Below are 72,089 nucleotides of genomic sequence, written 5' to 3' on the forward strand. Positions count from 1 at the left end.
TGATAGTGCAGGATTTTAGCCGTTATACCACTTAAAAGTAAATAAACTTGGATAAGGTTGCAGCTCACCGCAGACCTGAACCGTTACCCTGTGTGTCAGATAGATAGGGGAAGTGCACAGTACAGCACTGCCACCCTCTGGCCAAACATGGCATGAGAGACTGTACCCTGCTGCATGCCCGGATAGCACCAGATGGTTACTCAAGTACTACAGCGGTCACATGGCATAAGGTTGTAGTGATAGGTTTGAGTTACTTATGATTATATGACAGCTGTAACTGTGGTAACGACAACTCACAAAACCTTTCCAAATTATTTTTGTTAGCAAACTGGTCTCCCTTGATAAAAACTACATGCTGAGGTAGTCTCAGGAGCATGCACGTGTATTAAAACCTATGGGCGAGATTACATATACGGTGTAGGCTTCAGCGCAACTGCTGAAACCCATGCAGCCTGTAAGCTCACCTCGCACATCGGGTGAATCATATATACGTGCCGGCAGATCAGATACTTACGGCAGTTTATGAACTCCTGGCGGCTACGTAAAAAAAAAATATATATCTGCTATCACCCCACTTCGCAAATAATAATAAAATGTATTAACCCTTAATCCGCCAACCCCCCACAATGCAAAGTACCTAAATTACCCTATTAACCCCTAATCCACCAACCACCCACAACACAATCTACCTAATCAAAATATTAACCCCTAAATCGCCATCCCCCCACAACACAAAGTATTAATCTAATCACTAAGCCCCCTAACCTAACACCCCCTAAGTTAACGCAATTACATAAAATAAAAGACGATCTTCTAAAAAAAAAAAAAAAAAAAAAAAAAAAAATTACAAAAATAAAAAATCCTAACATTACATAAAAAACCAACAACCTAAGATTAAATTAAAATACAAAATCTAATATTACAAAAAAAATGTACAAAAATCTAAAAATTACAGAAAAAAATAAATAAAACTAAATTCTCCAATATATATATATATATTTTTAAACCTAAATCTAATACTCCGATAAAAACGCCACCCCACAATAAAAACACCCCCTAATCTAAGACTAAACTACCAATGGCCTTTTGTAGGGCATTTCCTTGAAGAAATCAGCTCTTTTACATAAAATAAATAAATTACTAATTACCCCCTAACATTACAAACCCCCATACAAAAAGACCCAACTCTAAAAAAAAACTAAGCTACCCATTGCCCCTAAAGCAGCATTTGTATGGGCATTACCTTTAAAAAGGCAATCAACTCTTTTGCTGCCCATTAAAAAAACAAAACAAAAAAAAAAAACAATTTATGCTTACCTGATAAATGTCTTTTCTTTCATGTAATTGGCAAGAGTCCATGAGTTAGTGACGTATGGGATATACAATCCTACCAGGAGGGGCAAAGTTTCCCAAACCTCAAAATGCCTATAAATACACCCCTCACCACACCCACAATTCAGTTTTACAAACTTTGCCTCCTATGGAGGTGGTGAAGTAAGTTTGTGCTAAGATTTCTACGTTGATATGCGCTTCTCAGCATTGTTGAAGCCCGATTCCTCTCAGAGTGCAGGGACACTGAACCCAAATTTTTTCTTTCGGGATTCCGATAGAGCGTGCAATTTTAAGCAACTTTCTAATTTACTCCTATTATCAATTTTTCTTTGTTCACTTGCTATCATTATTTGAAAAAGAAGGCATCTAAGCTTCTTTTTTGGGTTCAGTACTCTGGACAGAACTTTTTTTTATTGGTGGATGAATTTATCCACCAATCAGCAATAACCCAGGTTATTCACCAAAAATGGGCCGGGATCTAAACTTACATTTCAAATAAAGATACCAAGAGAATGAAGAAAATTTGATAATAGGAGTAAATTAGAAAGTTGCTTAAAATTGCATGCTCTATCTGAATCACAAAAAAACAAATTTGGGTTCAGTGTCCTTTTAAGACACTCAGCTATGGTTTGGCACTTTATGTATTAATATAAAGTTCTTAATATATGTATTGTACTTATATTTGCCATGAGTCAGGTTTAAGTATATTTCCTTTTGCAGACTGTCAGTTTCATATCTGGGAAATGCATTTTTTTTTAGGAAAAAAAATAAATAAAAACACCCCCAATCTAAGGCTAAACTACCAAAAGCCCTTAAAATGGCCTTTTGTAGGGCATTTCCTTGAAGAAATCAGCTCTTACATAAAAATGTTTTACTAATTACCCCCTAACATTACAACCCCCCACCCACCCAAAATAAAAAAAGACCCAACTCTAAAAAAAAAAACTAAGCTACCCATTGCCCCTAGATCAGCATTTGTATGGGCATTACCTTCAAAAAGGCAATCAACTCTTTTGCTGCCCATTAAAAAAATAAAAAAAATAATGTATGCTTACCTGATAAATGTCTTTCTTTCCGGGCATGGAGAGTCCACTATTTAATTCCCATTACTAGTGGGATATTCACCTCCTGGCCAGCAGGAGGAAGCAAAGAGCACCCCAGCTGAGCTGTTAAGTGTCACTTCCCTTATCCATAATCCCCAGTCAATCGGCCGAAGGAAAAATGGAAAAAGATAACACAAGGTATAGAGGTGCCTGAGGTTTATACCAAAAAAATGTCGTCTTAAAATGTAAATAAGGGCAGGTCATGGACTCTCCATGCCCGGAATGAAAGAAATGTATTAGGTAAGCATACATTTTTTTTTTTTCCCTATGGCATGGAGAGTCCACAATTTCATTCCAATTACTAATGGGAACCAATACCCAAGCTAGAGGACACAGAATGAAAGGGAGGGAGAACAAGATAGGCGGACCTAAACAAAAGGCACCCCTGCTTGAAGAGCTTTTCTCCCAAAGGAAGCCTCAGACGAGGCAAAAGTATCAAATTTGTAGAATTTGGAAAAAGTATGCAAAGAGGACCAAGTGGCCGGCTTGCAGATTTGCTCCACAGATGCATCATTTTTGAAAGCCCAGGAATAAGAGAAAGCCCTAGTGGAATGGGCCGTATTCTCTCAGGAGGCTGATGTCCAGCTGTCTCATAAGCTAATCGGATAACACTTCTCAACCAGAGAGAGAGAGAGAGAGAGAAAGAAAGATCAGCAGAAGTGGCCTTCTGACCCTTACGCTTACCAGCGAAAACAGCGAAAAGGGCAGTAGACTGTTGAAAATCCTTAGTTGCTTGTAGAAAATTTTTAGAGCACGCACAACATCCGAGTTGTTTAACAGATGTTCCTTCTGAGAAGGAGGATTCGGACAAAAAGGAGGAACAACAATTTCTTTTTTTTTTTAATAATGTTTTTATTGAGGTCATAAACATAAATCATAATACAGAAGTAAGACATATTTAGGTATTCCTTTTTCATGTAACAAAGTATGCAGAGACCAAGGTAACTAATATCTTACTACTAGCTTCTCCATGGCTCCTCAAAGGAAGTCCACAGGAACAACAATTTCTTGATTGATGTTGCGAGCCGATAGCACTTTGGGAAGAAATCCAAATTTAGTACGAAGGACCGCCTTATCCGCATGAAAAATAAGGTAAGAGGAATCACACTGCAGAGCCAAAAGCTCGGAAACTGCGAGCAGACGAAATGGCAAGTAGAAACAAAACTTTCCACAATAACAACTCAATATCAACCAAATGCATAAGCTCAAACTGAGCCTGCTGCAAAACTTTAAGAACAAGGTTGAAGCTCCAAGGAGGAGCAACAGGTTTAAACACAGGCCTGATTCTGACCAAGACCTGAACAAAAGATTGAACATTTGGCAGATCTGCCAGACGTTTGTGCAAAAGAATAGACAGTGCAGAAATCTGACCCTTCAGAGTATTGACTGACAAACCTTTCTCCAGTCCCTCCTGAAGAAAAGATAGAAAGCGAGGAACCCTCACCCGACTCCAAGAGAAACTCTTCGATTCGCACTAATACAGGTATTTATGCCATACCTTATGGTAAATCTTACGAGTACAGGCTTACGAGCCTGAAGCATAGTATCAATTAATTTCTCAGAAAAACCTCCAAGCAGTCAGATTCAGAGAATCTAGATTTGGGTGGAGGAAGGGACCCTGAAGTAGAAGTTCCTTCCTCAGAGGCAACCTCCAAGGGGGAATAGATAGGGGATCCAGAGCTATCCTCTGTGATAGGTCCAAGTGGTCTCCGTTCCACTGTCTGAGCCTGAATAACTGCAGTGGTCTCAGATGAAACTGAGCAAATGGAATGATGTCCATGGAAGCAACCATCAGACCAATTACTTCCATACTCTGAGCCACAGATGGACGGGTAGAGGACAGAAGTGAAAGGCAAGAATCCTGAAGTTCTCCGTCAGAAAAATCTTCATGGACAGAGAATCTAAAATTGTTCCTAAGAAACATACCCTGGTGTCTGGCACTCGGGAACTACTTTCCAGATTCACTTTCCACCTGTGGGAACAAAGAATAGAAAAGATCTCTGTATAAGATTTTGCTAACTGAAAAGCTGTCACTGGAGCCAAGATGTCGTCCAGATAAGGTGCCACCTCTATCCCTTGAGATCCTACCACTGTCAAAAGGGCCCCTAGTAACCTTTATAAAGATTTGAGGAGCTGTGGCAAAAAAATGGAAATGTTTGTACATTAAGGCAAACCAAAGGAATAGGAGATGTTCTCTGTGAATGGAAACATGCAGATACATATCCTTCAGATTTATGGTAGTCAAAAACTGACCTTCCTGTACCAAGGGAAGAATGTAACGAATAGTTTCCATTTTGAAGGACAGAACCTTGAGGAATCCATTGAGACACTTTAGGTCTAGAATGGGAAGAAAAGTTCCCTATTTTTTGGGAACCCCCAAAAACTTTGAATAGAATCCTTGACCCTGTTCCGCTACGGGAACTGGAACAATCACTCCCAGGGAAGAAAGGTCATTACACAGTTTAAGAAGGCCTCTGCAGATAACCTTTACAGGATAAATCTGCCCCTGGGCAGATAAGACTTAAATCCTATTCTGTATCCCTGAGATACTACCTCCACAGCCCAAGGATCTGGGACATTGCGGATCCAAGCCTGCCAAAAAAGTAAGCCATAGAGAGAACTATATGGGCAATTAAGCGTTAGTATATACATACAAGGGGGGAAAAAAATTCCCTCTAAAGACTAGCGCAATCCATAAACCAACAATGGAGTAGGCGAAAATTTAACCCCACCGCAACCGATCTTTGGATGTAATCACTGAGGAGCACACTGGATTAAACTAAAGTGTCGCTCCCAAGGAAGCCCCTATTGCCCTTGTTCCAGAGAAACTATGTAGGAAAATAGACTTGAGGCAAGGGCTCTAACAAGCGGTAATGTATAAAGTCTCCATATGGAGAGAACCGCTACCGGACTAAAAGTCATCCAAAATAATAGCGAGTAACCGGAATTGTGAGGCGTCTTTAGCCCCCACACATGGACCGCCCCTAAACCTACTTCAAAGTAGAAATCATAGGGAAATATGGCGGTTTAGACCTGTAAGTTGTTCCCCAGCCGTCATCTTGAATAATAAAATAAATAAATAAATAAATAAATAAATCGCAGCTGCAAGGCGGTTTATCTTGAAACCTCAAAATAAACCTCAGAGACCCTTCACTTGTTAAAAAAGTGGCCATACTCAAAACCTCGACCTGAGACATACCCGGTCCCTCAGAAGTTGTCTGCATCTAGACGCTATAAAGCAATCCTGCTCAGTAGAGAAATAGAACAAGGAAACAAACTGCCTAGTACTGACGCAGATAAAAAGTCTCCCATGTAACCATCTAGTACAGAGAAAAAGGAAAAACGACTAACCCTCTTTTTTGAGATCATTAAGGATAAAAGGAATTAAAATCCCCGTCTCCCTTTGATTAAAAAAATCTGTGCAATGCATTGTCTCATACACATTCCTTGTACCTGCTGCCCTTAAATAAATCCCAAATATAGAGATTTTTTTTACTGTTCTTCGACTCCATTGTTAAAAGAAGGGAAATAATCCCAAAAGTGCTAGGGCCTTCTCACCTAGAAGGGAATAAGCACTTACATTTGGAGCTTCAGCTGCAGGGCAGGAACAGCTTCATAGGTGTGTCAGATACACCAACATCTGACAGGGACCTGTAGAAAAGACAGAGTAACCAACCCTGGCTTTCTATAAAGGGGTAGCATACATGTTAGAAATAAAGCAAGGACCACCTCTCCGCCTTCTAACTGCTAAAAGCCACCAATACTCTTACTAAAGAGATTGACATGGACACAGCATAGCCCCAGCCCTTGTTTGCAGGGAAAAGTACCCATTAAAGAATTAAATATCTTCAGACACCATCTTCACATATCCTCCCGTGATAGAGGCAAAGAGAATGACTAGGGATAAAGGGTAAGGGAAGTGATACTTAACAGCTCGGCTGGGGTGCTCTTTGCCGCCTCCTGCTTCAGGAGGTGAATATCCCACTAGTAATTGGAATGAAATCGTGGACTCTCCATGCCATAGGAAAGAAATAAAAAAATAAAAAAAACACCCCAAAAAGCAAAAACAAAAAACTAACACTAACCCCATAAAATGTACTCACCTTTCCTGAAGTCCGGATATCCATCTTCCAGGCCGAGAAAAGTCTTCATTCAGGCGGATTCATCTTCATCCAGGCGGATTCATCTTCATCCATCGCGGGACCATCTTCTTTCTTCTTGCCTGAGGTGCGAAGCGATCTTCTGATGCGCGGATTCAGAGCAGTGGTCATCAGCGATGTGAGGGTCCTCTTCATGTGATCTTCCTCCGCACACTGAAGATTGAATGCAATGTACATCTTTTATATTGGGGTACCTTGGCTGAAATTTTCAAATAATCCAATAGGATGAGAGCTACTGACATGGATTTCCATCAAATACGTATCAACATCCACAGTGGCTCCCAATGCTGCAGGTAACAGGTACACACATAATCATACAGGGCCAGTCTGTGTTTGCAAAACATGTACTCACCGTTATTCCCATAACACAAAACACAGGCTGTACAAATTATCAGATAGGACAACTGCTTCTTCAGTGCTGGAATGAATAATGACCCAGATGCAGGAACATGTTTTGAGTCCCCACCATACATGACACTCAGTAGTAACTAATAATAATATTATAAGAAGAAATACTGACATATTAAAATAAAAACCTTATTTATTCCCTATAACATGTCATTATTAATAGTACACAATGGATGTTAAAAACTTTATTCTAAGAGGTTTTGTTTGTCCTTTTCTATAATGCAGCCTTGTGGTTGGCATGATTGGGAAACCCAAACTGAGATACCATAACGTTAGAATATTTCAATGGCATTTTTCCATAGATCTTGGCCAACATGTTTAGACAGTAAGATCTCTGCAAGAGATGCTCTGGGCGATGCCACATGCCAGTGTAACCACTCACTGCCTCTTTCTCCAGGTTTCTCAGGTCTGTGGGCTTCACTAAGATGCCAGAGGCTTTGCCAGTGCAGTTTGCCACCATGAAGTTCATGGCAATGTCATCACAGTTCTGAGTCTTGTCGATGAGTGATTGTACCGCCGCTGGCAGCTCCTCAAACAGCTGCAGATATTTTCGATGAAAAAAACTAGCTCCAATAAGAACCATAGAGTAAACGTCACCATTTCCAGAGTGCGGTGCCTGCAGCTCAAAGCTTCCGTAGCTGTATATTCCAGACTCAGAGGAGATGTGCTTCCTGGGCACAAACCCCACAATGCGGTCAGGGAACTCCTAGGAATAAGAATATTTAGATAAGTAAAAATGTTTTACTCACATTAGTTAATAATCTATAAAATATATCACGTGAGTACAACTCCGTTATTGCACCTGCCCAGTCTTATTTATGCCTAATATACCTGTATTCTGCTGTTAGGTGCAATGTTTTCTGTTGTCTACTGGTCCTGACCTAGATTTCTTGACTTGACAAAGTGCTATTGCTTCATAGTCTGGTATCCTGTGTCTGATCCTGTCTTGTCACTGTTGGGACTATTAATTTCACCAGACATTGAAATGACTGACTGACTATCTTCTCACTTGGTCTGGTATCCTGTGTCCGAGAACACAAAAAGTCACGACTCAAGGTGCAAAAAATAAAAACTTGAAGCTTTATTTTATATTGCTAAAAATGCGTAAGCAATGGGTGGCAGACACGAGAGGTGAGTAGCATAGGTAAGTGTCTGACGCAATTCCAGGACCTCACAGATGCGGTTTAACGTGCAAATGTGGACAGGGTTACTGCATATCCCGATGAGAGATCCAAAATGACGCTAGTTCCACAGCACCATGCATCTTTCTGCAACTTTATTGGATCATGCAGATCCAGGTCAAAGTTGGCGATTTTTTTGTGTTATTTACCCTTAATCATGCCATGCCAATAACCAGAAACGTTGCTAACTTTGACCTGGATCTGCATGTTCCAATAAAGATACAGGACTATCAATTTCACTAGACCTTGGCCTGACTAACCATTCTTCTCCTTTCTAGTCATGCTGAAGGGAACATCACATCCTAGCTACAGTTTTTTGGGTCAGTTCTCTTATATCCGGCCCCACCCTACATGTTCTGCACTCGGACTGACTTTATCCATGCCATTGTGTGCAGCTCAGGAGACATTAACCCCCTTAAGACCTAAATAAACCACAGACTGAACAAATGAGGTTTACATTAGTGGTACTAGATCAGAACATTGAAAAATGGATCATGCTCAGCATGGCACGATGGGCCTGATTAAAGAGACATTATGACCACAATAGAAATGTTCATGAGTGTATTTCAATACTGAATATCATCATTTTTTACAATATATTTCTAAGAGCAAAAGATGCATCTAGTAACAGCTATGACTGTTTAAGCCACATACACACATGCTACACCCCAACTGTTCAGAGAGTCAGGGTGGGGCTTGTAAGACAAACATGAAATCAACACTGGCATAATACAGCTTGCTCTATAAGCTGACAACATATGAGTGATAATGCACAGGGCATGTTCATCTTATATTCACGTGTAGCTTATATGCATGTGTAGCCTATATGTGTGTGGAGCCTATATGCGCTTATATGCATGTGTAGCCTATATGCACTTATATGCACGTGTAGCCTATATGCGTGTGGAGCCTGTATGCGCTTATATGCACGTGTAGCCTATATGCACTTATATGCATGTGTAGCCTATATGTGTGTGGAGCCTATATGCGTTTATATGCATGTGTAGCCTATATGTGTGGAGCCTATATGCGCTTATATGCATGTGTTGCCTATATGTGTGGAGCCTATATGTGCTTATATGCCTGTGGATCCTATATGCATGTGTAGCCTATATGCGCTTATTTGCATGTGTTGCTTATATGCCTGTGGAGCCTATATGTGCTTATATGCCTGTGGATCCTATATGCATGTGTAGCCTATATGTGCTCATATGAATGTGGATCCTGTGTGTGTGTGTGGAGCCTATATGCGCTCATATGCACGTGTGACCTATATGCGCTCATATGCACGTGTGACCTATATGCGCTCATATGCACGTGTGACCTATATGCGCTCATATGCACGTGTGACCTATATGCGCTCATATGCACGTGTGACCTATATGCGCTCATATGCACGTGTAACCTATATGCGCTCATATGCACGTGTAACCTATATGCGCTCATATGCACGTGTAACCTATATGCGCTCATATGCACGTGTAACCTATATGCGCTCATATGCACGTGTAACCTATATGCGCTCATATGCACGTGTAACCTATATGCGCTCATATGCACGTGTAACCTATATGCGCTCATATGCACGTGTAACCTATATGCGCTCATATGCACGTGTAACCTATATGCGCTCATATGCACGTGTAACCTATATGCGCTCATATGCACGTGTAACCTATATGCGCTCATATGCACGTGTAACCTATATGCGCTCATATGCACGTGTAACCTATATGCGCTCATATGCACGTGTAACCTATAAGCGCTCATATGCATGTGTAGCCTATATGCACTTATATGCAAGTGTAGCTGATATGCGCATGTAGCTTATATGCAAGTGTAGCTTATATACGCTTATATGCACATGTAGTTTATATGCAAGTGTAGCTTATATGCAAGTGTAGCTTATATGCAAGTGTAGCTTATATGCAAGTGTAGCTTATATGCAAGTGTAGCTTATATGCAAGTGTAGCTTATATGCAAGTGTAGCTTATATGCAAGTATAGCTTATATGCAAGTGTAGCTTATATACGCTTATATGCACATGTAGTTTATATGCAAGTGTAGCTTATAAGCAAGTGTAGCTTATATGCAAGTGTAGATTATATGCAAGTGTAGCTTATATGTGCTTATATGCAAGTGTAGCTTATATGCGTGTGTAGCTTATATGCGCTTATATGCAAGTGTAGCTTATATGCGTGTGTAGCTTATTTGCGCTTATATGCAAGTGTAGCTTATATACGCTTACATGCACATGTAGTTTATATGCAAGTGTAGCTTATATGCAAGTGTAGCTTATATGCGAGTGTAGCTTATATGCAAGTGTAGCTTATATGCGCTTATATGCAAGTGTATCTTATATGCGTGTGTAGCTTATTTGCGTTTATATGCATGTGTAGCCTATATGCACGTGTAGCCTATATGCGCTTATATGCACGTGTAGCCTATATGCGTGTGGAGCCTGTATGCGCTTATATGCACGTGTAGCCTATATGCACTTATATGCAAGTGTAGCTGATATGCAAGTGTAGCTTATATACGCTTATATGCACATGTAGTTTATATGCAAGTGTAGCTTATATGCAAGTGTAGCTTATATGCATGTGTAGCTTATATGCAAGTGTAGCTTATATGCAAGTGTAGCTTATATACGCTTATATGCACATGTAGTTTATATGCAAGTGTAGCTTATATGCAAGTGTAGCTTATATGCATGTGTAGCTTATATGCAAGTGTAGCTTATATGCAAGTGTAGCTTATATGCAAGTGTAGCTTATATGCAAGTATAGCTTATATGCAAGTGTAGCTTATATACGCTTATATGCACATGTAGTTTATATGCAAGTGTAGCTTATAAGCAAGTGTAGCTTATATGCAAGTGTAGATTATATGCAAGTGTAGCTTATATGTGCTTATATGCAAGTGTAGCTTATATGCGTGTGTAGCTTATATGCGCTTATATGCAAGTGTAGCTTATATGCGTGTGTAGCTTATTTGCGCTTATATGCAAGTGTAGCTTATATACGCTTACATGCACATGTAGTTTATATGCAAGTGTAGCTTATATGCAAGTGTAGCTTATATGCGAGTGTAGCTTATATGCAAGTGTAGCTTATATGCGCTTATATGCAAGTGTATCTTATATGCGTGTGTAGCTTATTTGCGTTTATATGCATGTGTAGCCTATATGCACGTGTAGCCTATATGCGCTTATATGCACGTGTAGCCTATATGCGTGTGGAGCCTGTATGCGCTTATATGCACGTGTAGCCTATATGCACTTATATGCAAGTGTAGCTGATATGCAAGTGTAGCTTATATACGCTTATATGCACATGTAGTTTATATGCAAGTGTAGCTTATATGCATGTGTAGCTTATATGCAAGTGTAGCTTATATGCAAGTGTAGCTTATATACGCTTATATGCACATGTAGTTTATATGCAAGTGTAGCTTATAAGCAAGTGTAGCTTATATGCAAGTGTAGATTATATGCAAGTGTAGCTTATATGTGCTTATATGCAAGTGTAGCTTATATGCGTGTGTAGCTTATATGCGCTTATATGCAAGTGTAGCTTATATGCGTGTGTAGCTTATTTGCGCTTATATGCAAGTGTAGCTTATATACGCTTACATGCACATGTAGTTTATATGCAAGTGTAGCTTATATGCAAGTGTAGCTTATATGCGAGTGTAGCTTATATGCAAGTGTAGCTTATATGCGCTTATATGCAAGTGTATCTTATATGCGTGTGTAGCTTATTTGCGCTTATATGCAAGTGTAGCTTATATGCACATGTAGCTTATATGTGCTTATATGCAAGTGTAGCTTATATGCGCTTATATGCAAGTGTAGCTTATATGCGCGTGTAGCTTATATGCGCTTATATGCGCGTGTAGCTTATATGCGCGTTTAGCTTATATGCACTTATATGCAAGTGTAGCTTATATGCGCGTGTAGCTTATATGCGAGTGTAGCTTATATGCGCGTGTAGCTTATATGCGCGTGTAGCTTATATGCGCGTGTAGCTTATATATGCGCTTATATGCAAGTGTAGCTTACATGCAAGTGTAGCTTATATGCGCTTATATGCAAGTGTAGCTTATATGCGCTTATATGCAAGTGTAGCTTATATGCGCTTATATGCAAGTGTAGCTTATATGCGCTTATATGCAAGTGTAGCTTATATGCAAGTGTCGCTTATATGCGCTTATATGCAAGTGTAGCTTATATGCGAGTGTAGTTTATATGCAAGTGTAGCTTATATGCAAGTGTAGCTTATATGCGCTTATATGCAAGTGTAGCTTATATGCAAGTGTAGCTTATATGCAAGTGTAGCTTATATGCAAGTGTAGCTTATATGCGCTTATATGCAAGTGTAGCTTATATGCAAGTGTAGCTTATATGCGCTTATATGCAAGTGTAGCTTATATGCGCTTATATGCAAGTGTAGCTTATATGCGCTTATATGCAAGTGTAGCTTATATGCACTTATATGCAAGTGTAGCTTATATGCACTTATATGCAAGTGTAGCTTATATGCACTTATATGCAAGTGTAGCTTATATGCACTTATATGCAAGTGTAGCTTATATGCGCTTATATGCAAGTGTAGCTTATATGCAAGTGTAGCTTATATGCGCTTATATGCAAGTGTAGCTTATATGCACTTATATGCAAGTGTAGCTTATATGCGCTTATATGCAAGTGTAGCTTATATGCAAGTGTAGCTTATATGCGCTTATATGCAAGTGTAGCTTATATGCAAGTGTAGCTTATATGCGCTTATATGCAAGTGTAGCTTATATGCGTGTGTAGCTTATTTGCGCTTATATGCAAGTGTAGCTTATATGCAAGTGTATCTTATATGCGTGTGTAGCTTATATGCGCTTATATGCGAGTGTAGCTTATATGCGCTTATATGCAAGTGTAGCTTATATGCGTGTGTAGCTTATTTGCGCTTATATGCAAGTGTAGCTTATATGCGCATGTAGCTTATATGTGCTTATATGCAAGTGTAGCTTATATGCGCTTATATGCGCGTGTAGCTTATATGCGCGTGTAGCTTATATGCGCTTATATGCAAGTGTAGCTTACATGCAAGTGTAGCTTATATGCGCTTATATGCAAGTGTAGCTTATATGCAAGTGTAGCTTATATGCGCTTATATGCAAGTGTAGCTTATATGCAAGTGTAGCTTATATGCAAGTGTAGCTTATATGCGCTTATATGCAAGTGTAGCTTATATGCAAGTGTCGCTTATATGCAAGTGTCGCTTATATGCGCTTATATGCAAGTGTAGCTTATATGCGAGTGTAGCTTATATGCAAGTGTCGCTTATATGCGCTTATATGAAAGTGTAGCTTATATGCGCTTATATGCAAGTGTAGCTTATATGCGCTTATATGCAAGTGTAGCTTATATGCGCTTATATGCAAGTGTAGCTTATATGCAAGTGTAGCTTATACGCGCTTATATGCAAGTGTAGCTTATATGCAAGTGTAGCTTATATGCGCTTATATGCAAGTGTAGCTTATATGCAAGTGTAGCTTATATGCGCTTATATGCAAGTGTAGCTTATATGCAAGTGTAGCTTATATGCGCTTATATGCAAGTGTAGCTTATATGCGCTTATATGCAAGTGTAGCTTATATGCGCTTATATGCAAGTGTAGCTTATATGCGCTTATATGCAAGTGTAGCTTATATGCGCTTATATGCAAGTGTAGCTTATAAGCAAGTGTAGCTTATATGCAAGTGTAGCTTATATGCAAGTGTAGATTATATGCAAGTGTAGATTATATGCAAGTGTAGCTTATATGCAAGTGTAGCTTATATGCGCTTATATGCAAGTGTAGCTTATATGCGTGTGTAGCTTATTTGCGCTTATATGCAAGTGTAGCTTATATACGCTTACATGCACATGTAGTTTATATGCAAGTGTAGCTTATATGCAAGTGTAGCTTATATGCAAGTGTAGCTTATATGCACTTATATGCAAGTGTAGCTTATATGCAAGTGTCGCTTATACGCGCTTATATGCAAGTGTATCTTATATGCGTGTGTAGCTTATTTGCGCTTATATGCAAGTGTAGCTTATATGCACATGTAGCTTATATGCAAGTGTAGCTTATATGTGCTTATATGCAAGTGTAGCTTATATGCGCTTATATGCAAGTGTAGCTTATATGCGCTTATATGCAAGTGTAGCTTATATGCGCTTATATGCGCGTGTAGCTTATATGCGCTTATATGCGCGTGTAGCTTATATGCGCGTTTAGCTTATATGCGCGTGTAGCTTATATGCGAGTGTAGCTTATATGCGAGTGTAGCTTATATGCGCGTGTAGCTTATATGCGCGTGTAGCTTATATGCGCGTGTAGCTTATATGCGCGTGTAGCTTATATATGCGCTTATATGCAAGTGTAGCTTACATGCAAGTGTAGCTTATATGCGCTTATATGCAAGTGTAGCTTATATGCAAGTGTAGCTTATATGCGCTTATATGCAAGTGTAGCTTATATGCAAGTGTCGCTTATATGCGCTTATATGCAAGTGTAGCTTATATGCGAGTGTAGTTTATATGCAAGTGTAGCTTATATGCAAGTGTAGCTTATATGCAAGTGTAGCTTATATGCAAGTGTAGCTTATATGCGCTTATATGCAAGTGTAGCTTATATGCAAGTGTAGCTTATATGCGCTTATATGCAAGTGTAGCTTATATGCACTTATATGCAAGTGTAGCTTATATGCACTTATATGCAAGTGTAGCTTATATGCAAGTGTCGCTTATACGCGCTTATATGCAAGTGTAGCTTATATGCGAGTGTAGTTTATATGCAAGTGTAGCTTATATGCAAGTGTAGCTTATATGCGCTTATATGCAAGTGTAGCTTATATGCGAGTGTAGCTTATATGCAAGTGTAGCTTATATGCAAGTGTAGCTTATATGCAAGTGTAGCTTATATGCAAGTGTAGCTTATATGCGCTTATATGCAAGTGTAGCTTATATGCACTTATATGCAAGTGTAGCTTATATGCGCTTATATGCAAGTGTAGCTTATATGCACTTATATGCAAGTGTAGCTTATATGCACTTATATGCAAGTGTAGCTTATATGCACTTATATGCAAGTGTAGCTTATATGCACTTATATGCAAGTGTAGCTTATATGCAAGTGTAGCTTATATGCAAGTGTAGCTTATATGCAAGTGTAGCTTATATGCAAGTGTAGCTTATATGCAAGTGTAGCTTATATGCAAGTGTAGCTTATATGCGCTTATATGCAAGTGTAGCTTATATGCACTTATATGCAAGTGTAGCTTATATGCACTTATATGCAAGTGTAGCTTATATGCAAGTGTAGCTTATATGCAAGTGTAGCTTATATGCAAGTGTAGCTTATATGCAAGTGTAGCTTATATGCAAGTGTCGCTTATATGCGAGTGTAGTTTATATGCAAGTGTAGCTTATATGCAAGTGTCGCTTATATGAAAGTGTAGCTTATATGCGCTTATATGCAAGTGTAGCTTATATGCGCTTATATGCAAGTGTAGCTTATATGCGCTTATATGCAAGTGTAGCTTATATGCGCTTATATGCAAGTGTAGCTTATATGCAAGTGTAGCTTATACGCGCTTATATGCAAGTGTAGCTTATATGCAAGTGTAGCTTATATGCGCTTATATGCAAGTGTAGCTTATATGCAAGTGTAGCTTATATGCGCTTATATGCAAGTGTAGCTTATATGCAAGTGTAGCTTATATGCGCTTATATGCAAGTGTAGCTTATATGCAAGTGTAGCTTATATGCGCTTATATGCAAGTGTAGCTTATATGCAAGTGTCGCTTATATGCGCTTATATGCAAGTGTAGCTTATATGCGCTTATATGCAAGTGTAGCTTATATGCGAGTGTAGTTTATATGCGAGTGTAGCTTATATGCAAGTGTAGCTTATATGCAAGTGTAGCTTATATGCGCTTATATGCAAGTGTAGCTTATATGCAAGTGTCGCTTATATGCAAGTGTCGCTTATATGCGCTTAAATGCAAGTGTCGCTTATATGCAAGTGTAGCTTATATGCGCTTATATGCAAGTGTAGCTTATATGCAAGTGTAGCTTATATGCAAGTGTAGCTTATATGCAAGTGTAGCTTATATGCGCTTATATGCAAGTGTAGCTTATATGTGAGTGTAGCTTATATGTGAGTGTAGCTTATATGCAAGTGTAGCTTATATGCAAGTGTAGCTTATATGCAAGTGTAGCTTATATGCAAGTGTCGCTTATATGCGCTTATATGCAAGTGTAGCTTATATGCGCTTATATGCAAGTGTAGCTTATATGCAAGTGTCGCTTATATGCAAGTGTCGCTTATATGCAAGTGTAGCTTATATGCGAGTGTAGCTTATATGCGAGTGTAGCTTATATGCGCTTATATGCAAGTGTAGCTTATATGCAAGTGTAGCTTATATGCAAGTGTCGCTTATATGCGCTTATATGCAAGTGTAGCTTATATGCGAGTGTAGCTTATATGCGAGTGTAGCTTATATGCGCTTATATGCAAGTGTAGCTTATATGCGCTTATATGCAAGTGTAGCTTATATGCGCTTATATGCAAGTGTAGCTTATATGCGCTTATATGCGCTTATATGCAAGTGTAGCTTATATGCAAGTGTAGCTTATATGCGCTTATATGCAAGTGTAGCTTATATGCAAGTGTAGCTTATATGCAAGTGTAGCTTATATGCAAGTGTAGCTTATATGCAAGTGTCGCTTATATGCGCTTATATGCAAGTGTCGCTTATATGCAAGTGTCGCTTATATGCAAGTGTCGCTTATATGCGCTTATATGCAAGTGTAGCTTATATGCGCTTATATGCAAGTGTAGCTTATATGCGCTTATATGCAAGTGTAGCTTATATGCGCTTATATGCGAGTGTAGCTTATATGCGCTTATATGCAAGTGTAGCTTATATGCGCTTATATGCAAGTGTAGCTTATATGCAAGTGTAGCTTATATGCATGTGTCACTGAAATAACCATAGCTTTTACAAAAGGAATTTTAACTAATAAAAGTATATTGTAAATGCGTCAATTCAAAATGAAATTAATTTATGCACCTTTCAGTTATAATGTCCCATGAGAAGTAACAGCAAGATTTATTATTAATCATGATTACCTGCCAGATGGAAAAGGCGAAGGTTAGATCGAAAGCGCTAACAAGCGTGTCATCATCCATCATCAGCACAGCTGTAAAATAATAGAAAGTAATGCTGGAATTACAACGTGTAGAGCAGAGCTTTTCATCTTGGTGACACAGTTTTTAGACCTACATCATTTCACCACACAGTAATGCAAACAGGAGGTTAAACTAACTTGCTTTAAGAGATACGGACACAAATGATATAATAACTAAATGTATTTACAAGTAGCAGTATGTATGTGCAAGAATTAATAACACCAATAGCTACTTACTATTTAATGGGATGTATGAGGTTGATGGGATGAACAAAGTTTCTGAATATTTAGTAGAATATTAGATAAAGACGCTCGCACTTCATCATCAAGCATTTTTAAGCTTCCACTTCTTATCCATATATCAAGAGCAGGGGCAGCAATGCACTACTGGGAGCTAGCTGCAAAAACCCCAACAAACACTGACTTCTGCTCATCGTTTAAGCTGCCGCCCTCAGAGCTCTTCTGCGAGTCCGAATGACTACTGCCCGTGCTGCAAACACACTGCTGTGCCACTCACTGACTACACGTGAAGTCACGAGCCGATTGAGGAGACTACATGTGCAGTCAGGAGCCAATGTGCCGCCAATGGGAATAGTTTCAGTTCCCGCTAAGCTGCACCAATAGGTTAAGATGATCTGTGACCCACTAGGTATCAATCAAGTGTCAACCACGTGATATGCGTAGCAAGCAGGCGGAAACCAAAAAAAAAAAAAAAAAAGTGTGTGCTGAAGTAGGGCCAAACCTACACACTGCCGCCGACACACAGTTTGGAAAGCACTGCTGTAGAGAAATGATTATGTATAGCAGTGATACTCCGTATTACTGTATTGTGAGGTGCATTATCACTATGTCAGCAGAAATAAATATCCGATTTCATACCCACCCAAGACTTCCATATAATGTAATAAAATACTCCATATAAATCACTTATGCAGTGTACCGTATATTCATTGGCGGCTCTACCATTAGACCAAATAGGTCACTTAAGGCCTCACTTAAACAGGGGCTTCACAGTGTCATATGGGGATTGTTTTAATGTGCAAGGCATGTAGATTAGTAAACAAACAGACGCATAGGAAGTTCCTGTGAGCCCTGTCTCTGACCTTCTGCCGGTTATTACCGTTTACCCAAAATATAGTGCTGCAAAAGAAGAATTGTGTCTGAGGGGTCATATTGTGCACTCTCCTATCCTACATGTCTAAATGTCACCCCTGTAGTCTCCTTAGTGTCTCAAAACATGATGATTACCATGCTGGAGAGTTATATGTGAATCACACACAGCGAGTAGGCATATGCAGGTATGATTGAGAAATTAGTGTAACCTGAGGATGTGAGAATTAGCTACACACTACCTGAGGAGAAGCAGCGCGTATAGGATAGGCTGTATGAGGGAGCTCCAGAGGATAAACCGGTCTAATGCTGACAATGATTCAAATAAAATAAATCTGCCAGGTCAGATATGAGCTTCCTATACCAACATTCTCTTTTTCCTTCTCTCTCTCTCCTCGCTCTTTCACGTCTCTCTCTTCTCTCCTCGCTCTTTCACGTCTCTCTCTTCTCTCCTCGCTCTTTCACGTCTCTCTCTCTCCTCCCCTTGCTCTATCACACCTTTCTCTCTCCTCCCCTTGCTCTATCACACCTTTCTCTCTCCTCCCCTTGCTCTATCACACCTTTCTCTCTTCTCCCCTCGCTCTATCACACCTTTCTCTCTTCTCCCCTCGCTCTATCACCTCTCTCTCTTCTCTCCTCTCATTCTACAGCACCCTCTACAGCACTGCCCAGCACCCTCTACAGCACTGCCCAGCACCCTCTACAGCACTGCCCAGCACCCTCTACAGCACACTCTACAGCACTGCCCAGCACCCTCTACAGCACTGCCCAGCACCCTCTACAGCACACTCTACAGCACTGCCCAGCACACTCTACAGCACACTCTACAGCACTGCCCAGCACCCTCTACAGCACTGCCCAGCACCCTCTACAGCACTGCCCAGCACCCTCTACAGCACCCTCTACAGCACCCTCTACAGCACTGCCCAGCACACTCTACAGCACTGCCCAGCACACTCTACAGCACTGCCCAGCACACTCTACAGCACTGCCCAGCACACTCTACAGCACCCTCTACAGCACCCTCTACAGCACCCTCTACAGCACCCTCTACAGCACCCTCTACAGCACACTCTACAGCACTGCCCAGCACACTCTACAGCACTGCCCAGCACACTCTACAGCACACTCTACAGCACTGCCCAGCACACTCTACAGCACACTCTACAGCACACTCTACAGCACACTCTACAGCACACTCTACAGCACACTCTACAGCACTGCCCAGCACACTCTACAGCACTGCCCAGCACACTCTACAGCACTGCCCAGCACACTCTACAGCACTGCCCAGCACACTCTACAGCACACTCTACAGCACACTCTACAGCACACTCTACAGCACACTCTACAGCACACTCTACAGCACTGCCCAGCACACTCTACAGCACCCTCTACAGCACTGCCCAGCACCCTCTACAGCACCCTCTACAGCACACTCTACAGCACTGCCCAGCACACTCTACAGCACTGCCCAGCACACTCTACAGCACTGCCCAGCACACTCTACAGCACTGCCCAGCACACTCTACAGCACTGCCCAGCACACTCTACAGCACTGCCCAGCACACTCTACAGCACTGCCCAGCACAGCATACAGCACTGCCCAGCACAGCATACAGCACTGCCCAGCACAGCATACAGCACTGCCCAGCACAGCATACAGCACTGCCCAGCACAGCATACAGCACTGCCCAGCACAGCATACAGCACTGCCCAGCACAGCATACAGCACTGCCCAGCACAGCACACAGTACTACTCAGCCCATTATACATTTCTACTCAGCACATTATACAGCACAGCATACAGTACTACTCAGCACATTATACAGCACAGCATACAGTACAACTCCGCACATTATACAGCACAGCATACAGTGCAACTCCGCACATTATACAGCACAGCATACAGTGCAACTCCGCACATTATACAGCACAGCATACAGTGCAACTCAGCACATTATACAGCACAGCATACAGTACTATCCAGTACATTATAAAGCACAGCATACAGTACTATCCAGTACATTATACAGCACAGCATACAGTACTATCCAGTACATTATACAGCACAGCATACAGTACTATCCAGTACATTATACAGCACAGCATACAGTACATTATACAGCACAGCATACAGTACATTATACAGCACAGCATACAGTACAGCATACAGTACATTATACAGCACAGCATACAGCACAGCATACAGTACTATCCAGTACATTATACAGCACAGCATACAGTACTATCCAGTACATTATACAGCACAGCATACAGTACTATCCAGTACATTATACAGCACAGCATACAGTACTATCCAGTACATTATACAGCACAGCATACAGTACTATCCAGTACATTATACAGCACAGCATACAGTACTATCCAGTACATTATACAGCACAGCATACAGTACTATCCAGTACATTATACAGCACAGCATACAGTACTATCCAGTACATTATACAGCACAGCATACAGTACTATCCAGTACATTATACAGCACAGCATACAGTACTATCCAGTACATTATACAGCACAGCATACAGTACTATCCAGTACATTATACAGCACAGCATACAGTACTATCCAGTACATTATACAGCACAGCATACAGTACTATCCAGTACATTATACAGCACAGCATACAGTACTATCCAGTACATTATACAGCACAGCATACAGTACTATCCAGTACATTATACAGCACAGCATACAGTACTATCCAGTACATTATACAGCACAGCATACAGTACTATCCAGTACATTATACAGCACAGCATACAGTACTATCCAGTACATTATACAGCACAGCATACAGTACTATCCAGTACATTATACAGCACAGCATACAGTACTATCCAGTACATTATACAGCACAGCATACAGTACTATCCAGTACATTATACAGCACAGCATACAGTACTATCCAGTACATTATACAGCACAGCATACAGTACTATCCAGTACATTATACAGCACAGCATACAGTACTATCCAGTACATTATACAGCACAGCATACAGTACTATCCAGTACATTATACAGCACAGCATACAGTACTATCCAGTACATTATACAGCACAGCATACAGTACTATCCAGTACATTATACAGCACAGCATACAGTACTATCCAGTACATTATACAGCACAGCATACAGTACTATCCAGTACATTATACAGCACAGCATACAGTACTATCCAGTACATTATACAGCACAGCATACAGTACTATCCAGTACATTATACAGCACAGCATACAGTACTATCCAGTACATTATACAGCACAGCATACAGTACTATCCAGTACATTATACAGCACAGCATACAGTACTATCCAGTACATTATACAGCACAGCATACAGTACTATCCAGTACATTATACAGCACAGCATACAGTACTATCCAGTACATTATACAGCACAGCATACAGTACTATCCAGTACATTATACAGCACAGCATACAGTACTATCCAGTACATTATACAGCACAGCATACAGTACTATCCAGTACATTATACAGCACAGCATACAGTACTATCCAGTACATTATACAGCACAGCATACAGTACTATCCAGTACATTATACAGCACAGCATACAGTACTATCCAGTACATTATACAGCACAGCATACAGTACTATCCAGTACATTATACAGCACAGCATACAGTACTATCCAGTACATTATACAGCACAGCATACAGTACTATCCAGTACATTATACAGCACAGCATACAGTACTATCCAGTACATTATACAGCACAGCATACAGTACTATCCAGTACATTATACAGCACAGCATACAGTACTATCCAGTACATTATACAGCACAGCATACAGTACTATCCAGTACATTATACAGCACAGCATACAGTACTATCCAGTACATTATACAGCACAGCATACAGTACTATCCAGTACATTATACAGCACAGCATACAGTACTATCCAGTACATTATACAGCACAGCATACAGTACTATCCAGTACATTATACAGCACAGCATACAGTACTATCCAGTACATTATACAGCACAGCATACAGTACTATCCAGTACATTATACAGCACAGCATACAGTACTATCCAGTACATTATACAGCACAGCATACAGTACTATCCAGTACATTATACAGCACAGCATACAGTACTATCCAGTACATTATACAGCACAGCATACAGTACTATCCAGTACATTATACAGCACAGCATACAGTACTATCCAGTACATTATACAGCACAGCATACAGTACTATCCAGTACATTATACAGCACAGCATACAGTACTATCCAGTACATTATACAGCACAGCATACAGTACTATCCAGTACATTATACAGCACAGCATACAGTACTATCCAGTACATTATACAGCACAGCATACAGTACTATCCAGTACATTATACAGCACAGCATACAGTACTATCCAGTACATTATACAGCACAGCATACAGTACTATCCAGTACATTATACAGCACAGCATACAGTACTATCCAGTACATTATACAGCACAGCATACAGTACTATCCAGTACATTATACAGCACAGCATACAGTACTATCCAGTACATTATACAGCACAGCATACAGTACTATCCAGTACATTATACAGCACAGCATACAGTACTATCCAGTACATTATACAGCACAGCATACAGTACTATCCAGTACATTATACAGCACAGCATACAGTACTATCCAGTACATTATACAGCACAGCATACAGTACTATCCAGTACATTATACAGCACAGCATACAGTACTATCCAGTACATTATACAGCACAGCATACAGTACTATCCAGTACATTATACAGCACAGCATACAGTACTATCCAGTACATTATACAGCACAGCATACAGTACTATCCAGTACATTATACAGCACAGCATACAGTACTATCCAGTACATTATACAGCACAGCATACAGTACTATCCAGTACATTATACAGCACAGCATACAGTACTATCCAGTACATTATACAGCACAGCATACAGACCTACTCAGCACAGCATACCTATAGGTATGCTCTTTCCTCCACTGGGTGGTAGCATCAGTGGCAGGAAATGACAAGATCGCACACTATTTGGATGATTTCCTACTAATGGGAGCTGCCAGCTCATCGGATTGTGCCTCCTTGATGAACGTCATAAGGTTCATGATGGCCAGGTTTGGGGTTCCTCTAGCCGAGGATACAAACGGAGGGACCTTGCACGCGTTTGACGTTCCTGGGCATAGAAATAGACTCTGTAGCGATGGAATGTAAACTGCCTAGAGATAAGGTGAACAGACTGTTGCATACTGTTAGGACAATGGCCACGGCAGCATTGTGCTCATTGAGGGAATTGCAATCGCTCCTAGGACTCCTAAACTTCGCGGAGTCATCTCGTGGGGTATGATTTTTTGTAAACGGCTGAAAAGGCGGTTGGGGGACGGTAAAACAGCATCGTCACGCATCAGTATCACGGGGGATCTGGTGTCTGACTTACAGGTGTGGAAGAGATTCCTGCGAGACTTCAATGGCATATGCATGTGGAGAGGCGATCCAGTGTCCAATCAGTCATTGCACCTTTTCACAGACTCGGCTGGAGCGTTTGGATATGGGGAATACTTTGAGGGGGCATCGAGTGTGGAGCACTGGCCGCCTGGCTGGGCGGACCTTGGGCTTACACGCAACCTATGCTTCCTGGAGTTGTTTCCCATTATAGTAGCAGTTGAGCTGTAGGGTCATCTTTTTCGCGACCGGGTGGTGATTCTCTGGACAGATAATCTCAGTGTGGTTTTTGCCATCAACAGACATTCAGCTTCATCGCCTTTGGTGGTGCATTACCTGCGGCACTTGGTGTTGAGATGCCTGCAGTTGAATTTTGACTTCAGAGCTTGCCATGTTCCTGGGGTACAGAATATAGTGGCAGACGCATTGTCTCGCTTCCAGTGGGAGGCGTTCAGGGCTGCGGCTCCTAATGTTCTTCCTTGCCCTTCCTTTTTATGGCAGATGGCGGTGGACTGCAACAGCTGTTCCCCTTACTCAGGACATCCCTGGCACCTGGTCGACTTATGTGAGGTACTAAGGCGAGTGGGTGAGTTTCTGCGACTTACAAGAATTTCCCTCCTGTGAAGGTGAGCAGGGCTTCTTGCTACAGTGGCTAGCTGAGCTGAGAGGTAAGCAAACTAAAAAGGGGGCAGTGGTGTCCAGGCTCTCGGCGGTCGCTTTCTTCTGAAGATTGTACGCGTTTCAGGACATGTCACGCTCCTTTCTCGTGAAGCAGATAATGAGGGGTTGGGGGCGTTTGGAGATTCCGCGAAGAGATGCCAGGGAACCAATTACAGTGGATAGGCTAGTAAAATTGTTGGAAGTACTGCCGGCAATATGCTCTTCGCCTTTTGAGGTCAAGCTTTTCGGGGCGGCCTTTGGGCTGGCATTTCATGGCATGCTGAGAGTGGGGGAGTTAGTTCCACAATCAAAGACGGTAAAAGCTGGAGGAATCATGCACAATCAAGTTAGAGTGATGGATGGCTCAGTGCTTATTTTTATTCCTAGGTCTAAGACGGTCCAAGAGGGCTGGGGAGCCTGGCTTTCCCTACCAGGGCAACCAGGGATCACCTGTTGCCCGTTGCGGTTGGTAGCCTCATACCGGGAAGTGCGACCAGGAGGATCTTCCCGGTTCCTCATTCATGCGAACGGGGACCCTTTGAAACGATACCAATTCAGAAAGATATTGGGGCGGGTAGCGCAGCGGGCTGGATTCAATGGTTCGCGTATTGCACCACACTCGTTCAGAGTGGGGGAGGCCACAACGGCAGCAGAGTTAGGCTGGTCCTCTGACAGTATTCGCTCCTTAGGACGCTGGAGATGTCAGCGGTACAGATCGTACGTCAGGCCGCTGTATGCATAGGGGATAAGAGTTTGTGGTTACCCATGTGTTATGGTGCCTGTAATGGTGGGAAGAGGGGCTGGCCATGTAAGCTTGAGGTCAGGTCCAATAAGTGTGCAAGCTAATTATAGTTTCTTTTTCAGGCACACGTCCAGGTCCTTTTCGGGTGTGGATCGTTGGCCATTCATACATGCACTGGGTTGCAATTCAAGACACGGCCATGCCAGGAGGACAGCAGCTAGGATTCCCATAGTCCACGGCTGTGTTGCGTTGGCTAGGGCACAGGGGTTTGTCCTGGGCAGATCTGCCTGCTTTGTTGCAAGATGCTGCGAGAAGGTGGGAAAAGCCCCACATTTTAATCTTACATGCGGGTGGCAACGATGTGGGGGTCATCCCAACTTTGGATTTAATCCAAGCAATGCAGGCGGATCTGCGACAATTCAAACTCTGGTTTTCAGGTGTGCGAATCGGGTGGTCGAATGTGATACCTAGATTGAGGTGGAGACACATGTTGCGTCATAAATTAGCATTCCAGGTCTGGAAGAAGATCAATAGGGACCTGAGGAAGCAGGTTAGGGACCTCAAGGGTTTTATTATTGAGCATGGGAACATCTCAGCAGCCCATAATGGTTTATATAGGCAGGATGGGGTTCATTTAGAACCGGCAGGAGTAAATCTGTTCCTTCAGAACATCAGGCAGGCGCTACTCCTAAGGGTATAATGGTGGTGGTAAGAGTCTGGACCGTTTAATTTGCAGGTCTGTCTCTTGTGGCGGGTGGTCAGGATCACAGCTGCAGGCTGGAAGGAGGTTTGAATGACGGCCACTGCAGTCAGGGTGACGCCACAGGCTTGGTAGCTTGGGCGTGCTCTGGCTGGTTATGGACAGGCTGAGAACCCCCTAAACTTACAAAGCTGCATTGAGTATCTCTGCCTTGTGGTCTGAAGCAGTGTCCCCTGGCCATTTTTCTAGAAGGGGTTATATAGTTAGTCATGTAGGCCCCGATTGCTGCCACCCATCACCTGTCGTTACCAGTTCCCATTGCTGGTATTAATAAATACGACCAACGGGTCTTTCACCCACCTAATGTGTTGAGTTTTATTTGACAAAGTTATTAAGTTCAACTGTTAAGTTGTTAAGTTATTACTTAGTTATGTTATGAGCAGAGACTCAAGAAAAGTAGGGCATTTAATCCCTTAATCTCGTTAGAAATACCCCATCTAGCTCCTAAAGCGCTCCTCCCAAAGTATGTTTTTTTTTTTCTGTTGAGATTAATCTGCAAAATTTGAGCAAAATTCATAGTGACATTGAAAGGGTTTTTATAAGTATGTTTTGTGATAGTGTGCCCTAGTCAGGGGTTTATGTAACTTATTATTACTGCATGTGTGTGCTTAGAGGCCGGTTACTATAGACATGATACAGCCAATCAGGGCCTGTAATGACCCGATACAGGAGGTTTATGTAACTTAATATTACTGCATGTGAGTGCTTAGAGGCCGGTTACTATAGACATGATACAGCCAATCAGGGCCTGTAATGACCCGATACAGGAGGTTTATGTAACTTAATATTACTGCATGTGAGTGCTTAGAGGCCGGTTACTATAGACATGATACAGCCAATCAGGGCCTGTAATGACCCGATACAGGAGGTTTATGTAACTTAATATTACTGCATGTGAGTGCTTAGAGGCCGGTTACTATAGACATGATACAGCCAATCAGGGCCTGTAATGACCCGATACAGGAGGTTTATGTAACTTAATATTACTGCATGTGAGTGCTTAGAGGCCGGTTACTATAGACATGATACAGCCAATCAGGGCCTGTAATGACCCGGTACAGGAGGTTTATGCAACTTAATATTACTGCATGTGAGTGCTTAGAGGCCGGTTACTATAGACATGATACAGCCAATCAGGGCCTGTAATGACCCGGTACAGGAGGTTTATGTAACTTATTATTACTGCATGTGAGTGCTTAGAGGCCGGTTACTATAGACATGATACAGCCAATCAGGGCCTGTAATGACCCGGTACAGGAGGTTTATGTAACTTATTACTGCATGTGAGTGCTTAGAGGCCGATTACTATAGACATGATACAGCCAATCAGGGCCTGTAATGACCCGGTACAGGAGGTTTATGTAACTTATTATTACTGCATGTGTGTGCTTAGAGGCCAGTTACTATAGACATGATACAGCCAATCAGGGCCTGTAAAAAAATTAAAATTTTAACAACTAGAAATATCATTTTTCATATACACAAGATATTCTGTTATGTTTAATGTGTCTGTTAATGTATAGATAAATATTTCAACTTTGTTGTGGATTGAGTTTATCTAGTTCCATTTCGTATCACATTTTGCTCTAGGGAGCTGCCACAATTATTTTAATTTTGCTCACTTGTGTAAAAAACATCCTAAGAAAGCATAAATTATGCTTTCCTGATCATTTCATTTTCTTCCGTGGGAAAGAGTCCACAGCTGCATTTATTACTTCTGGGAAATAAGAACCTGGCCACCAGGAGGAGGCAAAGACACCCCAGCCAAAGGCTTAAATACTCCTCCCACTTCCCTCATCCCCCAGTCATTCTGCTGAAGGAACAAGGAACAGTAGAAGAAATATCAGGGTGAAAAGGTGCCAGAAGAATACAACTAAGACGCACCACATAAAAAAACAAAACAAAACAAAAACGCGCGGGGGGCTGTGGACTCTTTCCCACAGAAGAAAATGAAATTATCAGGTAAGCATAATTTATGTTTTTCTTCCTAATGGGAAAGAGTCCACAGCTGCATTCATTACTTTTGGGAAAACCATACCCAAGCTAGAGGACACTGAATGCCAAAACAGGAGGGTAAATAGGCGGCCCATTCTGAGAGCACCAAGCCTGAAACCACTAACCAACAAAAACCCTGCTTCGTCCGAAGCCGAAAAAAAAACTTTAAAAAGAGGTAAGGCCCCAAGGACACTGACCAGCAGATAGTCCAGAAGCCTAGCTAGAAACCGCAAAAATTGGACTCAACTGAGCCAACAGTCCTCCAGGAGACACCGTCGGTCCCTCACCGCTCACTAAAAAGAGGGGAACACCAACCTAAACTCCCCAAGGGATAGCGCAAGGAGGAACTGAAGGAAAACCAAAAGGTCACCACAAAATCCATAAAAAAAAACAACCCATTAGCGAGCCCAGCTCACAAAAGATCCAAATGGATCCTGACAGACAAGGGGAGGCTACGCCCAGACCAAGCAGAAACCAGAGGTTTAGGACCGGGCATCTAAACAGAGAAACCCTTCTCCCAACATCGTGCAAAGCACCAAAAGACAACTGAAGACTGAGTCCTCACATCGCGAGAACTAAGAATACTAAAGTATTCAGACAAAAAAGAATGTGTAACAGACCGGTACGAAAAACCCTTTGTCAAGAACACGCAGCCATCATCAAGATGGCACAGAAGAATACTTGCCAAGAAGTAAAAAGCAGCCAGCAAGAGAACAGATTGCAAAAGAAAACTCCCAGACAGAGGGCAAACTCTAGGCAATTGAAGCCGCCAGACCTACACACAGGGCTCGAAAAGGGGAAGCAAATAACCTCAATGAGGCCCTCTGCACCCCCAAGAGAGAGAGAGGGTTACACCCAGAACGCAAAAGACGTATGGTAACCCTGGACCTTCTGCTTGCAAGTCCAGGGATCTAGCTACTATGCCGACTTAGATCCTGAAGATGACAACACATCTCAGAACACACTTCCAGGCCAGCCCAAGCAGCGGCAGGTCTGAAACAGGGGAACACAAGAACCCCAACACCAGCTCACAAACGAGCGGAAGAATGGCCACAGACATCCCAACAGTACACAGTGCTAACCCAACTCCTTAGAACGACAAGGCTGTAGACCCAAAGGAATCTAACAAAAAGCCCACAATAGTTTTGAAAAGGTGCCAGCAAGGCAAGACTTCAGATGTAATGTAACAACCCAGAGAGAAACACCCCTTTCTGAAGGTTAACTCTCAGTTCCAACCTCCTGAATCCAGGAGAATCCCTAAGAAAAAGGGACCACACATCCATAAGGAGAATAAGCCCCCTACCCTAAAAAAGGTGATGGGGCCAAAAAAGGCAGGAGCACCTGCTCACAAGACACAAAGCCACAGGAGAGATCAATCTCAAACGCAAATGAACGTGGAAGGAATCCTAAAGAATTAGCTTGCCAACACACATCCAATGTGCAATAGCTGCAGCAAAGATACTGCAAACCCATTCGCCTGCAGAGCAGTGAATCCATAAGGTTACTACAGCAAGCTGACCAAGGGAAAACGACCATAAAGGCGTAAGACCGATGAGCATCGGCACTCAGAAAACCTGGGCAACCGTGAGCAAGTCAATTAGTCCTAGTGAAAGGACATAGCCCAAGTTCCCAGGAACTGGAGAACCCCAGACCAGCCCTAGAGCCAAAAAGTCCAGCAACAACTCCACAAGGGAAAACACTGAGCGAAGCCTCAGCAACCGGAAGCACCAGGGAGAAAACAGGTCCGAGTCCCCAACTGTTTAAACAAACACAATCCGAGAACTTAAACACCCCGTCTGAGAAAAAAAAAAAAACCCAGAGAGAGAAAACAATGCAATATCTAGATCAACACAGATAACAAGAAAACTTGCAATTCCCGACCAAGGAAGAGACCACCCCTTGCCAAAGTCCAATGCTCCAAAGGAGCTAAGGCGTTAACAGTCATACAACGACACTAGAGCCCATAGACTCTCAAACAGCCGCAGGACAACAAGCAAGGGGATAACCAGAGGAAAAAAACACTCAAGCAAAGGCTAATCTCCGCATCACCTCCATACAATCAGAGGATCATAGAGAGGAAAAAAAAAAAAAAAAAAAAAAACGCACAGCATCCCCAGCTCCGATCAGAGCCCAAGGAGACCACGCCCAGTATCCCTAACAGGGAACGACCATATCCCGGAGGGGAAAGGAAGACCAAAAGGTCTAATAAAAAACAGCTAGACAGTACACAGTCAATGTGCAATAGCTGCAGCTGGTCACAGTTTGCAACCCATCCACTGCAAGGCAGCTGAACTACCCAATAAACTACTAGCTGCTGAGAACTAAAGTCCAGAAAAGGACAATTCCCAGGGCCTCAAAGAAAAAAAGGCCAAACTGCCCAAATCGGCGGCAAGAGGGCACAAAGCCCTCCAACCCTCCACTACATGGGAAGGAGCTCTAGGGTCTGACAACCCCAGACACAAGAGAGACGCAGCGGAATTCCTCTGACCCAGTCATACAAATTGAAGGCTATAAGGAATAAGACATTCTTTACTGCCACATGGACCCACCGGTCCTCTAGCATGCTTAGTTGAACACAGAGGATAACATGAGCACTTGGTGCCTCTACCAGACCAGCCAAGCAGAGCGGCACCACATGTCCGAACGGCTACGAGACAGAACAAGCCTGAAGTCTGGGTCTTAAACATCAAGTCGCATAAATCCTCCCTCAGAGGGGAAGAAGGAAACAGACAGGACATCCTATTGGATGAAAATAATATACAAGGCAACCCGTAGGTTAACACCCAAGAAGAAACAGGCCTAACCGCAGGACCGGCCAAACGGAGCCCTAATCTTCCAAAAACTGGGAAAGATCTCAATACATGGACAAACAGGAGATGACATCATCCCCACATATCTAATGAGATGCGCCATTCGAAGAGCAGACTGAGAATTCCCGTATCCGATAAGGATAGGGTCGTTCAATAATTGAAAAAACATGTCTGAGTAACATGCGAAGGCGCGCAATTCGGTAACGAAAGGCACAACACTCAGGAACAGTCGCACCTGCAGGGAACTGTACAATCCAAGGTGGAAGACCTGGGACAACAGGAGCAGGGAAGGGTAGGTCCCACCCTGTCCTCAAACTACTCAATTTAGGAATTAAAGGTTCATCAGGCAATATGACCTCTGGAACCTCTGAATTCTCTAGAAGAAAGTCTGATTCTTCCGCAGCTGGAGATGTAAAGGCAGCAGACTCTGACCCAGAAGTTCCCTCTGAGGTCTCAGAACTACATCCTCTGATAGCTCTATCAGTTAAATCAAAAAATAAAATATTTGATGTACTCTGGGAAGGAGTGCAATATGTAAACTTTTGCTTGCGCTTAGCAGGGCGAGGTAAAGCATTATGGGCGCAGACTCCGCCGTCTGAACAGCACAGTAACGTCTGGAGAAGAAAAAAAAAGGCCCCCTCCAGATAGAGGATCAGCAATGCTACGGGAAAACTGCATGTGTATATAGATAACAACGTAGGGTACGCAACTCACTGAACGTCAACTCCTCAGAGGTGGACGGTTCCGTGATATCAAACATGTTTGATATTATCACATTATCAAGGCATATGGAACATAATTGAGAGGGGGAACTTGGGCTTCCTCACCATAGAATAGAAAGAGTGCTCTCTTTTCTTTTAAATAAAATGAACGGCACATCTGTACCCTAATGGCTGGGGCACTCAACACTCCCTATGACCCAGACAGTACAGAGATTTATGACTCCTCTCTGATAGACACCCGGTCACGAAGAGGGAATGAATCACATAGTGCACAATGCAGGACCGTCCCTGCTATGAGAGAAGGAAAGTGACTGTTTCTTTAATAAATGCAACCCTTGTCCCGGACGGGGAGGATTTTTTTTCTCCCATAACTGGTGTCCGTGTGTTTATTGGGGTAATTGGGTTAAGGGTATTGTATTACATAGCAGGTAAGGTATAGAAAGTTTTACCCTTAAAGTGAAAGTATATCCGGGTCCCATGGGCGCCAAGCCGGATTTACCGCACAGCTATTGGCTAAGAGGTGAAAACGTCAGCTCTTAGCCAAAACATTTCTTAGCTATGGGCTGCTGTAGCAGCTAAGAGCGGCGACCGATCGAATAAAATAAAGGAGCTTTCTACATGAAGTATCTTATACTTCATGAATGAAAGTGCCCTTTATTTGTTTCAATAGTAAATCCTAGCGTTTGTAAAACGCTAGGATTTACTTTCACTTTAAGTGCGCCAAGCTTGTAAGCAGCATGCCTCTCAAAGTGAAACCTGTATATTCCATAACAGCCTATGAGCCTAACATCTCACACATAAAGCAGCATAAAATCAAATAAACATATAAGATTATTATTCCCCCCAAGGAGATATTAACCCTTGATTCTGTAAAGATAAAAAGGCGCCACACTGTGACCCTGTCTCCTGTGTTAACATTATGTAATAAAAAAATGAAAAGATCTTACCAGAATCTACAGGAACACGGCCCTTCAAGTGTGACGTTAGTAGCATCGCTCCTGACATGGACTTGAGAGAAGAAAGCAGTCTGCAAAACTTGTCAACGCCATTTGCTGTAGGAGCTGTTAATATGAGTCGGGATGGTGTCACAAAAGAGAACTCTCCCTGCATCTCCGGACTTTAACTTTCACCCAGGCCCTCAGTGAGAAGCTTATAGGGCTACTTAAAACTCCTGGCCCATTGCAAAGAGTAGTACCCTCCATAAGAGACAAAACAAATTCTGGACACTTCTCTGCCAACCTTCTGGGATGAAAGGCAAAGAATGACTGGGGGATGAGGGAAGTGGGAGGAGTAATAAAGCCTTTGGCTGGGGTGTCTGCCTCCTCCTGGTGGCCATGTTCTTATTTACCAAAAGTAATGAACGCGGCTGTAGACTCTTTCCAATTAGGAAGAAAAATGCTGATTGTTTTTACTCACGTCATGTTTGTTTTCTTCTTTACTACCTCATATAACAAGACAGGAGAAAAGCAAACCTGTCATCTACAACAACTCACTGGCTGCCATATTGTCTTACTTTACACACAACTGTCCTAACAAAATGGCAGCTCCAAGAACACAAAACATAACACCCACAAAATATAACCTCAGGTTCTTAATGAACTCTAACTGCACCTGGAGATGAAATCAGCAGATTTAATGAAATTAACTATAGTTTTACTGAGGGATATTATTTTACCAGCAATATTTACTGACCCTGTCCTTGAATCTCTGGGAAGTTCTGGAGCCTGTTCCTCATGAGGTTGACACTCTGTTTCTTAAAGATGACAGGCACAGGGTGGGGTCCCAGTGACTCCCACAAATCTTTAGGTGTGTCCTGCTCTACATTGTTCCACACTACGATGATTGCTCCCAGCCTGGGTACTGCCTGGTAGTGGTTCAGCATCTTGAGGAGCAGATCAGTCCTGTTGTAGGTCTGCATGATTAGGGTGAAGGTGTCCTGGTGCAACGCGTCTAAACTGGAAAGTCTTCTCCGAGTTCCTGATACATGGGGCTCTCTGACAGCTGGGAGAAGATTGGCCAAAGCTCCAAATACCAGCATTAGCAGTGTTAGTGCAGCACAGGACACACAGAACATCTTAGACTTCATCGTCCTCACTGATAACCTGAGGGTGGAAAACCAGCAACAACTGGTTAAATGACTGGTCAGATAAGTGACATGGTTAGACACAGGTCATCTGAGACCAAAGTGTGTGGTCAAAGCAGAGGTGTAAATGGAAGACACATGAGACACAATGAGAGAGAAAGTGAAGAATAACAGGAAACTGTGTCTACTTTGAAAACCTGCACAATATTTTCAGTTAACATGTAGGTCCAACAGTACTACCAAGGGATGAGACCTGTATCTCCTGACTTGCCTCATACCCCTGGCACAGAGCGACGGGGACAAAAGACACGTACCTCACACCCCTGGCACAGAGCGACGGGGACAAAAGACACGTACCTCACACCCCTGGCACAGAGTGAAGGGAACAAGAGACACCTACCTCATACCCCTGGCACAGAGTGAAGGGAACAAGAGACACCTACCTCATACCCCTGGCACAGAGCGCGTTGTCACAATGTTTCAATCATAACTCAGTGACAGTCCCAGAGGAGCTGTAGAAAGAAAGAGTCACATTGTACACATTTCTCTGTGTATAATACAGTCACACACACACACTGCTCTGTGTATAATACAGTCACACACACACTGCTCTGTGTATAATACAGTTTCTCACACACTGCTCTGTGTATAATACAGTCACACACACTGCTCTGTGTATAATACAGTCACACACACACTGCTCTGTGTATAATACAGTCACACACACACTGCTCTGTGTATAATACAGTCACACACACACTGCTCTGTGTATAATACAGTCACACACACACAGTGCTCTGTGTATAATACAGTCACACACACACAGTGCTCTGTGTATAATACAGTCACACACTGCTCTGTGTATAATACAGTCACACACTGCTCTGTGTATAATACAGTCACACACACACTGCTCTGTGTATAATACAGTCACACACACACAGTGCTCTGTGTATAATACAGTCACACACACACAGTGCTCTGTGTATAATACAGTCACACACACACAGTGCTCTGTGTATAATACAGTCACACACACACAGTGCTCTGTGTATAATACAGTCACAGACACACACTGCTCTGTGTATAATACAGTCACACAGTGCTCTGTGTATAATACAGTCACACACACACAGTGCTCTGTGTATAATACAGTCACACACACACAGTGCTCTGTGTATAATACAGTCACACACACACAGTGCTCTGTGTATAATACAGTCACACACACACAGTGCTCTGTGTATAATACAGTCACTCACACACAGTGCTCTGTGTATAATACAGTCACACACACACACTGCTCTGTGTATAATACAGTCACACACACACACTGCTCTGTGTATAATACAGTCACACACTGCTCTGTGTATAATACAGACACACACACTGCTCTGTGTATAATACAGACACACACACTGCTCTGTGTATAATACAGACACACACACTGCTCTGTGTATACACACACACTAGCTCTGTGTATAATACAGTCACACACACACTGCTCTGTGTATAATACAGTCACACACACACAGTGCTCTGTGTATAATACAGTCACACACACAACAGTGCTCTGTGTATAATACAGTCACACACTGCTCTGTGTATAATACAGTCACACACTGCTCTGTGTATAATACAGTCACACACACACTGCTCTGTGTATAATACAGTCACACACACACAGTGCTCTGTGTATAATACAGTCACACACACACAGTGCTCTGTGTATAATACAGTCACACACACACAGTGCTCTGTGTATAATACAGTCACACACACACAGTGCTCTGTGTATAATACAGTCACAGACACACACTGCTCTGTGTATAATACAGTCACACAGTGCTCTGTGTATAATACAGTCACACACACACAGTGCTCTGTGTATAATACAGTCACACACACACAGTGCTCTGTGTATAATACAGTCACACACACACAGTGCTCTGTGTATAATACAGTCACACACACACAGTGCTCTGTGTATAATACAGTCACTCACACACAGTGCTCTGTGTATAATACAGTCACACACACACACTGCTCTGTGTATAATACAGTCACACACACACACTGCTCTGTGTATAATACAGTCACACACTGCTCTGTGTATAATACAGACACACACACTGCTCTGTGTATAATACAGACACACACACTGCTCTGTGTATAATACAGACACACACACTGCTCTGTGTATAATACAGTCACACACACACACTGCTCTGTGTATAATACAGTCACACACACACACTGCTCTGTGTATAATACAGTCACACACACACTGCTCTGTGTATAATACAGTCACACACACACTGCTCTGTGTATAATACAGTCACACACACACACTGCTCTGTGTATAATACAGTCACACACACACTGCTCTGTGTATAATACAGTCACACACACACACTGCTCTGTGTATTATACAGTCACACACACACACACTGCTCTGTGTATTATACAGTCACACACACACACTGCTCTGTGTATTATACAGTCACACACATACACTGCTCTGTGTATAATACAGTCACACACACACTGCTCTGTGTATAATACAGTCACACGCACACACTGCTCTGTGTATTATACAGTCACACACACACTGCTCTGTGTATAATACAGTCACACACATACACTGCTCTGTGTATAATACAGTCACACACACACTACTCTGTGTATAATACAGTCACACACACACTGCTCTGTGTATAATACAGACACACACACTGCTCTGTGTATAATACAGACACACACACACACACACTGCTCTGTGTATAATACAGTCACACACACACTGCTCTGTGTATAATACAGTCACACACACACACTGCTCTGTGTATAATACAGTCACACACACACTGCTCTGTGTATAATACAGTCACACACACACACTGCTCTGTGTATAATACAGTCACACACACACACTGCTCTGTGTATTATACAGTCACACACACACTGCTCTTTGTATTATACAGTCACACACATACACTGCTCTGTGTATAATACAGTCACACACACACTACTCTGTGTATAATACAGTCACACACACACTGCTCTGTGTATAATACAGTCACACACACACTGCTCTGTGTATAATATAGTCACACACTGCTCTGTGTATAATACAGTCACACACACACTGCTCTGTGTATAATAGAGTCACACACACACACACACACTGCTCTGTGTATAATACAGTCACACACACTGCTCTGTGTATAATACAGTCACACACACTGCTCTGTGTATAATACAGTCACACAGTGCTCTGTGTATAATACAGTCACACACACACTACTCTGTGTATAATACAGTCACACACACACACTGCTCTGTGTATAATACAGACACACACACTGCTCTGTGTATAATACAGTCACACATACACACTGCTCTGTGTATAATACAGTCACACACACACAGTGCTCTGTGTATAATACAGTCACACACTGCTCTGTGTATAATACAGTCACACACACACACACTGCTCTGTGTATAATACAGTCACACACACACACACACTGCTCTGTGTATAATACAGACACACACACACTGCTCTGTGTATAATACAGTCACACACACACTGCTCTGTGTATAATACAGTCACACACACACTGCTCTGTGTATAATACAGTCACACACACACACACTGATCTGTGTATAATACAGTCACACACACACACTGCTCTGTGTATAATACAGTCACACACACACACACTGCTCTGTGTATAATACAGTCACACACACTGCTCTGTGTATAATACAGTCACACACACTGCTCTGTGTATAATACAGTCACACAGTGCTCTGTGTATAATACAGTCACACACACACACTGCTCTGTGTATAATACAGTCACACGCACACACTGCTCTGTGTATAATACAGTCACACGCACACACTGCTCTGTGTATAATACAGTCAAACGCACACACTGCTCTGTGTATAATACAGTCACACGCACACACTGCTCTGTGTATAATACAGTCACACACTGCTCTGTGTATAATACAGTCACACACACACTGCTCTGTGTATAATACAGTCACACGCACACACTGCTCTGTGTATAATACAGTCACACACACACACTGCTCTGTGTATAATACAGTTTCTCACACACTGCTCTGTGTATAATACAGTCACACACACTGCTCTGTGTATAATACAGTCACACACACACTGCTCTGTGTATAATACAGTCACACACACACTGCTCTGTGTATAATACAGTCACACACACACAGTGCTCTGTGTATAATACAGTCACACACACAGTGCTCTGTGTATAATACAGTCACACACTGCTCTGTGTATAATACAGTCACACGCACACACTGCTCTGTGTATAATACAGTCACACGCACACACTGCTCTGTGTATTATACAGTCACACACACACTGCTCTGTGTATAATACAGTCACACACACACTGCTCTGTGTATTATACAGTCACACACACACTGCTCTGTGTATAATACAGTCACACACACACACTGCTCTGTGTATAATACAGTCACACACACTGCTCTGTGTATAATACAGTCACACACACACACTGCTCTGTGTATAATACAGTCACACACACACACACTGCTCTGTGTATAATACAGTCACACACACACACTGCTCTGTGTATAATACAGTCACACGCACTGTGGCAAACCTAGCCACTTCTGGACTATAACGTGAGAAAGGTTGTCTATAGGCTGTATATTGTGCTATGTAGATGTGACAGACCCTTCTGTCAGCACTGAAAGAGTTAACTGTGTTCAGCTTTAGCCTCAGCTATGGTGCACTGTCATTAATGTTATTGATACACAGTCCATTGTTTAATCAACCTCAGAGAGCAAACCCTAGATGATAAGGAAAGCCAAGTGTGTGTCTGTGTTTAAATTGTTATCAGCTTGAGCAAGGTATTCTATTGTATCATGTAAAAGGGCGTGTTCCCTCCATCTAATGTACAACATTCTTTCAACCCCCCTTCTGGGGGGGGTCAGACCTGCATAAATACTGGGCATATGAGCCTTAATAAAATTCATTCTGTTTAAAACCTGAAAACTGGCTGGGTTGTGAATTGCTGATTCCCTATGCAGGACATTGTTCCCTGGTGTTAACCCTTGGTATCCGGTTGGTACCGTCACAATTGGTGGCAAGCGACGGAATGAACCTTATCGCCCAGAAGAGCAACTACACAAGCCAGTAACCTCAGGAAGAGGGGGATTACTACAATACTGACTAAGATGGAAGGAGTACCAGGGACCGAAGTGAATGGAGATGGATTATTCTAAGCTAAAGAGACAAACGTAAAAGGAACTGCTAGAAGCCAGGGGAAAGATAGGCAGCAGCAAACCCAAGGCTATATTAATTGCTGAGCTGATGGAGGGAGACAGAGCTCGCAGCGCTACGCCTCCAGCAGCCATGGAGGAGACCCTATACCAGAGGGAAATGAGGACCAGGCTGGAATTTTTACCCCAACCTGTACCACGGGATATGCTATCCGTGGTAATGGCAGATGTGCAGGAGTACGTGATGGCACACAGTCCGCGGAATGCATCCTCCCGAGCAGAATCCATTTTGGACGCACTCAGCAACCCAGTAAGACCCAAAATCCCATACCATGCATTTAAAATGTTTTGTGAGGAGAAGGATGAGATTGATGGGTATTTACAGGATTTTGAGAGACTGTGCGAGTTACATGATTTGGAGCAGTCCGTATGGGTGCCGGTGCTAGCAGGCAAGCTAGCCGGTAGGGCAGCGGAAGCGTATCGCGCTGTACCCAGGGAGGACAGCAAGGATTACGCTAAAGTGAAGAGAGCGATCTTGGAAAGATATGCCATTACCTCAGAGGCATACCGGCGCAAGTTTAGAGGCCTGCGCAAGCCAGAAAGAGATTCCCATGCAGAGTGGGCCCACAAGCTGGATCAAGCATCTCAGGGGTGGATACAGGCCAGCCAAGCTACCACCATGGAAGAATTGCGACAACTGATGCTGTTGGAGCAATTCTTTAACGGCTTGTCCCCAGAAGCCCAAGAATGGGTGAGAGATCGAAAACCCCTCACCTTAACCGAAGCAGCCAGATTAGCAGACCAGCATTTTGATGCCAGGAGGCGCCATGGACTACAGCCTAACAACGGACGGGCTAATATACAATGCCACACCTGCAAGCAGTGGGGACATATGGCACGTGAGTGCACCCAAAATCGGAGCAGACAAGCTTGGAACCAGGTCAGACAGAACCTGGCCCCAAGGGCGGCTGCTCACCATTACCAAACGGAGCCAGCCGCTCATGAGGTGTTGAGCACCCAAGCCGAGGAACCCCTGGGAATTCTGCATGAGGTGATGTCGGTCCAGGGACTTCGGGATTCGGGAGCTACTTTAACCCTGATAGCTCCCCATTTGGTGCCGGATACAGCACCCACTGGTGGATCCGTGGCAGTACGAGGGGCAGGGGGAGCAGTATACCGATTGCCCACTGCTAGAGTGGAGTACAGACCCCCAGTCACCCCAGCAGCTGCCAGTTACCAACCCCCGGCGCACCGCTATACCACACGGCCTCCGGCCACGAACTACCCTCAGAGAGCCCGGTTCAATTCGCGGGGCTACTCACAACCTATTCGGTGCTTTGGATGTAAGCAACTAGGGCACAAAAGACCAGAGTGTCCCCTAAACGCAGCGAATCAAGCACAGTCCTGGAGAAGACCCGCTGGCGGAATCCCACATAATCCTCAGCCTGTGGCCCGCTACGTAGAGGCGCCAGAATGCTGGGGCAGCCTACATGAAGCAGACCCCGTGCAAGCTGCCCACCGGAATAACCGGCAACGGGTTAAAGTGAATGGGAAGGAGGTCAGTTGTCTACGGGATACTGGTGCTACCATGACCTTGCTTCAAGAGAACTTGGTGCCTGAGAAACAGCACACTGGAGACACTGTGGCTGTGAGGGTAGCAGGGGGCACTGTGTTCCGCCTACCTGTTGCCAGGGTACATTTGGATTGGGGAGTGGGCGCTAGACTTGTGAATGTGGGGGTCAAGAAGGACTTACCTGCTGATGTTCTCCTTGGAAATGACTTGGCCCCCCTTGTTTCTGCCTATGCTCCCATGGATCCCGCTGATGTTAACCCTGTGACTACCCAAGCCCAGTCCCTCCGGGAAGAGACGCTTCCATGTTTGGGGTGGGGGCAGTACTGAGCCAAGTTGGAGCAGATGGCGGAGAACACCCCGTAGCTTACTTGAGCCGAAAGTTGTTGCCCCGGACATCCCCAAGCCGATCCGTTGGGATCAGACTGTGTATGCCGGCTTGGTTCTGGGGGAGCATTGTGGCAAACCTAGCCACTTCTGGACTATAACGTGAGAAAGGTTGTCTATAGGCTGTATATTGTGCTATGTAGATGTGACAGACCCTTCTGTCAGCACTGAAAGAGTTAACTGTGTTCAGCTTTAGCCTCAGCTATGGTGCACTGTCATTAATGTTATTGATACACAGTCCATTGTTTAATCAACCTCAGAGAGCAAACCCTAGATGATAAGGAAAGCCAAGTGTGTGTCTGTGTTTAAATTGTTATCAGCTTGAGCAAGGTATTCTATTGTATCATGTAAAAGGGCGTGTTCCCTCCATCTAATGTACAACATTCTTTCAACCCCCCTTCTGGGGGGGGTCAGACCTGCATAAATACTGGGCATATGAGCCTTAATAAAATTCATTCTGTTTAAAACCTGAAAACTGGCTGGGTTGTGAATTGCTGATTCCCTATGCAGGACATTGTTCCCTGGTGTTAACCCTTGGTATCCGGTTGGTACCGTCACACGCACACACTGCTCTGTGTATAATACAGTCACACGCACACACTGCTCTGTGTATAATACAGTCACACACACACACTGCTCTGTGTATAATACAGTCACACGCACACACTGCTCTGTGTATAATACAGTCACACACACACACTGCTCTGTGTATAATACAGTCACACACACACACTGCTCTGTGTATAATACAGTCACACACACACACTGCTCTGTGTATAATACAGTCACACACACACTGTTCTGTGTATAATACAGTCACACACACACTGCTCTGTGTATAATACAGTCACACACACTCTGTTCTGTGTATAATACAGTCACACACACACTGCTCTGTGTATAATACAGTCACACACACACACTGCTCTGTGTATAATACAGTCACACACACACTGCTCTGTGTATAATACAGTCACACACACACACTGCTCTGTGTATAATACAGTCACACACACACACTGCTCTGTGTATAATACAGTCACACACACACTGCTCTGTGTATAATACAGTCACACACACACTGCTCTGTGTATAATACAGTCACACACACACTGCTCTGTGTATAATACAGACACACACACACTGCTCTGTGTATAATACAGTCACACACACACTGCTCTGTGTATAATACAGTCACACACACACTGCTCTGTGTATAATACAGTCACACACACACTGCTCTGTGTATAATACAGTCACACACACACTGCTCTGTGTATAATACAGTCACACACACACTGCTCTGTGTATAATACAGTCACACACACACTGCTCTGTGTATAATACAGTCACACACACACTGCTCTGTGTATAATACAGTCACACACACACTGCTCTGTGTATAATACAGTCACACACACACACTGCTCTGTGTATAATACAGTCACACACACACAGTGCTCTGTGTATAATACAGTCACACACACACAGTGCTCTGTGTATAATACAGTCACACACACTGCTCTGTGTATAATACAGTCACACACACACTGCTCTGTGTATAATACAGTCACACGCACACACTGCTCTGTGTATAATACAGTCACACACACACTGCTCTGTGTATTATACAGTCACACACACACTGCTCTGTGTATAATACAGTCACACACACACACTGCTCTGTGTATAATACAGTCACACACTGCTCTGTGTATAATACAGTCACACACACACACTGCTCTGTGTATAATACAGTCACACACACACACTGCTCTGTGTATAATACAGTCACACACACACACTGCTCTGTGTATAATACAGTCACACACACACACTGCTCTGTGTATAATACAGTCACACACACACTGCTCTGTGTATAATACAGTCACACACACACACTGCTCTGTGTATAATACAGTCAAACACACACACACTGCTCTGTGTATAATACAGTCACACACACACTGCTCTGTGTATAATACAGTCACACACACACTGCTCTGTGTATAATACAGTCACACACTGCTCTGTGTATAATACAGTCACACACACACTGCTCTGTGTATAATACAGTCACACACACACTGTGTATAATACAGTCACACACACACACTGCTCTGTGTATAATACAGTCACACACACACACTGCTCTGTGTATAATACAGTCACACACACTGCTCTGTGTATAATACAGTCACACACACTGCTCTGTGTATAATACAGTCACACACACACACTGCTCTGTGTATAATACAGTCACACGCACACACTGCTCTGTGTATAATACAGTCACACACACACTGCTCTGTGTATAATACAGTCACACACACTGCTCTGTGTATAATACAGTCACACACACACTGCTCTTTGTATAATACAGTCACACACACTGCTCTGTGTATAATACAGTCACACACACTGCTCTGTGTATAATACAGTCACACAGTGCTCTGTGTATAATACAGTCACACAGTGCTCTGTGTATAATACAGTCACACAGTGCTCTGTGTATAATACAGTCACACACACACAGTGCTCTGTGTATAATACAGTCACACACACACAGTGCTCTGTGTATAATACAGTCACACACACACACAGTGCTCTGTGTATAATACACACACACACAGTGCTCTGTGTATAATACAGTCACACACACACACTGTGTATAATACAGTCACACACACACACTGCTCTGTGTATAATACAGTCACACACACACACTGCTCTGTGTATAATACAGTCACACACACACTGCTCTGTGTATAATACAGTCACACACACAGTGCTCTGTGTATAATACAGTCACACACTGCTCTGTGTATAATACAGTCACACACTGCTCTGTGTATAATACAGTCACACACACACACACTGCTCTGTGTATAATACAGTCACACACACACACTGCTCTGTGTATAATACAGTCACACACACACACTGCTCTGTGTATAATACAGTCACACACACACTGTGTATAATACAGTCACACACTGCTCTGTGTATAATACAGTCACACACTGCTCTGTGTATAATACAGTCACACACTGCTCTGTGTATAATACAGTCACACACTGCATAATACAGTCACACACACAGTGCTCTGTGTATAATACAGTCACACACACACTGTGTATAATACAGTCACACACACACACTGCTCTGTGTATAATACAGTCACACACACACACTGCTCTGTGTATAATACAGTCACACACACTGTGTATAATACAGTCACACACACACTGCTCTGTGTATAATACAGTCACACGCACACTACTCTGTGTATAATACAGTCACACACACACTGCTCTGTGTATAATACAGTCACACACACACTGCTCTTTGTATAATACAGTCACACACACTGCTCTGTGTATAATACAGTCACACACACACTGCTCTTTGTATAATACAGTCACACACACTGCTCTGTGTATAATACAGTCACACACACACACACTGCTCTGTGTATAATACAGTCACACACACTGCTCTGTGTATAATACAGTCACACAGTGCTCTGTGTATAATACAGTCACACAGTGCTCTGTGTATAATACAGTCACACACACACTGCTCTTTGTATAATACAGTCACACACACTGCTCTGTGTATAATACAGTCACACACACACACACTGCTCTGTGTATAATACAGTCACACACACTGCTCTGTGTATAATACAGTCACACAGTGCTCTGTGTATAATACAGTCACACACACACACAGTGCTCTGTGTATAATACAGTCACACACACACACACAGTGCTCTGTGTATAATACAGTCACACACACACAGTGCTCTGTGTATAATACAGTCACACACACACACACACAGTGCTCTGTGTATAATACACACACACACAGTGCTCTGTGTATAATACAGTCACAAACACACTGTGTATAATACAGTCACACACACACACTGCTCTGTGTATAATACAGTCACACACACACTGCTCTGTGTATAATACAGTCACACACACACACTGCTCTGTGTATAATACAGTCACACACACACACTGCTCTGTGTATAATACAGTCACACACACACACTGCTCTGTGTATAATACAGTCACACACACACACAGTGCTCTGTGTATAATACAGTCACACACACACACAGTGCTCTGTGTATAATACAGTCACACACACACACACAGTGCTCTGTGTATAATACAGTCACACACACACAGTGCTCTGTGTATAATACAGTCACACACACACAGTGCTCTGTGTATAATACAGTCACACACACTACTCTGTGTATAATACAGTCACACACACTGTGTATAATACAGTCACACACACTGCTCTGTGTATAATACAGTCACACAGGCACTGCTCTGTGTATAATACAGTCACACACATACACTGCTCTGTGTATAATACAGTCACACACACACTGCTCTGTGTATAATACAGTCACACACACACTGCTCTGTGTATAATACAGTCACACACTCGCTGTTCTGTGTATAATACAGTCACACACACACTGCTCTGTGTATAATACAGTCACACACTCGCTGTTCTGTGTATAATACAGTCACACACACACTGCTCTGTGTATAATACAGTCACACACACACTGCTCTGTGTATAATACAGTCACACACTCGCTGTTCTGTGTATAATACAGTCACACACACACTGCTCTGTGTATAATACAGTCACACACACACTGCTCTGTGTATAATACAGTCACACACACACACTGCTCTGTGTATAATGCAGTCACACACACACACACTGCTCTGTGTATAATACAGTCACACACACACTGCTCTGTGTATAATACAGTCACACACACACTGCTCTGTGTATAATACAGTCACACACACACTGCTCTGTGTATAATACAGTCACACACACACACTGCTCTGTGTATAATGCAGTCACACACACACACTGCTCTGTGTATAATGCAGTCACACACACACACACTGCTCTGTGTATAATGCAGTCACACACACACACACTGCTCTGTGTATAATACAGTCACACACACACACTGCTCTGTGTATAATACAGTCACACACACACACACACTGCTCTGTGTATAATACAGTCACACACACACTGCTCTGTGTATAATACAGTCACACACACACTGCTCTGTGTATAATACAGTCACACACACTGCTCTGTGTATAATACAGTCACACACACACTGCTCTGTGTATAATACAGTCACACACACACTGCTCTGTGTATAATACAGTCACACACACACTGCTCTGTGTATAATACAGTCACACACACACACTACTCTGTGTATAATACAGTCACACACACACTGCTCTGTGTATAATACAGTCACACACACACTGCTCTGTGTATAATACAGCCACACACACTGCTCTGTGTATAATACAGCCACACACACTGCTCTGTGTATAATACAGTCACACACACACACTGCTCTGTGTATAATACAGTCACACACACACACTGCTCTGTGTATAATACAGTCACACACATACACTGCTCTGTGTATAATACAGTCACACACACACTGCTCTGTGTATAATACAGTCACACACACTGCTCTGTGTATAATACAGTCACACACACACTGCTCTGTGTATAATACAGTCACACACACTGCTCTGTGTATAATACAGTCACACACACTGCTCTGTGTATAATACAGTCACACACACTGCTCTGTGTATAATACAGTCACACACACACACTGCTCTGTGTATAATACAGTCACACACACACTGCTCTGTGTATAATACAGTCACACACACACACACACACACACTGCTCTGTGTATAATACAGTCACACACACTGCTCTGTGTATAATACAGTCACACACACACACTGCTCTGTGTATAATACAGTCACACACACACTGCTCTGTGTATAATACAGTCACACACACAATGCTCTGTGTATAATACAGTCACACACACACACTGCTCTGTGTATAATACAGTCACACACACACACTGCTCTGTGTATAATACAGTCACACACACACTGCTCTGTGTATAATACAGTCACACACACACTGCTCTGTGTATAATACAGTCACACACACACTGCTCTGTGTATAATACAGTCACACACACACTGCTCTGTGTATAATACAGTCACACACACTACTCTGTGTATAATACAGTCACACACACTGTGTATAATACAGTCACACACACTACTCTGTGTATAATACAGTCACACACACTACTCTGTGTATAATACAGTCACACACACTGTGTATAATACAGTCACACACACTACTCTGTGTATAATACAGTCACACACACTACTCTGTGTATAATACAGTCACACACACTGTGTATAAAACTATACCTTGCCCCAGTAGCTGGGCTTTCAGTAGATGGCTGTGAATATCACAAGAAGCTGTAGAGAGCACAATGGGTTATTTACATTTGCTCCTCTCATTTCCTGCTTTTTTCCCATAATCCCGTGCTCTGTAGCACAAATCTGCCCCCAGCTGATGCCTCTCCTCAAGTTACAGCTCCTCCTTCCCTGCAAGAACTGGGGCTAATGCAGGTGTCTGTGTGTAGCTTATATACAGTGCTGCCTGGTGTCTGTGTCTGTAGCTTATATACAGTGCTGTCTGGTGTCTGTGTGTGTGTAGTTTATATACAGTGCTGTCTGGTGTCTGTGTGTGTGTAGCTTATATACAGTGCTGTCTGGTGTCTGTGTGTGTGTAGCTTATATACAGTGCTGTCTGGTGTCTGTGTGTGTGTAGCTTATATACAGTGCTGTCTGGTGTCTGTGTGTGTGTAGTTTATATACAGTGCTGTCTGGTGTCTATGTGTGTGTAGTTTATATACAGTGCTGTCTGGTGTCTGTGTGTGTGTAGTTTATATACAGTGCTGTCTGGTGTCTGTGTGTGTGTAGCTTATATACAGTGCTGTCTGGTGTCTGTGTGTGTGTAGCTTATATACAGTGCTGTCTGGTGTCTATGTGTGTGTAGTTTATATACAGTGCTGTCTGGTGTCTGTGTGTGTAGTTTATATACAGTGCTATCTGGTGTCTGTGTGTGTGTAGCTTATATACAGTGCTGTCTGGTGTCTGTGTGTGTGTAGCTTATATACACAGTGCTGCCTGGTGTCTGTGTCTGTAGCTTATATACAGTGCTGTCTGGTGTCTGTGTGTGTGTAGTTTATATACAGTGCTGTCTGGTGTCTGTGTGTGTGTAGTTTATATACAGTGCTGTCTGGTGTCTGTGTGTGTGTAGCTTATATACAGTGCTGTCTGGTGTCTGTGTGTGTGTAGCTTATATACAGTGCTGTCTGGTGTCTGTGTGTGTGTAGTTTATATACAGTGCTGTCTGGTGTCTGTGTGTGTGTAGTTTATATACAGTGCTGTCTGGTGTCTGTGTGTGTGTAGCTTATATACAGTGCTGTCTGGTGTCTGTGTGTGTGTAGCTTATATACAGTGCTGTCTGGTGTCTGTGTGTGTGTAGCTTATATACAGTGCTGTCTGGTGTCTATGTGTGTGTAGTTTATATACAGTGCTGTCTGGTGTCTGTGTGTGTGTAGCTTATATACAGTGCTGTCTGGTGTCTGTGTGTGTGTAGCTTATATACACAGTGCTGCCTGGTGTCTGTGTCTGTAGCTTATATACAGTGCTGTCTGGTGTCTGTGTGTGTGTAGTTTATATACAGTGCTGTCTGGTGTCTGTGTGTGTAGTTTATATACAGTGCTGTCTGGTGTCTGTGTGTGTGTAGTTTATATACAGTGCTGTCTGGTGTCTGTGTAGTTTATATACAGTGCTGTCTGGTGTCTGTGTATGTAGCTTATATACAGTGCTGCCTGGTGTCTGTGTCTGTAGCTTATAAACAGTGCTGCCTGGTGTATGTGTGTGTAGTTTATATACAGTGCTGTCTGGTGTCTGTGTGTGTAGTTTATATACAGTGCTGTCTGGTGTCTGTGTGTGTGTAGTTTATATACAGTGCTGTCTGGTGTCTGTGTGTGTGTAGTTTATATACAGTGCTGTCTGGTGTCTGTGTAGTTTATATACAGTGCTGTCTGGTGTCTGTGTATGTAGCTTATATACAGTGCTGCCTGGTGTCTGTGTCTGTAGCTTATAAACAGTGCTGCCTGGTGTCTGTGTGTGTAGTTTATATACAGTGCTGTCTGGTGTCTGTGTGTGTAGTTTATATACAGTGCTGTCTGGTGTCTGTGTGTGTGTGTAGTTTATATACAGTGCTGTCTGGTGTCTGTGTGTGTGTAGTTTATATACAGTGCTGTCTGGTGTCTGTGTAGTTTATATACAGTGCTGTCTGGTGTCTATGTGTGTGTAGTTTATATACAGTGCTGTCTGGTGTCTGTGTGTGTGTAGTTTATATACAGTGCTGTCTGGTGTCTGTGTAGTTTATATACAGTGCTGTCTGGTGTCTGTGTGTGTGTAGTTTATATACAGTGCTGTCTGGTGTCTGTGTGTGTGTGTAGTTTATATACAGTGCTGTCTGGTGTCTGTGTGTGTGTAGTTTATATACAGTGCTGTCTGGTGTCTGTGTGTGTGTGTAGTTTATATACAGTGCTGTCTGGTGTCTGTGTGTGCGTGTAGTTTATATACAGTGCTGTCTGGTGTCTGTGTGTGTGTGTAGCTTATATACAGTGCTGTCTGGTGTCTGTGTGTGTGTAGTTTATATACAGTGCTATCTGGTGTCTGTGTGTGTGTAGCTTATATACAGTGCTGTCTGGTGTCTGTGTGTGTGTAGCTTATATACAGTGCTGTCTGGTGTCTGTGTGTGTAGTTTATATACAGTGCTGTCTGGTGTCTGTGTGTGTGTAGTTTATATACAGTGCTATCTGGTGTCTGTGTGTGTGTAGCTTATATACAGTGCTGTCTGGTGTCTGTGTGTGTGTAGCTTATATACAGTGCTGTCTGGTGTCTGTGTGTGTGTAGCTTATATACAGTGCTGTCTGGTGTCTGTGTGTGTGTAGCTTATATACTATGCTGTCTGTACTGATGTACCTATGCCCCCTGTACTGGGTAATGCTGGGGTTATATGATGCCAGTTGCTAGGCTGATGTACCTATGCCCCCTGTACTGGGTAATGCTGAGTTATATGATGCCAGTTGCTAGGCTGATGTACCTATGCCCCCTGTACTGGGTAATGCTGGGTTATATGATGCCAGTTGCTAGGCTGATGTACCTATGCCCCCTGTACTGGGTAATGCTGGGTTATATGATGCCCCCTGTACTGGGTAATGCTGGGTTATATGATGCCCCCTGTACTGGGTAAGGCTGGGTTATATGATGCCCCCTATACTGGGTAATGCTGGTTTATGATGCCCCCTGTGTTGTACTGGGTAATGCTGGGTTATATGATGCCCCCTGTTGTACTGGGTAATGTTGGGTTATGATGCCCCCTGTACTGGGTAATGCTGGGTTATATGATGCCCCTGTACTGGGTAAGGCTGGGTTATATGATGCCCCCTGTACTGGGTAATGCTGGGTTATATGATGCCCCCTGTACTGGGTAAGGCTGGGTTATATGATGCCCCCTATACTGGGTAATGCTGGGTTATGATGCCCCCTGTGTTGTACTGGGTAATGCTGGGTTATATGATGCCACCTGTTGTACTGGGTAATGCTGGGTTATATGATGCCCCCTGTTGTACTGGGTAATGCTGGGTTATATGATGCCCCCTGTTGTACTGGGTAATGCTGGGTTATATGATGCCCCCTGTTGTACTGGGTAATGCTGGGTTATATGATGCCCCCTGTTGTACTGGGTAATGTTGGGTTATGATGCCCCCTGTACTGGGTAATGCTGGGTTATATGATGCCCCCTGTTGTACTGGGTAATGCTGGGTTTTATGATGCCAGTTGCTAGGCTGATGTACCTATGCCCACTGTACTGGGTAATGCTGGGTTATATGATACCCCCTGTTGTACTGGGTATTGCTGGGTTATATGATGCCCCCTGTACTGGGTAATGCTGGGTTATATGATGCCCCCTGTACTGGGTAATGCTGGGTTATATGATGCCCCCTGTTGTACTGGGTAATGCTGGGTTATATGATGCCCCCTGTACTGGGTAATGCTGGGTTATATGATGCCCCCTGTACTGGGTAATGCTGGGGTTATATGATGCCAGTTGCTAGGCTGATGTACCTATGCCCCCTGTACTGGGTAATGCTGGGTTATATGATGCCCCCTGTACTGGGTAATGCTGGGTTATATGATGCCAGTTGCTAGGCTGATGTACCTATGCCCCCTGTACTGGGTAATGCTGAGGTTATATGATGCCAGTTGCTAGGCTGATGTACCTATGCCCCCTGTACTGGGTAATGCTGAGGTTATATGATGCCAGTTGCTAGGCTGATGCACCTATGCCCCCTGTACTGGGTAATGCTGAGTTATATGATGCCCCCTGTACTGGGTAATGTTGGGTTATATGATGCCAGTTGCTAGGCTGATGTACCTATTCCCCCTGTACTGGGTAATGCTGGGTTATATGATGCCAGTTGCTAGGCTGTTGTACCTATGCCCCCTGTACTGGGTAATGCTGGGTTATATGATGCCAGTTGCTAGGCTGATGTACCTATGCCCCCTGTACTGGGTAATGCTGGGTTATATGATGCCCCCTGTTGTCCTGGGTAATGTTGGGTTATATGATGCCCCCTGTTGTACTGGGTAATGCTGGGTTTTATGATGCCAGTTGCTAGGCTGATGTACCTATGCCCACTGTACTGGGTAATGCTGGGTTATATGATGCCCCCTGTTGTACTGGGTATTGCTGGGTTATATGATGCCCCCTGTACTGGGTAATGCTGGGTTATATGATGCCCCCTGTTGTACTGGGTAATGCTGGGTTATATGATGCCCCCTGTACTGGGTAATGCTGGGTTATATGATGCCCCCTGTACTGGGTAATGCTGGGTTATATGATGCCCCCTGTTGTACTGGGTAATGCTGGGTTATATGATGCCCCCTGTACTGGGAAATGCTGGGTTATATGATGCCCCCTGTACTGGGTAATGCTGGGTTATATGATGCCCCCTGTACTGGGTAAGGCTGGGTTATATGATGCCCCCTATACTGGGTAATGCTGGGTTATGATGCCCCCTGTGTTGTACTGGGTAATGCTGGGTTATATGATGCCCCCTGTACTGGGTAATGCTGGGTTATATGATGCCCCCTGTACTGGGTAATGCTGGGTTATGATGCCCCCTGTGTTGTACTGGGTAATGCTGGGTTATATGATGCCCCCTGTACTGGGTAATGCTGGGTTATATGATGCCCCCTGTACTGGGTAAGGCTGTGTTATATGATGCCCCCTGTACTGGGTAATGCTGGGTTATGATGCCCCCTGTGTTGTACTGGGTAATGCTGGGTTATATGATGCCCCCTGTACTGGGTAATGCTGCGTTATATGATGCCCCCTGTTGTACTGGGTAATGCTGGGTTATATGATGCCCCCTGTACTGGGAAATGCTGGGTTATATGATGCCCCCTGTACTGGGTAATGCTGGGTTATATGATGCCCCCTGTACTGGGTAAGGCTGGGTTATATGATGCCCCCTATACTGGGTAATGCTGGGTTATGATGCCCCCTGTGTTGTACTGGGTAATGCTGGGTTATATGATGCCCCCTGTACTGGGTAATGCTGGGTTATATGATGCCCCCTGTACTGGGTAATGCTGGGTTATGATGCCCCCTGTGTTGTACTGGGTAATGCTGGGTTATATGATGCCCCCTGTACTGGGTAATGCTGGGTTATATGATGCCCCCTGTACTGGGTAATGATGGGTTATATGATGCCCCCTGTACTGGGTAAGGCTGGGTTATATGATGCCCCCTGTACTGGGTAATGCTGGGTTATGATGCCCCCTGTGTTGTACTGGGTAATGCTGGGTTATATGATGCCCCCTGTACTGGGTAATGCTGGGTTATATGATGCCCCCTGTACTGGGTAATGCTGGGTTATGATGCCCCCTGTGTTGTACTGGGTAATGCTGGGTTATATGATGCCCCCTGTACTGGGTAATGCTGGGTTATATGATGCCCCCTGTACTGGGTAATGCTGGGTTATATGATGCCCCCTGTAGTACTGGGTAATGCTGGGTTATATGATGCCCCCTGTAATACTGGGTAATGCTGGGTTATATGATGCCCCCTGTAATACTGGGTAATGCTGGGTTATGATGCCCCCTGTTGTACTGGGTAATGCTGGGTTATGATGCCCCCTGTTGTACTGGGTAATGCTGGGATATGATGCCCCCTGTTGTACTGGGTAATGCTGGGTTATGATGCCCCCTGTTGTACTGGGTAATGCTGGGTTATGATGCCCCCTGTACTGGGTAAAGCTGGGTTATGATGCCCCCTGTTGTACTGGGTAATGCTGGGTTATGATGCCCCCTGTTGTACTGGGTAATGCTGGGTTATATGATGCCCCCTGTACTGGGTAATGCTGGGTTATGATGCCCCCTGTTGTACTGGGTAATGCTGGGTTATATGATGCCCCCTGTACTGGGTAATGCTGGGTTATATGATGCCCCCTGTTGTACTGGGTAATGCTGGGTTATGATGCCCCCTGTTGTACTGGGTAATGCTGGGTTATATGATGCCCCCTGTACTGGGTAATGCTGGGTTATATGATGCCCCCTGTACTGGGTAATGCTGGGTTATATGATGCCCCCTGTACTGGGTAATGCTGGGTTATATGATGCCCCTGTACTGGGTAATGCTGGGTTATATGATGCCCCCTGTACTGGGTAATGCTGGGATATATGATGCCCCCTGTACTGGGTAATGCTGGGATATATCATGCCCCCTGTACTGGGTAATGGTGGGTTATATGATGCCCCCTGTACTGGGTAATGCTGGGTTATATGATGCCCCCTGTACTGGGTAATGCTGGGTTATATGATGCCCCCTGTACTGGGTAATGCTGGGTTATATGATGCCCCCTGTACTGGGTAATGCTGGGTTATATGATGCCCCCTGTACTGGGTAATGCTGGGTTATATGATGCCCCCTGTACTGGGTAATGCTGGGTTATATGATGCCCCCTGTACTGGGTAATGGTGGGTTATATGATGCCCCCTGTACTAGGTAATGCTGGGTTATATGATGCCCCCTGTACTGGGTAATGGTGGGTTATATGATGCCCCCTGTACTAGGTAATGCTGGGTTATATGATGCCCCCTGTACTGGGTAATGGTGGGTTATATGATGCCCCCTGTACTGGGTAATGCTGGGTTATATGATGCCCCCTGTACTGGGTAATGCTGGGTTATATGATGCCCCCTGTACTGGGTAATGCTGGGTTATATGATGCCCCCTGTACTGGGTAATGCTGGGTTATATGATGCCCCCTGTACTGGGTAATGCTGGGTTATATGATGCCCCCTGTACTGGGTAATGCTGGGTTATATGATGCCCCCTGTACTGGGTAATGCTGGGTTATATGATGCCCCCTGTACTGGGTAATGCTGGGTTATATGATGCCCCCTGTACTGGGTAATGGTGGGTTATATGATGCCCCCTGTACTGGGTAATGGTGGGTTATATGATGCCCCCTGTACTGGGTAATGCTGGGTTATATGATGCCCCCTGTACTGGGTAATGCTGGGTTATATGATGCCCCCTGTACTGGGTAATGCTGGGTTATATGATGCCCCCTGTACTGGGTAATGCTGGGTTATATGATGCCCCCTGTACTGGGTAATGCTGGGTTATATGATGCCCCCTGTACTGGGTAATGGTGGGTTATATGATGCCCCCTGTACTGGGTAATGCTGGGTTATATGATGCCCCCTGTTGTACTGGGTAATGGTGGGTTATATGATGCCCCCTGTACTAGGTAATGCTGGGTTATATGATGCCCCCTGTACTGGGTAATGCTGGGTTATATGATGCCCCCTGTACTGGGTAATGGTGGGTTATATGATGCCCCCTGTACTAGGTAATGCTGGGTTATATGATGCCCCCTGTACTGGGTAATGCTGGGTTATATGATGCCCCCTGTGTTTGTTGTACTGGGTACTATGCTGCTGGGGTTGTACGTATTACGTCACTCGAGCGCGCCATGATTATTTTGGGCAATATCCGGCTCTGCCCGTCATGCGTTAGATCCAGTCAGCGCTCCGGTGCCGGGTGTGGGCGGGGTCGTGACGCGGCGCTCAGTGATTGGCTGCCGGCTGCCAGTGTGTCCCGGAAGCAGCTGGCGGAGCTAGGCACGGTGTGAGGAGGTAACCGGCAGGATGCTGCCGCTATCTATCAAAGACGATGAGTATAAACCGCCCAAGTTTAGCCTGGTGCAGAAAGTATCCGGCTGGGCCAGGTGAGGGGGTGACCCTACCCCGTGTATTTATTCTGCCCCTCTTACTGAGTGTGAGGTACCTGTGCCCCCTGTGTGTGACCCTCTTACTGAGTGTGAGGTACCTGTGCCCCCTGTGTGTGCCTCTTACTGAGTGTGAGGTACCTGTGCCCCCTGTGTGTGACCCTCTTACTGAGTGTGAGGTACCTGTGCCCCCTGTGTGTGACCCTCTTACTGAGCGTGAGGTACCTGTGCCCCCTGTGTGTGACCCTCTTACTGAGTGTGAGGTACCTGTGCCCCCTGTGTGTGACCCTCTTACTGAGCGTGAGGTATCTGTGCCCCCTGTGTGTGCCTCTTACTGAGCGTGAGGTATCTGTGCCCCCTGTGTGTGACCCTCTTACTGAGTGTGAGGTACCTGTGCCCCCTGTGTGTGACCCTCTTACTGAGCGTGAGGTACCTGTGCCCCCTGTGTGTGACCCTCTTACTGAGTGTGAGGTACCTGTGCCCCCTGTGTGTGCCTCTTACTGAGCGTGAGGTACCTGTGCCCCCTGTGTGTGACCCTCTTACTGAGTGTGAGGTACCTGTGCCCCCTGTGTGTGACCCTCTTACTGAGCGTGAGGTACCTGTGCCCCCTGTGTGTGACCCTCTTACTGAGTGTGAGGTACCTGTGCCCCCTGTGTGTGACCCTCTTACTGAGTGTGAGGTACCTGTGCCCCCTGTGTGTGCCTCTTACTGAGAGTGAGGTACCTGTGCCCCCTGTGTGTGACCCTCTTACTGAGTGTGAGGTACCTGTGCCCCCTGTGTGTGACCCTCTTACTGAGTGTGAGGTACCTGTGCCCCCTGTGTGTGACCCTCTTACTGAGCGTGAGGTACCTGTGCCCCCTGTGTGTGACCCTCTTACTGAGTGTGAGGTACCTGTGCCCCCTGTGTGTGACCCTCTTACTGAGTGTGAGGTACCTGTGCCCCCTGTGTGTGACCCTCTTACTGAGCGTGAGGTACCTGTGCCCCCTGTGTGTGCCTCTTACTGAGTGTGAGGTACCTGTGCCCCCTGTGTGTGACCCTCTTACTGAGTGTGAGGTACCTGTGCCCCCTGTGTGTGACCCTCTTACTGAGTGTGAGGTACCTGTGCCCCCTGTGTGTGACCCTCTTACTGAGTGTGAGGTACCTGTGCCCCCTGTGTGTGACCCTCTTACTGAGTGTGAGGTACCTGTGCCCCCTGTGTGTGCCTCTTACTGAGCGTGAGGTACCTGTGCCCCCTGTGTGTGACCCTCTTACTGAGTGTGAGGTACCTGTGCCCCCTGTGTGTGACCCTCTTACTGAGTGTGAGGTACCTGTGCCCCCTGTGTGTGCCTCTTACTGAGTGTGAGGTACCTGTGCCCCCTGTGTGTGACCCTCTTACTGAGAGGGAGGTACCTGTGCCCCCTGTGTGTGCCTCTTACTGAGTGTGAGGTACCTGTGCCCCCTGTGTGTGACCCTCTTACTGAGTGTGAGGTACCTGTGCCCCCTGTGTGTGACCCTCTTACTGAGCGTCAGGTACCTGTGCCCCCTGTGTGTGCCTCTTACTGAGCGTCAGGTACCTGTGCCCCCTGTGTGTGACCCTCTTACTGAGTGTGAGGTACCTGTGCCCCCTGTGTGTGACCCTCTTACTGAGTGTGAGGTACCTGTGCCCCCTGTGTGTGCCTCTTACTGAGTGTGAGGTATCTGTGCCCCCTGTGTATGACCCTCTTACTGAGCGTGAGGTACCTGTGCCCCCTGTGTGTGACCCTCTTACTGAGTGTGAGGTACCTGTGCCCCCTGTGTGTGACCCTCTTACTGAGTGTGAGGTACCTGTGCCCCCTGTGTGTGACCCTCTTACTGAGTGTGAGGTACCTGTGCCCCCTGTGTGTGACCCTCTTACTGAGTGTGAGGTACCTGTGCCCCCTGTGTGTGCCTCTTACTGAGTGTGAGGTACCTGTGCCCCCTGTGTGTGCCTCTTACTGAGAGTGAGGTACCTGTGCCCCCTGTGTGTGACCCTCTTACTGAGTGTGAGGTACCTGTGCCCCCTGTGTGTGCCTCTTACTGAGTGTGAGGTACCTGTGCCCCCTGTGTGTGCCTCTTACTGAGTGTGAGGTACCTGTGCCCCCTGTGTGTGACCCTCTTACTGAATGTGAGGTACCTGTGCCCCCTGTGTGTGCCTCTTACTGAGAGTGAGGTACCTGTGCCCCCTGTGTGTGCCTCTTACTGAGTGTGAGGTACCTGTGCCCCCTGTGTGTGCCTCTTACTGAGAGTGAGGTACCTGTGCCCCCTGTGTGTGACCCTCTTACTGAGTGTGAGGTACCTGTGCCCCCTGTGTGTGCCTCTTACTGAGAGTGAGGTACCTGTGCCCCCTGTGTGTGACCCTCTTACTGAGCGTGAGGTACCTGTGCCCCCTGTGTGTGACCCTCTTACTGAGAGTGAGGTACCTGTGCCCCCTGTGTGTGACCCTCTTACTGAGTGTGAGGTACCTGTGCCCCCTGTGTGTGCCTCTTACTGAGAGTGAGGTACCTGTGCCCCCTGTGTGTGACCCTCTTACTGAGCGTGAGGTACCTGTGCCCCCTGTGTGTGACCCTCTTACTGAGTGTGAGGTACCTGTGCCCCCTGTGTGTGACCCTCTTACTGAGTGTGAGGTACCTGTGCCCCCTGTGTGTGACCCTCTTACTGAGTGTGAGGTACCTGTGCCCCCTGTGTGTGCCTCTTACTGAGTGTGAGGTACCTGTGCCCCCTGTGTGTGCCTCTTACTGAGAGTGAGGTACCTGTGCCCCCTGTGTGTGACCCTCTTACTGAGTGTGAGGTACCTGTGCCCCCTGTGTGTGCCTCTTACTGAGTGTGAGGTACCTGTGCCCCCTGTGTGTGCCTCTTACTGAGAGTGAGGTACCTGTGCCCCCTGTGTGTGCCTCTTACTGAGAGTGAGGTACCTGTGCCCCCTGTGTGTGCCTCTTACTGAGTGTGAGGTACCTGTGCCCCCTGTGTGTGACCCTCTTACTGAGTGTGAGGTACCTGTGCCCCCTGTGTGTGCCTCTTACTGAGAGTGAGGTACCTGTGCCCCCTGTGTGTGCCTCTTACTGAGAGTGAGGTACCTGTGCCCCCTGTGTGTGACCCTCTTACTGAGCGTGAGGTACCTGTGCCCCCTGTGTGTGACCCTCTTACTGAGTGTGAGGTACCTGTGCCCCCTGTGTGTGACCCTCTTACTGAGCGTGAGGTACCTGTGCCCCCTGTGTGTGACCCTCTTACTGAGTGTGAGGTACCTGTGCCCCCTGTGTGTGCCTCTTACTGAGTGTGAGGTACCTGTGCCCCCTGTGTGTGACCCTCTTACTGAGCGTGAGGTACCTGTGCCCCCTGTGTGTGACCCTCTTACTGAGCGTGAGGTACCTGTGCCCCCTGTGTGTGACCCTCTTACTGAGTGTGAGGTACCTGTGCCCCCTGTGTGTGCCTCTTACTGAGTGTGAGGTACCTGTGCCCCCTGTGTGTGACCCTCTTACTGAGTGTGAGGTACCTGTGCCCCCTGTGTGTGACCCTCTTACTGAGAGTGAGGTACCTGTGCCCCCTGTGTGTGACCCTCTTACTGAGTGTGAGGTACCTGTGCCCCCTGTGTGTGACCCTCTTACTGAGTGTGAGGTACCTGTGCCCCCTGTGTGTGCCTCTTACTGAGTGTGAGGTACCTGTGCCCCCTGTGTGTGACCCTCTTACTGAGTGTGAGGTACCTGTGCCCCCTGTGTGTGACCCTCTTACTGAGTGTGAGGTACCTGTGCCCCCTGTGTGTGACCCTCTTACTGAGCGTGAGGTACCTGTGCCCCCTGTGTGTGCCTCTTACTGAGTGTGAGGTACCTGTGCCCCCTGTGTGTGACCCACTTACTGAGTGTGAGGTACCTGTGCCCCCGTTGTGTGACCCTCTTACTGAGTGTGAGGTACCTGTGCCCCCTGTGTGTGCCTCTTACTGAGTGTGAGGTACCTGTGCCCCCTGTGTGTGACCCTCTTACTGAGTGTGAGGTACCTGTGCCCCCTGTGTGTGCCTCTTACTGAGAGTGAGGTACCTGTGCCCCCTGTGTGTGACCCTCTTACTGAGAGTGAGGTACCTGTGCCCCCTGTGTGTGACCCTCTTACTGAGTGTGAGGTACCTGTGCCCCCTGTGTGTGACCCTCTTACTGAGTGTGAGGTACCTGTGCCCCCTGTGTGTGACCCTCTTACTGAGTGTGAGGTACCTGTGCCCCCTGTGTGTGACCCTCTTACTGAGCGTGAGGTACCTGTGCCCCCTGTGTGTGACCTTCTTACTGAGCGTGAGGTACCTGTGCCCCCTGTGTGTGCCCCTCTTACTGAGCGTGAGGTACCTGTGCCCCCTGTGTGTGACCCTCTTACTGAGCGTGAGGTACCTGTGCCCCCTGTGTGTGACCCTCTTACTGAGTGTGAGGTACCTGTGCCCACTGTGTGTGACCCTCTTACTGAGTGTGAGGTACCTGTGCCCCCTGTGTGTGACCCTCTTACTGAGCGTGAGGTACCTGTGCCCCCTTTGTGTGACCCTCTTACTGAATGTGAGGTACCTGTGCCCCCTGTGTGTGACCCTCTTACTGAGCGTGAGGTACCTGTGCCCCCTGTGTGTGCCTCTTACTGAGTGTGAGGTACCTGTGCCCCCTGTGTGTGACCCTCTTACTGAGCGTGAGGTACCTGTGCCCCCTGTGTGTGACCCTCTTACTGAGAGTGAGGTACCTGTGCCCCCTGTGTGTGACCCTCTTACTGAGTGTGAGGTACCTGTGCCCCCTGTGTGTGACCCTCTTACTGAGCGTGAGGTACCTGTGCCCCCTGTGTGTGACCCTCTTACTGAGCGTGAGGTACCTGTGCCCCCTGTGTGTGACCCTCTTACTGAGCGTGAGGTACCTGTGCCCACTGTGTGTGACCCTCTTACTGAGTGTGAGGTACCTGTGCCCCCTGTGTGTGACCCTCTTACTGAGCGTGAGGTACCTGTGCCCCCTTTGTGTGACCCTCTTACTGAATGTGAGGTACCTGTGCCCCCTGTGTGTGACCCTCTTACTGAGCGTGAGGTACCTGTGCCCCCTGTGTGTGCCTCTTACTGAGTGTGAGGTACCTGTGCCCCCTGTGTGTGACCCTCTTACTGAGCGTGAGGTACCTGTGCCCCCTGTGTGTGACCCTCTTACTGAGCGTGAGGTACCTGTGCCCCCTGTGTGTGACCCTCTTACTGAGTGTGAGGTACCTGTGCCCCCTGTGTGTGACCCTCTTACTGAGAGTGAGGTACCTGTGCCCCCTGTGTGTGACCCTCTTACTGAGAGTGAGGTACCTGTGCCCCCTGTGTGTGACCCTCTTACTGAGTGTGAGGTACCTGTGCCCCCTGTGTGTGACCCTCTTACTGAGAGTGAGGTACCTGTGCCCCCTGTGTGTGACCCTCTTACTGAGTGTGAGGTACCTGTGCCCCCTGTGTGCGCCTCTTACTGAGTGTGAGGTACCTGTGCCCCCTGTGTGTGACCCTCTTACTGAGTGTGAGGTACCTGTGCCCCCTGTGTGTGACCCTCTTACTGAGTGTGAGGTACCTGTGCCCCTCTTACTGAGTGTGAGGTACCTGTGCCCCCTGTGTGTGACCCTCTTACTGAGCGTGAGGTACCTGTGCCCCCTGTGTGACCCTCTTACTGAGTGTGAGGTACCTGTGCCCCCTGTGTGTGACCCTCTTACTGAGCGTGAGGTACCTGTGCCCCCTTTGTGTGACCCTCTTACTGAATGTGAGGTACCTGTGCCCCCTGTGTGTGACCCTCTTACTGAGTGTGAGGTACCTGTGCCCCCTGTGTGTGACCCTCTTACTGAGCGTGAGGTACCTGTGCCCCCTGTGTGTGACCCTCTTACTGAGTGTGAGGTACCTGTGCCCCCTGTGTGTGACCCTCTTACTGAGTGTGAGGTACCTGTGCCCCCTGTGTGTGACCCTCTTACTGAGTGTGAGGTACCTGTGCCCCCTGTGTGTGACCCTCTTACTGAGTGTGAGGTACCTGTGCCCCCTGTGTGTGACCCTCTTACTGAGTGTGAGGTACCTGTGCCCCCTGTGTGTGACCCTCTTACTGAATGTGAGGTACCTGTGCCCCCTGTGTGTGACCCTCTTACTGAGTGTGAGGTACCTGTGCCCCCTGTGTGTGCCTCTTACTGAGCGTGAGGTACCTGTGCCCCCTGTGTGACCCTCTTACTGAGTGTGAGGTACCTGTGCCCCCTGTGTGTGCCTCTTACTGAGCGTGAGGTACCTGTGCCCCCTGTGTGTGACCCTCTTACTGAGCGTGAGGTACCTGTGCCCCCTGTGTGTGACCCTCTTACTGAGCGTGAGGTACCTGTGCCCCCTGTGTGTGACCCTCTTACTGAGCGTGAGGTACCTGTGCCCCCTGTGTGTGACCTTCTTACTGAGCGTGAGGTACCTGTGCCCCCTGTGTGTGACCCTCTTACTGAGCGTGAGGTACCTGTGCCCCCTGTGTGTGACCCTCTTACTGAGTGTGAGGTACCTGTGCCCCCTGTGTGTGACCCTCTTACTGAGCGTGAGGTACCTGTGCCCCCTGTGTGTGACCCTCTTACTGAGCGTGAGGTACCTGTGCCCCCTGTGTGTGACCTTCTTACTGAGCGTGAGGTACCTGTGCCCCCTGTGTGTGACCCTCTTACTGAGCGTGAGGTACCTGTGCCCCCTGTGTGTGACCCTCTTACTGAGCGTGAGGTACCTGTGACCCTCTTACTGAGCGTGAGGTACCTGTGACCCTCTTACTGAGCGTGAGGTACCTGTGCCCCCTGTGTGAGACCCTCTTACTGAGTGTGAGGTACCTGTGCCCCCTGTGTGTGACTCTCTTACTGAGTGTGAGGTACCTGTGCCCCCTGTGTGTGACCCTCTTACTGAGTGTGAGGTACCTGTGCCCCCTGTGTGTGCCTCTTACTGAGTGTGAGGTACCTGTGCCCCCTGTGTGTGCCTCTTACTGAGAGTGAGGTACCTGTGCCCCCTGTGTGTGACCCTCTTACTGAGTGTGAGGTACCTGTGCCCCCTGTGTGTGCCTCTTACTGAGTGTGAGGTACCTGTGCCCCCTGTGTGTGCCTCTTACTGAGTGTGAGGTACCTGTGCCCCCTGTGTGTGACCCTCTTACTGAATGTGAGGTACCTGTGCCCCCTGTGTGTGCCTCTTACTGAGAGTGAGGTACCTGTGCCCCCTGTGTGTGCCTCTTACTGAGTGTGAGGTACCTGTGCCCCCTGTGTGTGCCTCTTACTGAGAGTGAGGTACCTGTGCCCCCTGTGTGTGACCCTCTTACTGAGTGTGAGGTACCTGTGCCCCCTGTGTGTGCCTCTTACTGAGAGTGAGGTACCTGTGCCCCCTGTGTGTGCCTCTTACTGAGAGTGAGGTACCTGTGCCCCCTGTGTGTGACCCTCTTACTGAGCGTGAGGTACCTGTGCCCCCTGTGTGTGACCCTCTTACTGAGTGTGAGGTACCTGTGCCCCCTGTGTGTGACCCTCTTACTGAGTGTGAGGTACCTGTGCCCCCTGTGTGTGACCCTCTTACTGAGTGTGAGGTACCTGTGCCCCCTGTGTGTGACCCTCTTACTGAGTGTGAGGTACCTGTGCCCCCTGTGTGTGCCTCTTACTGAGTGTGAGGTACCTGTGCCCCCTGTGTGTGCCTCTTACTGAGAGTGAGGTACCTGTGCCCCCTGTGTGTGACCCTCTTACTGAGTGTGAGGTACCTGTGCCCCCTGTGTGTGCCTCTTACTGAGTGTGAGGTACCTGTGCCCCCTGTGTGTGCCTCTTACTGAGAGTGAGGTACCTGTGCCCCCTGTGTGTGCCTCTTACTGAGAGTGAGGTACCTGTGCCCCCTGTGTGTGCCTCTTACTGAGTGTGAGGTACCTGTGCCCCCTGTGTGTGACCCTCTTACTGAGTGTGAGGTACCTGTGCCCCCTGTGTGTGACCCTCTTACTGAGAGTGAGGTACCTGTGCCCCCTGTGTGTGCCTCTTACTGAGAGTGAGGTACCTGTGCCCCCTGTGTGTGACCCTCTTACTGAGCGTGAGGTACCTGTGCCCCCTGTGTGTGACCCTCTTACTGAGTGTGAGGTACCTGTGCCCCCTGTGTGTGACCCTCTTACTGAGCGTGAGGTACCTGTGCCCCCTGTGTGTGACCCTCTTACTGAGTGTGAGGTACCTGTGCCCCCTGTGTGTGCCTCTTACTGAGTGTGAGGTACCTGTGCCCCCTGTGTGTGACCCTCTTACTGAGTGTGAGGTACCTGTGCCCCCTGTGTGTGACCCTCTTACTGAGCGTGAGGTACCTGTGCCCCCTGTGTGTGACCCTCTTACTGAGAGTGAGGTACCTGTGCCCCCTGTGTGTGCCTCTTACTGAGTGTGAGGTACCTGTGCCCCCTGTGTGTGACCCTCTTACTGAGTGTGAGGTACCTGTGCCCCCTGTGTGTGACCCTCTTACTGAGTGTGAGGTACCTGTGCCCCCTGTGTGTGACCCTCTTACTGAGTGTGAGGTACCTGTGCCCCCTGTGTGTGACCCTCTTACTGAGTGTGAGGTACCTGTGCCCCCTGTGTGACCCTCTTACTGAGTGTGAGGTACCTGTGCCCCCTGTGTGTGACCCTCTTACTGAGTGTGAGGTACCTGTGCCCCCTGTGTGTGACCCTCTTACTGAGTGTGAGGTACCTGTGCCCCCTGTGTGTGACCCTCTTACTGAGCGTGAGGTACCTGTGCCCCCTGTGTGTGCCTCTTACTGAGTGTGAGGTACCTGTGCCCCCTGTGTGTGACCCTCTTACTGAGTGTGAGGTACCTGTGCCCCCTGTGTGTGACCCTCTTACTGAGTGTGAGGTACCTGTGCCCCCTGTGTGTGCCTCTTACTGAGTGTGAGGTACCTGTGCCCCCTGTGTGTGACCCTCTTACTGAGTGTGAGGTACCTGTGCCCCCTGTGTGTGCCTCTTACTGAGAGTGAGGTACCTGTGCCCCCTGTGTGTGACCCTCTTACTGAGAGTGAGGTACCTGTGCCCCCTGTGTGTGACCCTCTTACTGAGTGTGAGGTACCTGTGCCCCCTGTGTGTGACCCTCTTACTGAGTGTGAGGTACCTGTGCCCCCTGTGTGTGACCCTCTTACTGAGTGTGAGGTACCTGTGCCCCCTGTGTGTGACCCTCTTACTGAGCGTGAGGTACCTGTGCCCCCTGTGTGTGACCCTCTTACTGAGCGTGAGGTACCTGTGCCCCCTGTGTGTGACCCTCTTACTGAGTGTGAGGTACCTGTGCCCCCTGTGTGTGACCCTCTTACTGAGCGTGAGGTACCTGTGCCCCCTGTGTGTGACCCTCTTACTGAGCGTGAGGTACCTGTGCCCACTGTGTGTGACCCTCTTACTGAGTGTGAGGTACCTGTGCCCCCTGTGTGTGACCCTCTTACTGAGCGTGAGGTACCTGTGCCCCCTTTGTGTGACCCTCTTACTGAATGTGAGGTACCTGTGCCCCCTGTGTGTGACCCTCTTACTGAGCGTGAGGTACCTGTGCCCCCTGTGTGTGACCCTCTTACTGAGAGTGAGGTACCTGTGCCCCCTGTGTGTGACCCTCTTACTGAGTGTGAGGTACCTGTGCCCCCTGTGTGTGACCCTCTTACTGAGCGTGAGGTACCTGTGCCCCCTGTGTGTGACCCTCTTACTGAGCGTGAGGTACCTGTGCCCCCTGTGTGTGACCCTCTTACTGAGCGTGAGGTACCTGTGCCCCCTGTGTGTGACCCTCTTACTGAGCGTGAGGTACCTGTGCCCCCTGTGTGTGACCCTCTTACTGAGCGTGAGGTACCTGTGCCCACTGTGTGTGACCCTCTTACTGAGTGTGAGGTACCTGTGCCCCCTGTGTGTGACCCTCTTACTGAGCGTGAGGTACCTGTGCCCCCTTTGTGTGACCCTCTTACTGAATGTGAGGTACCTGTGCCCCCTGTGTGTGACCCTCTTACTGAGCGTGAGGTACCTGTGCCCCCTGTGTGTGCCTCTTACTGAGTGTGAGGTACCTGTGCCCCCTGTGTGTGACCCTCTTACTGAGCGTGAGGTACCTGTGCCCCCTGTGTGTGACCCTCTTACTGAGAGTGAGGTACCTGTGCCCCCTGTGTGTGACCCTCTTACTGAGTGTGAGGTACCTGTGCCCCCTGTGTGTGACCCTCTTACTGAGAGTGAGGTACCTGTGCCCCCTGTGTGTGACCCTCTTACTGAGAGTGAGGTACCTGTGCCCCCTGTGTGTGACCCTCTTACTGAGAGTGAGGTACCTGTGCCCCCTGTGTGTGACCCTCTTACTGAGTGTGAGGTACCTGTGCCCCCTGTGTGTGACCCTCTTACTGAGAGTGAGGTACCTGTGCCCCCTGTGTGTGACCCTCTTACTGAGTGTGAGGTACCTGTGCCCCCTGTGTGCGCCTCTTACTGAGTGTGAGGTACCTGTGCCCCCTGTGTGTGACCCTCTTACTGAGTGTGAGGTACCTGTGCCCCCTGTGTGTGACCCTCTTACTGAGTGTGAGGTACCTGTGCCCCTCTTACTGAGTGTGAGGTACCTGTGCCCCCTGTGTGTGACCCTCTTACTGAGCGTGAGGTACCTGTGCCCCCTGTGTGACCCTCTTACTGAGCGTGAGGTACCTGTGCCCCCTGTGTGTGACCCTCTTACTGAGCGTGAGGTACCTGTGCCCCCTTTGTGTGACCCTCTTACTGAGTGTGAGGTACCTGTGCTCCCTGTGTGTGACCCTCTTACTGAGTGTGAGGTACCTGTGCCCCCTGTGTGTGACCCTCTTACTGAGCGTGAGGTACCTGTGCCCCCTGTGTGTGACCCTCTTACTGAGTGTGAGGTACCTGTGCCCCCTGTGTGTGACCCTCTTACTGAGTGTGAGGTACCTGTGCCCCCTGTGTGTGACCCTCTTACTGAGTGTGAGGTACCTGTGCCCCCTGTGTGTGACCCTCTTACTGAGTGTGAGGTACCTGTGCCCCCTGTGTGTGACCCTCTTACTGAGTGTGAGGTACCTGTGCCCCCTGTGTGTGACCCTCTTACTGAATGTGAGGTACCTGTGCCCCCTGTGTGTGACCCTCTTACTGAGTGTGAGGTACCTGTGCCCCCTGTGTGTGCCTCTTACTGAGCGTGAGGTACCTGTGCCCCCTGTGTGACCCTCTTACTGAGTGTGAGGTACCTGTGCCCCCTGTGTGTGCCTCTTACTGAGCGTGAGGTACCTGTGCCCCCTGTGTGTGACCCTCTTACTGAGCGTGAGGTACCTGTGCCCCCTGTGTGTGACCCTCTTACTGAGCGTGAGGTACCTGTGCCCCCTGTGTGTGACCCTCTTACTGAGCGTGAGGTACCTGTGCCCCCTGTGTGTGACCTTCTTACTGAGCGTGAGGTACCTGTGCCCCCTGTGTGTGACCCTCTTACTGAGCGTGAGGTACCTGTGCCCCCTGTGTGTGACCCTCTTACTGAGTGTGAGGTACCTGTGCCCCCTGTGTGTGACCCTCTTACTGAGCGTGAGGTACCTGTGCCCCCTGTGTGTGACCCTCTTACTGAGCGTGAGGTACCTGTGCCCCCTGTGTGTGACCTTCTTACTGAGCGTGAGGTACCTGTGCCCCCTGTGTGTGACCCTCTTACTGAGCGTGAGGTACCTGTGCCCCCTGTGTGTGACCCTCTTACTGAGCGTGAGGTACCTGTGACCCTCTTACTGAGCGTGAGGTACCTGTGACCCTCTTACTGAGCGTGAGGTACCTGTGCCCCCTGTGTGAGACCCTCTTACTGAGTGTGAGGTACCTGTGCCCCCTGTGTGTGACTCTCTTACTGAGTGTGAGGTACCTGTGCCCCCTGTGTGTGACTCTCTTACTGAGTGTGAGGTACCTGTGCCCCCTGTGTGTGACCCTCTTACTGAGTGTGAGGTACCTGTGCCCCCTGTGTGTGACCCTCTTACTGAGAGGGTGGTACCTGTGCCCCCTGTGTGTGACCCTCTTACTGAGTGTGAGGTACCTGTGCCCCCTGTGTGTGACCCTCTTACTGAGCGTGAGGTACCTGTGCCCCCTGTGTGTGACCCTCTTACTGAGTGTGAGGTACCTGTGCCCCCTGTGTGACCCTCTTACTGAGCGTGAGGTATCTGTGCCCCCTGTGTGTGACCCTCTTACTGAGTGTGAGGTACCTGTGCCCCCTGTGTGTGACCCTCTTACTGAGTGTGAGGTACCTGTGCCCCCTGTGTGTGACCCTCTTACTGAGTGTGAGGGTACCTGTGCCCCCTGTGTGTGCCTCTTACTGAGTGTGAGGTACCTGTGCCCCCTGTGTGTGCCTCTTACTGAGCGTGAGGTACCTGTGCCCCCTGTGTGTGACCCTCTTACTGAGCGTGAGGTACCTGTGCCCCCTGTGTGTGACCCTCTTACTGAGCGTGAGGTACCTGTGCCCCCTGTGTGTGACCCTCTTACTGAGTGTGAGGTACCTGTTCCTCCTGTGTGTGACCCTCTTACTGAGTGTGAGGTACCTGTGCCCCCTGTGTGTGACCCTCTTACTGAGAGGGAGGTACCTGTGCCCCCTGTGTGTGCCTCTTACTGAGAGGGAGGTACCTGTGCCCCCTGTGTGTGACCCTCTTACTGAGCGTGAGGTACCTGTGCCCCCTGTGTGTGACCCTCTTACTGAGTGTGAGGTACCTGTGCCCCCTGTCTGTGACCCTCTTACTGAGCGTGAGGTTCCTGCGCCCCCTGTGTGTGACCCTCTTACTGAGCGTGAGGTACCTGTGCCCCCTGTGTGTGACCCTCTTACTGAGTGTGAGGTACCTCTGCCCCCTGTGTGTGACCCCTCTTACTGAGCGTGAGGTACCTCTGCCCCCTGTGTGTGACCCTCTTACTGAGCGTGAGGTGCCTGTGCCCCCTGTGTGTGACCCTCTTACTGAGAGGGAGGTACCTGTGCCCCCTGTGTGTGACCCTCTTACTGAGCGTGAGGTACCTGTGCCCCCTGTGTGTGACCCTCTTACTGAGTGTGAGGTACCTGTGCCCCCTGTGTGTGACCCTCTTACTGAGTGTGAGGTACCTGTGCCCCCTGTGTGTGACCCTCTTACTGAGAGTGAGGTACCTGTGCCCCCTGTGTGTGACCCTCTTACTGAGCGTGAGGTACCTGTGACCCTCTTACTGAGTGTGAGGTACCTGTGCCCCCTGTGTGTGACCCTCTTACTGAGTGTGAGGTACCTGTGCCCCCTGTGTGTGACCCTCTTACTGAGAGTGAGGTACCTGTGCCCCCTGTGTGTGCCTCTTACTGAGTGTGAGGAACCTGTGCCCCCTGTGTGTGACCCTCTTACTGAGTGTGAGGTACCTGTGCCCCCTGTGTGTGACCCTCTTACTGAGTGTGAGGTACCTGTGCCCCCTGTGTGTGCCTCTTACTGAGTGTGAGGTACCTGTGCCCCCTGTGTGTGCCTCTTACTGAGAGTGAGGTACCTGTGCCCCCTGTGTGTGCCTCTTACTGAGAGTGAGGTACCTGTGCCCCCTGTGTGTGACCCTCTTACTGAGTGTGAGGTACCTGTGCCCCCTGTGTGTGACCCTCTTACTGAGTGTGAGGTACCTGTGCCCCCTGTGTGTGACCCTCTTACTGAGTGTGAGGTACCTGTGCCCCTTGTGTGTGACCCTCTTACTGAATGTGAGGTACCTGTGCCCCCTGTGTGTGACCCTCTTACTGAGTGTGAGGTACCTGTGCCCCCTGTGTGTGCCTCTTACTGAGCGTGAGGTACCCGTGCCCCCTGTGTGTGACCCTCTTACTGAGTGTGAGGTACCTGTGCCCCCTGTGTGTGACCCTCTTACTTAGTGTGAGGTACCTGTGCCCCCTGTGTGTGACCCTCTTACTGAGTGTGAGGTACCTGTGCCCCCTGTGTGTGACCCTCTTACTGAGTGTGAGGTACCTGTGCCCCCTGTGTGTGACCCTCTTACTGAGTGTGAGGTACCTCTGCCCCCTGTGTGTGACCCTCTTACTGAGCGTGAGGTACCTGTGCCCCCTGTGTGTGCCTCTTACTGAGTGTGAGGTACCTGTGCCCCCTGTGTGTGCCTCTTACTGAGCGTGAGGTACCTGTGCCCCCTGTGTGTGACCCTCTTACTGAGCGTGAGGTACCTGTGCCCCCTGTGTGTGACCCTCTTACTGAGCGTGAGGTACCTGTGCCCCCTGTGTGTGACCCTCTTACTGAGTGTGAGGTACCTGTTCCTCCTGTGTGTGACCCTCTTACTGAGTGTGAGGTACCTGTGCCCCCTGTGTGTGACCCTCTTACTGAGAGGGAGGTACCTGTGCCCCCTGTGTGTGCCTCTTACTGAGAGGGAGGTACCTGTGCCCCCTGTGTGTGACCCTCTTACTGAGCGTGAGGTACCTGTGCCCCCTGTGTGTGACCCTCTTACTGAGTGTGAGGTACCTGTGCCCCCTGTCTGTGACCCTCTTACTGAGCGTGAGGTTCCTGCGCCCCCTGTGTGTGACCCTCTTACTGAGCGTGAGGTACCTGTGCCCCCTGTGTGTGACCCTCTTACTGAGTGTGAGGTACCTCTGCCCCCTGTGTGTGACCCTCTTACTGAGTGTGAGGTACCTCTGCCCCCTGTGTGTGACCCTCTTACTGAGCGTGAGGTGCCTGTGCCCCCTGTGTGTGACCCTCTTACTGAGAGGGAGGTACCTGTGCCCCCTGTGTGTGACCCTCTTACTGAGCGTGAGGTACCTGTGCCCCCTGTGTGTGACCCTCTTACTGAGTGTGAGGTACCTGTGCCCCCTGTGTGTGACCCTCTTACTGAGTGTGAGGTACCTGTGCCCCCTGTGTGTGACCCTCTTACTGAGAGTGAGGTACCTGTGCCCCCTGTGTGTGACCCTCTTACTGAGCGTGAGGTACCTGTGACCCTCTTACTGAGTGTGAGGTACCTGTGCCCCCTGTGTGTGACCCTCTTACTGAGTGTGAGGTACCTGTGCCCCCTGTGTGTGACCCTCTTACTGAGAGTGAGGTACCTGTGCCCCCTGTGTGTGCCTCTTACTGAGTGTGAGGAACCTGTGCCCCCTGTGTGTGACCCTCTTACTGAGTGTGAGGTACCTGTGCCCCCTGTGTGTGACCCTCTTACTGAGTGTGAGGTACCTGTGCCCCCTGTGTGTGCCTCTTACTGAGTGTGAGGTACCTGTGCCCCCTGTGTGTGCCTCTTACTGAGAGTGAGGTACCTGTGCCCCCTGTGTGTGCCTCTTACTGAGAGTGAGGTACCTGTGCCCCCTGTGTGTGACCCTCTTACTGAGTGTGAGGTACCTGTGCCCCCTGTGTGTGACCCTCTTACTGAGTGTGAGGTACCTGTGCCCCCTGTGTGTGACCCTCTTACTGAGTGTGAGGTACCTGTGCCCCTTGTGTGTGACCCTCTTACTGAATGTGAGGTACCTGTGCCCCCTGTGTGTGACCCTCTTACTGAGTGTGAGGTACCTGTGCCCCCTGTGTGTGCCTCTTACTGAGCGTGAGGTACCCGTGCCCCCTGTGTGTGACCCTCTTACTGAGTGTGAGGTACCTGTGCCCCCTGTGTGTGACCCTCTTACTTAGTGTGAGGTACCTGTGCCCCCTGTGTGTGACCCTCTTACTGAGTGTGAGGTACCTGTGCCCCCTGTGTGTGACCCTCTTACTGAGTGTGAGGTACCTGTGCCCCCTGTGTGTGACCCTCTTACTGAGTGTGAGGTACCTGTGCCCCCTGTGTGTGACCCTCTTACTGAGTGTGAGGTACCTGTGCCCCCTGTGTGTGACCCTCTTACTGAGTGTGAGGTACCTGTGCCCCCTGTGTGTGACCCTCTTACTGAGCGTGAGGTACCTGTGACCCTCTTACTGAGAGGGAGGTACCGTACCTGTGCCCCCTGTGTGTGACCCTCTTACTGAGTGTGAGGTACCTGTGCCCCCTGTGTGTGACCCTCTTACTGAGAGTGAGGTACCTGTGCCCCCTGTGTGTGCCTCTTACTGAGTGTGAGGTACCTGTGCCCCCTGTGTGTGACCCTCTTACTGAGTGTGAGGTACCTGTGCCCCCTGTGTGTGACCCTCTTACTGAGTGTGAGGTACCTGTGCCCCCTGTGTGTGCCTCTTACTGAGAGTGAGGTACCTGTGCCCCCTGTGTGTGCCTCTTACTGAGAGTGAGGTACCTGTGCCCCGTGTGTGCCTCTTACTGAGCGTGAGGTACCTGTGCCCCCTGTGTGTGACCCTCTTACTGAGTGTGAGGTACCTGTGCCCCCTGTGTGTGACCCTCTTACTGAGTGTGAGGTACCTGTGCCCCCTGTGTGTGACCCTCTTACTGAGTGTGAGGTACCTGTGCCCCCTGTGTGTGACCCTCTTACTGAGTGTGAGGTACCTGTGCCCCCTGTGTGTGACCCTCTTACTGAATGTGAGGTACCTGTGCCCCCTGTGTGTGACCCTCTTACTGAGTGTGAGGTACCTGTGCCCCCTGTGTGTGCCTCTTACTGAGCGTGAGGTACCTGTGCCCCCTGTGTGTGACCCTCTTACTGAGTTTGAGGTACCTGTGCCCCCTGTGTGTGACCCTCTTACTGAGTGTGAGGTACCTGTGCCCCCTGTGTGTGACCCTCTTACTGAGTGTGAGGTACCTGTGCCCCCTGTGTGTGACCCTCTTACTGAGTGTGAGGTACCTGTGCCCCCTGTGTGTGACCCTCTTACTGAGTGTGAGGTACCTGTGCCCCCTGTGTGTGACCCTCTTACTGAGTGTGAGGTACCTGTGCCCCCTGTGTGTGACCCTCTTACTGAGTGTGAGGTACCTGTGCCCCCTGTGTGTGACCCTCTTACTGAGCGTGAGGTACCTG

General features: G+C 46.7%; 2 protein-coding genes across 2 annotated transcripts in view; one reads left to right on the forward strand and one right to left on the reverse strand.

Moving 5' to 3' along the window:
* Positions 1–7,118: 7,118 nt before the first annotated feature.
* On the reverse strand, positions 7,119–47,540 carry EXTL2 (exostosin like glycosyltransferase 2). Its single transcript, XM_053696572.1, has 5 exons — positions 47,388–47,540; positions 34,245–34,313; positions 33,411–33,820; positions 17,364–17,434; positions 7,119–7,709 (listed from the first exon to the last, which is right to left on the reverse strand). The coding sequence occupies exons 2-5, from the start codon at positions 34,247–34,249 to the stop codon at positions 7,218–7,220; spliced, it is 978 nt and encodes a 325-aa protein (XP_053552547.1). The 5' UTR covers positions 34,250–34,313; positions 47,388–47,540; the 3' UTR covers positions 7,119–7,217.
* Positions 47,541–55,177: 7,637 nt separating this feature from the next.
* Positions 55,178–72,089, forward strand: part of SLC30A7 (solute carrier family 30 member 7) — a gene marked incomplete at its 3' end in the record, with an annotated part of 71,395 nt that continues 54,483 nt past the window's right edge. The window contains exon 1 of the mRNA XM_053696574.1: positions 55,178–55,351. Coding sequence (XP_053552549.1) covers positions 55,272–55,351 — 80 coding nt within the window. The remainder of the gene's footprint in view (positions 55,352–72,089) is intronic.

The sequence above is a fragment of the Bombina bombina genome, unplaced genomic scaffold (genome assembly GCF_027579735.1).
Source record: "Bombina bombina isolate aBomBom1 unplaced genomic scaffold, aBomBom1.pri scaffold_541, whole genome shotgun sequence".
NCBI classification, from domain to species: Eukaryota; Metazoa; Chordata; class Amphibia; order Anura; family Bombinatoridae; genus Bombina; species Bombina bombina.

Coding starts and splice junctions, on each gene's coding strand:
- EXTL2 (XM_053696572.1), bottom strand. Junction 17,435..33,410: donor CCCAGAGATTCAAGGACAGG/GTCAGTAAATAT, acceptor ATTATTTTACAG/CTGTGCTGATGATGGATGAT. Junction 7,710..17,363: donor TCGCCTTTTCCATCTGGCAG/GTAATCATGATT, acceptor TCTTATTCCTAG/GAGTTCCCTGACCGCATTGT.